The sequence below is a fragment of the Mustela lutreola genome, chromosome 4 (assembly GCF_030435805.1).
Source record: "Mustela lutreola isolate mMusLut2 chromosome 4, mMusLut2.pri, whole genome shotgun sequence".
Classification (NCBI taxonomy): Eukaryota; Metazoa; Chordata; class Mammalia; order Carnivora; family Mustelidae; genus Mustela; species Mustela lutreola.
This window is the reverse complement of record NC_081293.1, coordinates 147390385-147462473: the sequence shown is the minus strand read 5'-3', so window position 1 is coordinate 147462473 and position 72089 is coordinate 147390385. Positions and strand designations below refer to the sequence as shown.

At 37.9% G+C, this 72089-nt stretch overlaps 2 protein-coding genes across 2 annotated transcripts; both read right to left on the bottom strand.

Moving 5' to 3' along the window:
* Nucleotides 1–33713: 33713 nt before the first annotated feature.
* LOC131830194 (uncharacterized) lies at nt 33714–37045 on the bottom strand. The gene is given in 6 exon segments (XM_059172543.1): nt 33714–34315; nt 34318–35031; nt 35064–35186; nt 35189–35627; nt 35629–36409; nt 36526–37045. Coding segments are annotated over 6 exon segments (2925 nt in total). The 3' UTR covers nt 33714–33967.
* Nucleotides 37046–37758: 713 nt separating this feature from the next.
* LOC131830193 (uncharacterized) lies at nt 37759–54758 on the bottom strand. Its single transcript, XM_059172542.1, is given in 4 exon segments — nt 37759–38542; nt 38545–39322; nt 53184–53315; nt 54508–54758. Coding segments are annotated over 4 exon segments (1866 nt in total). The 3' UTR covers nt 37759–37837.
* Nucleotides 54759–72089: the final 17331 nt, after the last annotated feature.

Sequence of the window (72089 nt, the reverse complement as noted above, 5' to 3'; positions counted from 1 at the left end):
TATTCCTAACGAATATATTGGACCTTCTGATTCTATTCTTAATGGCTTTTAAACATCCTGAATCTTTGCCCTGCTTTCTACATTATCTTTTAGTTTATAAACTTTCCTTTAGCTGGATCTAGTCAGTTACCTTTTTAAAGTTCAATTTGGTTTGTATAAATCTACTTGTTCCTCTTTTCCTCTTATTGTGTCCTTTATTCATTATGATTTGCATTTTCTCTTTTACTCTGTAATTCATTTAAATACTAACTTACAGTTTCTTTCAGACTCATCTATGATCTCCAGTTCTTTCAGTTCTCCCATATTTTCCTCTTACTCTTTTTTTTTTTTTTTTAAGATTTCATTTATTTATTTGACAGACAGAGATCCCACATAGGCAGAGAGGCAGGCAGAGAGAGAGAGGAGGGGAAGCAGGCTCCCTGCTGAGCAGAGAGCCTGATGTGGGCTAGATCCCAGGACCCTGGGGTCATGACCTGATCCGAAGGCAAAGGCTTTAACCCACTGTGACACCCAGGTGCCCGCCCTCTGCTCTCACTATGATGACTCCTCCTTCTCCTCCTTTTTCTTCCTCTTTCCCTTGTTCTTCTTTTCACTATGAACTCCTCCTCACTAGGGGATTTTTGTTGTTTGGTCTTTACTTCGTGTGCTGTAGGACATGGAATTGTGTCTATAGAACACTTTTTTTTTTTTTTTTTTTTTGCCAAGACAAAAGGGGCATGGGGCCTCACTAGTCAAGAACTGGTTTTTATGCTAGTCTCTCAACTTGGGTTTTATTCACCATTTATATAGGCAGTTCTACCAGTGCATACGATAGAAGCTTGAGGTATTGATTTATCATGCATGAGAGATTTTATCCCTTCGGGTATAGGCTTGAGTAGAAGGAAATTTTTGGTTTTGGGGGCAAGTGGATAGAGTGTTTCATGGAAGAGGCAGTAACATTTCCGGTACCTGGTATCACATGGGTCTCATCCCACATTCAATTGAATTACAGTCCTAACCCTAGCCTCTGTAACCTGTGCCCATTCAGTTGACTACATTGAAGGGAAATCGCAATGCCATGTTCTACCCACTTCTCTCTTTTGAGTTTTCAACATATTCCTGGCACACAGGTGTGTATATATATATGTGTGTGTGTATATATATATATATGTATATGTATATGTATACACACACACATATTTTTTTCTTTTGTCTACCTCGGATTCATTTAATTTCTTGTTAATATATATTATCCAGCATTTCTCATATTTTTATTAAGAAGAATTCATTCCGGGGCACCCAGTGGCTCAGTGGGTTAAGCCTCTGCATTCAGCCCTGGTCATGATCTCAGGGTCCTGGGATTGAGCCCCACATCTGGCTCTCTGCTCAGCGGGGAGCCTGCTTCCCACCCACCACCCCCCAGCCCCGCCTGCCTCTCGGCCTACTTATGTTTCTATCTCTCTGTCAAATAAATAAATAAAATATTAAAAAAAAAAAAAAAAAAAAAAAACGAATTCATTCCCTGCCAGCTTAGACCACTGTGTTGCCAACATTCAGAAATAGCTTTGTGATGTCCACATATCTCACCTATTCAGGAGGGGCTGCTTCTCTTTTTCATACCCTGAAACATTGGAAAGTATATGTTAATCCTTGAGCCCTTGGACCAATGTCAGATTGCCTTAGTTGGGTCCAGTCCTGGATATGCTAATGTTCTTTTGAGAATAAAGGGCAAACCAAAATTAACACTTCTTGTCATCACAAGTCTGTAGTAGAAAGGAAGACAAGGGAAGAGAAATACCCTGTCGTGCTATTAAACAGCCTCATCCAACACAGCATCAGAAACAAAGGATTTTCCTAACTCCTAGAGTGGTTCTTAAAACCAGAAATCATTATTTATAATTGAGGAAAGGGTAGATTGTCTTCTTATAGCCTTCACCTACTTGTCCTTCATAAGATTGCTGAAATTCTTAAAAGTAAGCAGGTTGCCTTTCCTTAGTTTTATATGAATATAAAATAGTAAATAACTTTCCGAAGGTGTATAAACTAATTTGTAGTCCTGTCACATTCCTATCCAAAGTCCTACTTAAGAAATAGCATTTAAATGATTAAATGAATTTCTTTCTTTAGTATCTTTTCTATAGTCATATGAAACCATTTTAGTAAAAATAAGATATCCATTCCTCAGACTTCAAAAGTCAGGCTTTCCTGGCTCCTTGAACTCATAAATATTCTTCTCATGATTGAATATAAAGAAACAGCAACTCACATTTCTCAGTCCCGCCATGAGTTGGGCACTTTGCAAACATTATTTTACTTAATTCTCACAACAAATAATGCAGGTAGTTACTATTACTAACTTTTGGTAGTAGTGAGCAAATAAGATTCATACACTTCCCAGTATCTTAGTATTATTTACCAGAGTTAGGGCTTAAGCCCCGGTACTAATACCTTAGTTTCATAAAGTCTAAAATTAAAGAAATCTAAAAGTCATTTATGAAATCTGACTAGTGATTTCAAGTCATTGCTAAAAAACAGATGGATGGACCTAGAGCCATAATTTAAACATCTTAACTACATCATGCTTCATTTCCCTTAACTTTTAACTTCTAATGAATGGTAATACCTTTTGAAAGCCCTTTTCAGTTCCATGAACTGCTTCAGAAGGATCAAATCCATGCATTGTCTTTTAGGTATTCTAATGCTAAAATCCAAGTAAATAAATGAAATCTTTTTTTCTTGTACATGTCCTTTTTTTTGGTTCATAGTTCAAAGCAAGAGTTTTATGGGGCTAAATATAGGTGACTATTTGGGCTACACAAATATTTTAATTGGCTTAATATTTGCCTCAGTATACTAAGATATAATCGTAAAATAATATTCCATATCATAATAACGTCTATAATATAATAACTATCATAATAAATATCACTGGGGCACCTGGGTGGCTCAGTTGTTAAGCATCAGCCTTTGGTTTGGGTCATGATCCCACGGTCCTGGGATCAAGGCCCGCATCGGGCTCCCTGCTTGGTGGGAAGCCTGCTTCTCCCTCTCCCTCTGCCTGCTGCTCTCCCTACTTGTATGCTCTCTCTCTGTCAAACTAATGAATAAAATCTTTAAAAAAATAACAGCTATCATTTACTTTGCAATATCATGCACGATGCATTTTACTAGGTGCTATGCACAGATTGTCTCAACTCATCAGTGGTACATTGGAAAATCCTCACTTTTCAGCCAAAGCTCTTAAGTTAGATTATTTTCCAAAGTTACCCAGCTGATCAGTAGAGACTGCAATAACCTGATCTGACTCCAAAACCTAAGTTATTGCTACTACAGTACAACTTAGAGACTCTTGCTAAGAACGCTTCTATTTTAATACAACTCTATCTTAATACAATTCGTTCTCTGAACTCAAAGTGGTTATTCTGCTCCTGTAGGTTTTTGTGAAACTGAATAAAATATAGATGCAATCCCAATTAATATTTAATACAAATGCACAGGGAAGAGTGGAAGAGTGGGTGGTTACTGCCTTGTGTGTTGTTGCCAGTGTAATTTAATTCTACTTCTTGGTTTGTGTTGTGCTACCTTTGTGGAGAAGAAAATGTTCTGTTACTGGAAACCATTACCAGAGTGCATGAGAGGTACCTAACATATAAAAGAATAGTACAGCTATCTCTTTAAGGGGCATCCCTTGACAGGTTTATTTAGTGTTAATTTTCTTATGCCTTTGTTTCATTGAGTTAATATTTGCCACCTGACATCTTTTAGCTAAACACAGTGATACTTTGAAAGTTGTACATTCAAGCAGGTTTAGTAAAACAAAAAATACTTTCTCAGCTATACCAACTTAATTTTTTTCTTCCTTTTTTCCCCACCATTGTCAAAATATTAGATTAAAATAATTGGCTTGGAAGTCTCTGTGCATGTCCCTTCTCTGATCGTGTATTTATATTGCAATGTCCAAAGACATAATCATCCATATAGTTTTGGTTCCTTAGAACACTTGAATCATTATAGCTTTCTTTCCTTCACTACTACTAAGACATTTTTCAGGGGTATAATCTGAACAAAGTTTAACTTGGTGGGTTTTTTTTCCTAAATCCAACAGAAGTCACATATTTGAATGCCTAACAAAAACTTATGTTACTTAAAGGAAATAGAAATATCTACTTTCCATAATTAAAAGAAATATATTACTAAATGAGCCAATTCAAAAGAGACACGTTTTTTTTCTTTGTGTGGCATTAAAATGAAAAAACTTAAAGCATCATGTGTTTCTCTTCTCTCCAGGATTATTGAGATTTTATTCCTCAGTAATACATTCTTTTTATTGATACCCCTTTTTACATGTTCTAAACCCTACCTGACACTTTTTCTTCTTTATAATTTTGCTATTTTGTCCATGATTTTTGGGCTTTGTTGGCATTCCAAATGCATAGATATATACAAGAGATTAATGGTCTTCTACCTGTAATAGCTTGCAAATTCTGAATATTTAAATACTATTGGTCTCTCTAAACAAACCTAACTGAAATATGGTAAGATATCCTAGGAACTCCTGTGCTGTTATAATTTCTTCAGTGACAGAGGTCTTGTCTTTGTGTCTCTGAATAGCTTTTATTGAAAGCTATTTTATTGAAAAAATATTTTATTTAGTAGTCAGTAAGTGTTCAATAAATATTCAACTTAATAACTAAAAAGTCTCAGAAATAATTCTATTTTTGAGGAAAGCAAGACCATATTGATTTAAGTTCGTACATGAAGTTATCAGTAGAATATGGCTCCCTAGCAAGAAATTAGATTTGTTAAAATTCAAATGTTTCTGAAACAATCAAGAAAACTAAAAGGCACCCTACTGAATAAGAGAAGATATTTGCAAATGACATCCAATAAAAGGTTAGTATCCAAATATACAAAGAACTTATACAACTCAACACCCAAAAAACAAATAACCCAATTAAAAAATGGGCAGAAGATATGAACAGACATTTCTCCATAGAAGATATCCAGATGGCCAATAGACACATGAAAAGACACTCAACATCACTCATCATCAGGGAAATGCATATCCAAACTACAATGAGATATAACCTCACACCTGTTAGAATAGATAAAATAAAAAACACAAGAAACAACCAGTGTTGGTGAGGATGTGGAGAAAAAGGAACCCTCTTGCACTGTTTGTGGGCATGCAAACTGCTGCAGCTGCTGTGGAAAACAGTGTGGAGGTTTCTCAGAAAGTTAAAGATAGAACTTCCCTATGATTCAGTAATTGCACTACTGGGTATTTGGCCCTAAAATAAAATTTTAAAAGGGAAAAATTTTTAAAGGGATACATGCATCCCCATGTTTATAGCAGCATTATTTAGAATAGCCAAATTATGGAAGCAGCTCAAGTGTCCATCAAAACATAAAAGAACAAAGAAGATGTGATATATATATATATAATTATATCGTACACCTGAAACTCATATAATAGTGCATGTTAACTATACTGGAATTAAAATAAATTAAAAAAAAATGAAGACTCTATACCAATAGCTATACTTACAAATGACATAATTTTTGGAATAATATATAAAGATTAGTAGCTAAACATATTGAGAAAAATAAATACCAGAATATAACTTGTGTTTACATGACTACTTAGAAATTACTTTTGGGGGGGTTTCCTCAATAAACCGGTGTGACAGTACATGTGAGAAAATATAAATAGATAAATAAATAAAATTTTTTTTTCATTACTTCAAGGGGGAAAAAAACTTTCAAGCAGTGATATTTTACCCAGAGCACTCTCAATCAAAAATAAAAGCAAAATAAACACATTCCAGATAAACCAAATCCGAGACTATTTGTCGCTAGTCACCTTATGTCATAAAAGAAGTTCCTTAGTCTCTAAACAAAGTTAAACAAAAGACTTTAGACAGAAACTTAAAACACATAAAAGAACATTAATAAAGGTAATTTTTTAACCATAAAATATTTTTGTAAATAAATAAAACTCAGACCTTTCTGTAATTGACTTGTCCACTGGAGAGAAAGTATAAAGTGTGCATCTCTATTAAATGACAAACCAACAAACATAGCTACTTTTATACTAATTCCAGTACACAAGGTGAGTAGAGTTATTTTACGTCACTTATTATGTAATTTGTGTAAAATGATACTTAGCAACTTGTATTCATTATTCTTTGCTATAACATTTTATACGCTGTGAGTTCCTAGACTTGTTAAAAACAAAAACAAAACAGCATTCATTTGACAAAGTAAGTTCATTAAAAGATTTCATTTTATTCAAAACTATTACTGACTCAGACTTACTTTGAAGAGTAGGAAATAAGGCATTGTCATTGCTAACATGGTTAATGAGATTTTATAAGCTAGCATACACTTTCCCATTGTTATTATTTTAAAATGAGATATGCTAAGGATTTTGGAAGCACTCTTCTCTCTGAGAGGTAGATAAGTAAAATCAACACAACCCTGATGAGTTAGCAAAGAACAGAAGTCATATAAGTATCAGTCTACCTAATGAAGAAGAGAAGGGGGCTTTTTGATTATTATTTTAGTTTCTAAGAGATCTGCTGCCAGAGAGTGCACTATGTAGGGCAGCCTTGAATATTGTAGTGACTGAACAGAGACATCTCTTCTATTATCAATTAATAATGTGCTGTTCTACTTAATGTGAGATCTCATGAATGGTGAACCAATCTTCAAGAGACTGACAAACCCGAGGAATACAAACAGTTCCTACTCCTTATATTGCAACTCTGGGAATTAGAAGCTGGGTGTTCACCAAGGTGACACAGCTGGTGAAGAAGCCCTGTGTAGGTAACAGGCTGTTGCTGCAATGACATCTTTGTTTCATCTCTCCAACTATGCAAACGGTAGATAAAAAGTAGCTATAGCATCCCAAATGACTTTTCTGAACCTCATATAAAGAAAAGTCATTCTAATTGGAAGGCTCATCAGCACATTATCTATTCAGAACTCCATTTTTATCCCTTTTGTTGGTAGTTGTCAACTGTTTGCTTTAGTTTTATTAAGAGCTAGAAAAATTCATTATCGTGAGACCCAATATCTTGATGACAGCCCCTACTATGTGACATTATCAGATGAATCTGGATCTTTGAGAAGAAGTCTGAAAAAAAAAAAAAAAAGGACCCACAAAACTTGCATTCTTAGAGATGGTAAGTGTTATAGCCTGTAATAAGTCATAGTTCAGACAAGAAAATAATTAAACCTGATGGCAAGATACAAGTGGGACCCTAACTGATAAATTTGTTCATACATCAGGATAATAATTCTTAAACTTATGTGTGGATCAAGGACATCTGAAAAGCTTGTCAAAACAGAAATGACTAGGCCTCACCCCCAATCTGAAAGTTGGCGTGGGGCCTGATAATTTACATCTCTATAGGACTCTAGGAACACACTTTGAGAACTACTGTACTACAACAGTGGGATACTCCCTGTGCTTCTCCTAAGAATACTTACATTGCTATTAAAAGAGGGGCTTACTTTGGCACGCCCATATTAAACACTTTTGAATAGTATCCAAAGAATCCACATTCCTTTCATAAGTTTCTCTTTGTGGTGAACAACACTGTATTTTTTTAAACCTTAACCTAATTTTATTCTTCAGTCACAACCCAAGTTACATATTATAAATAACATGGCTAATTTGCTGGGAGATGGAATTTTGGACAAAATCAACAACTTGAATCAAGAGATGCACAAGTAAAGATTCATCCATCTGTGAGGAAGGTGGAAAGTAAGTGAGCTACAGTGATTCCTATCGTTTGATTTGCAAGTCTCACCTGAAGGGAAGGAGCAATGCTGAGCTTCATTCTGCTGAATGTCAAGAAAAGTAAGAGAGTAGAGCAAGAGTTGAGAACATTGTAGAGAGAAAATTAGAGGCAGGGAAGATTAAAAACAAGGAGAGAATCAGTGACAATGAGAAGAAAGTGGTAAGGAGATAAGAAAAAATATCTGTAATAGAACTGAAATAATAGTTCTACACACCTTGCCAGCCCTTGAACTTGAGAGACTCACTGAGTCAACACCCAAAGCACAGAGAAAATGAAATGCTGCTAGGTCCAATGGGTCATTTAGTGAAAAGGCAAGCTAAATATTCATGAAAACATTTTACAATTATAGGGCACTAATTGTTGAGTTTGATATAAAAAATTGAAATAATGTTTGGCATACCTTGTTCACAAGATAGCAAAATAGGCAGTATATTTTAGATTTTGCTAAACATTCTATTTCAATAAAAATTATTTCAAAATGCTAGCATGTGAAGTGTTAAATTGCATATACGTAATTAGTTAAATGTTCACATGTATGCCACACAAATCTCATCTAACCCACAAACATAAAATAAGGTCATTTGCCAGACTTATGGGGGTAGGAGTGATAATGATAACAATAATGAAAATAATGATGACATAATGACAGCTAACATATTGGTGCATGACTTGGTACCAGGCATTATTTTAAGTACATCACACATATTTTCTAAATCTTCATCATATATTTTCTCAGTTAGCAGATAGAAGTACTCTATGAAGCAGTGTTCTCTAATTTATAAATGAGAGATCTGACTTACAAGGAGGCTAGGCAATTGCCCAAGATCACACAGCTACTAAGTAGTGGAATTATGATAAGAACTCAACCAGTCGGTTCCAGGGACTATGGTCTCCAAAACTATGGTTTGTTGTCTCTCACAATAAGGTAGGTGAGATTTCAGAGTTTATCCATAGCTTGTCCCCTATCTGGGTTATTGGGTTATGTGGATCACAAAGATCAGAGAACATACACATCACAGAAAAATAATGGTAAATAAATGTCAGTCATATGACAACTCAGACTGTCAGGCAAAAACTGCCTGGCATTCTGTGTTGAGAAATGTCATAAGGCTTTATCTGGTGCAGTAGAAAATAGTACTATGGTCAGTTAATAACATCTGTCAGAGAAAAGGGAGAAGAAAAGTGTAATAGTATAGTAGAACAGAAGGAATGCTGGAAATTGTGTAGACCATGGTGACTTAATTAGTAACTTGTTTGTTTGAGAGCTAGAGGGAGAGAGAGAAACTTTTTTTTTTTTTTTAAGATTTATTTATTTATTTATTTATTTGACAGATCACAAGTAGTCAGAGATAGGCAAAGAGAGAGGAGGAAACAGGCTCCCCACTGAGCAGAGAGCCCGATGTGGGGCTTGATCCCAGGACCCTGGGATAATGACCTGAGCTGAAGGCAGAGGCTTAACCCACTGAGCCACCCAGGTGCCCCGAGAGAGAGACTTTTAAGCAGGTTCCACCCTTAGTGCAAAACCTGCCTCAGGCTTGATCCCACCACCCTGAGATCATGACCTGAGCCAAAATCAAGAATCTAATGTCTAACCAGCTGAGACACCCAGGTGCATAGTGTTGCTTGCTTGCTTGCTTTTTTCTTCCTTCCTTCCATTAGAAAAGCTTTCCCAAATGAAATTATTTTATTGAGTTCCTTGATGGCAGGATCATAATAGTAGAGGATTTATATTCTTAAACTATGGATAATCTACTTTACTTCATAGAAGGGTAGCTATACAAATTTGTCATGCTTTATTCAGTAAAATGTTAATTTCCAGTCACTTTCCAGTGGCCACATGGAGGTAGCTTTCTAAGCTTCCTCACCTGAAATGAGATCCCAGGTCATATTATTAAGTTGAGCAGAGCATCTGTAGCCTGTGCATGATGGGATAGTGCTTGTTTATCACTAAATCAAAAATACTGTCTCACTTTACAGATGAATTAAGTGACGTTAAGAGGTTATCTTGCCGGGGCGCCTGGGTGGCTCAGTGGTTTGGGCTGCTGCCTTCGGCTCGGGTCATGATCTCAGGGTCCTGGGATCGAGCCCCGCATCGGGCTCCCTGCTCCGCAGGAAGCCTGCTTCCCTCTCTCTCTCTCTCTCTCTGCCTGCCTCTCTGTCTACTTATGATCTCTGTCTGTCAAATAAATAAATAAAATCTTAAAAAAAAAAAAGAGGTTATCTTGCCTATGCTAATTACTTGATTTGCTAACAGTATTACTATGAAAATATTCATAACCTCAAGTATCATTGTGGATCCTATGTATGTATGTATTTGGCTAGATATCTTTACAGATAAATGCATGGATAACAGTAGATGTGCTGTAACAATCCTAGATGCAATGGCTGGGTACCTGTCAGGCCCTTTGTGAGGGGCCAGTCCTCCTACTTGGTCATGACTCCAAAGCGTTTAGGTATGCTCTTAAGACTTAACTGTGTAAATTATTCTTTCATCTACGTAAGAAATGGTGTATGTTTGCAGCTAAGTAGGGTAGCTGTTTTTTTCCCTCTAAGGTTGCGTTCTCTATGGTGTGTCCTAATTTTGAGCTGTCCCTACCCTTTTCAGTTCAGGACCACAGTGCTTCTGCTGTTGTTACTCTTTGTAAACTTCAAGAGTTTTCTACGAATATCATTGGAGTTAAATCTGTGAGACTAAAGTTGTACCTAATTCTTTGTTTATTTGTTTTTTTAAATATTTGTTTATTTGACAGAGAGACCACAAGCATGGGAAGCAGCAGGGAGAGGGAGAAGCAGACACCCTGCTGAGCAGAGCTCCGGGGATACAGGACTCAATCCCAGGCCTCTGGGACCATGGCCTGAGCCAAAGGCAGTTGCTTAACTGACTGAGCTCCCCTCAAGCTGCCCCTATCTCCATTTCTTTGAAAGAGGCTTCTCTCTGCCCTATGAGGAGAATCAAAGTATTGTGGGACAGCATTCCTAACGTTTTCAGAAGTCTAATCGAGTAGTTGAGAGGGTCTGTGAGGTATGTTACATATTTCTCAGGTCTCAATAAGTTTTAGTCACACATTAGAAACTGTATTCTGAGACCAGGTTTTACTGGCAACAGTCTTGGTTTGGTCTTTGCGTTGAAGCCTTTTCTTTCTTTCTTTTTTTTTTTAATTTTTTATTTTTTATAAACATATATTTTTAACCCCAGGGGTACAGGTCTGTGAATCGCCAGGTCCACACACCCCACAGCACTCACCAAAGCTCACCTCCCCCAATGTCCGTAACCCCACCCCCCTTCTCCAAAGCCCCCTCCCCCCAACACCCCTCAGTTTGTTTTGTGAGATTAAGAGTCACTTATGGTTTGTCTCCCTCCCAATCCCATCTTGTTTCATTGATTCTTCTCCTACCCACTTAAGCCCCCATGTTGCATCACCACTTCCTCATATCAAGGAGATCATACGATAGTTGTCTTTCGGATGGAACTAGAGCGTATCATGCTTAGTGAAATAAGTCAAGCGTTGAAGCCATTTCTAACTTTGAATCTTTGCTGTCTGGAGAGAAACAGTTCTATGTATAAAACCAGAAGGGTTCTAGATACTTTATATTTTCTCTAAATTTGGCTTGAGATTGGAGAGTCCCCCACCCCCATCCCCCAACCTCTCTTTTTAATGTATTTTGCTCCTCCCTCTTTTATCATAAGCACCTAGAAGAAGACCTTCCAACACTCTGGACAGGAAAACTTCTTAGCCAAAATAATCAGTTGCTTAAGTACCCTTTCTATCTTCCATGTTATTGCAGATGACACTCACTAATTGTCCTGCCAAAATAACTTGGATCCTCTTTTTTTTAGCCTTGAATAATAATTTATTCATTGTACTTCAAGCTTTCACTGACAGTCTCTGCATGTGCCTGGTCCCCAAGTCAATGGTACATGTTTTAGTTCTTGGTTGTGTAACATCCCATTTGTAAACCCAAGGCAGAGAGTTAGGGAAGAGAATAATGAAAATACAAAAGGAAATTATTGTGAAAAAGATTTATAGAGTTCACTATATAAAAAATATTTAAAGCCTCATTGTATCCACCTCTCTCACCAAAAGCAAAGCTTCAGACAAATAATAAAGTGAAATTATTTTAATTACATATAATGGGAATAGAATTAAATTTAAGTAAGAAATGATCCTAACAGAAATTTGACAGTATGTATCACAAATAAAAATGTATATCTTTGCCATAATAATTTCACTCTTTGAGATGTATATTAAGGAAAGATCAGAGGTATACTTAAATGTAATAGCATGGGGGTATGCATTAAACCTTATGCATACTACAAAAAGATTAGAAAGAAAAATAAAAAATCCCAAGCAATACTTCACCAACACACACACACATGCACACACATGCATATTACATATTATATATTATAAGCAGGGCTGGTCAAGTGCTGGCAGCACAGGGTTATAGAAAAGTAGAGAAAGAAAGAAACCTGGAAAAGTTATAAGTATATAAAAACAGCAAAATATTACTACAGCAATTCTTGAAACATAACATTTGTGCAAGAGTTTTGTATTAGTAGAAAGTCTAGGGTTTAGAAACATAAAGTCATAAACATAACCCTGGGGGTGCCTCGGTTTTCAGTCATTTAAGCGTCCAACTCTTGATTTTGGCTCAGGTCATGATCTCAGGGTCCTGGGATCCAGCCCAGCATCAGGCTCTAGGCTCAGCAGGGAGTCTGCTTGAGATTCTTTCTCTCCCTCTGCCCCTCCCCCTGCTCCCACTCTCTTCCTCTTTAAAAAAAAAAAAAAAAAAGGTAACATTAGAATGAAAAAGAAAAGTATTTTTACTTACTTCCCTGGAATATTGGGACACAAAATAATTAATGATTATAAAGGGCTTTGAAATGTAACTGTATTTTCTACCATCAGCCGTGCTGCTGATCTTTAGTAGGGACCACACAAATCCGTTAGCCCTTCATCATCCTGGCAGCACTGCCAAGTATCATCAGTGCTGGAAGCCCTGGCAGCCAGCGTGGACCCTGCCCAGGATGATTTCCTAGGAGCCTTAGTTCTCAGTCCCTGGAATAGAGCTGGCCCTGACTGCACATTATAACACAAGTAATTACTCATCAAAACTGGTCTTGCTGCAAGCAATTCATTCCCCTCTCTGCAGATGTCTCCTACTCTGACCAGGAGCAGCATGAATGTGGGCTAAAAATAGCAGCTGCACAATGCAGCCAGCAGCCATGCTGAGACTTTGCCTGGAAGTGGTTTTCATACCCTTGGTTTTAGAGCACTTTCCTCACACAAATTAACCCTTGCAGAAGTCCTGGAGGGGACTTCTATTTATTCTCTCCTGTGCCTCAGTCCTTGGCGATAGGAAGCATGTTTCTTGTTGAGAGTTAACTCTGCTTTGCCTAATTGAAAATTCTTCCTTTCTCTCTGCTTTATGCATTTACCATTTCTTGTTTCCTTGCCAGTTTTCTTCCTTTTCCACAGCTGGAGCTGGAGAGGGGAGTATCTGGTCTACAACTGTCACCATGCTTTCTGACGACACTATATGCTATGTGCAAGTATGTGCAAGGATGTCTAGGCACTTGGGTGCATAAATATATAACCCTTATTCTCTTATCACATCAGCCTCAGGAAAATCAAGCATTAAAGTAAAACAAGAGAAACATTTGACTCCAGTCTTCACTTTTGCTAATATGGTCTTCATGTCCCTAGTCTCGTCATCCTGTTTGATTTCAACTGTCTTCTAATGTGAAGCTCTCATGAATGGAATCCTGATTTAAGGACTCCATATACATCACCTTAATGAGTTCCTCTTAAAAACGGTCATCTACCCTCTTTTGTTGGAACATCTTTGTCTTGTTGATCTAGGGAGTTGGCCATCTTGGCTTAACATCCTTTTTACAATTATACCAAAGTGTCTGATTCCCATTGCTAATAAGACTGCTGGATCCCAGAGTTCCTTATGTGGGTAGACTGATTAAGCTCAACTGTAGTCTTCAAAAAAGAGGATGATGGTCAGATGTGATCTTTACCCTCAAGGAACTGAAAATCTAACCATGCATTCTGGCTGTGATTATATAGTCTCATGTAATTCTTCTGTTTTTTTAGAATTTATATCAGGCCACTCAGTCTCTGTGATGACTGCCTTGCATAGTAATTGTTAAGTTTCTCCTCCAGCTTTATTGAGATATAAGTGACATACAATGTCGTATAAGTTTAAGATGGTCAAGGTGATGATCTCATACACATATGTTTTGAGAAATGATTGCCACAATAAAGTTAGTTAACACATCCTTCCTCTCACATATTATTCAACATTATCCATGTTGTTATGGGGAGAACATTTACATCTCATGTAATTCTATTGTCAGATTTTGTTCATCAGAACAGTAAGATGGACCCTGAATCCAGGCAAGATGGAACCAATAATGGAACCTGATCTCTACCTTGTGGTTCTTGCTTAGGTGATGTTTCTTAATAATAGGAATAGTTAGTTCTTTGAACACTTACTGTGTATCAGGCACTGTTTATGCTTTGCATATCGTTAGTCATTTTATCCCCACAAAAACCATGTTTGTTTTATCTTATTTTGAGAGGTAAGCTCAGCATTCAAGGTCACTCAGGAGAAAAAGTAGCAGAGGCAGGATTCAAACATAGATGGTCTAATTTGGCAGCACACATTTTAACTATAGTAGTAAACAACCACAGTTAACATTGCATTTCTACAACTGCAGTGTATTTTCCATGAAATATTAGTCCTTTAGAATACTGTTTGAAAAAGGATGGTCTATGCATATATAAGTTTGTAAAGCATTGCATATGACTGTATGGGATTCATGGCACATTTTAACATGGTTAAAGCTTACCTGTAAATACTGTAAGGAGGAAAACAATTTATCTTGGCATAGCACAACATTCCCAAATGCTTTTGCCTGTAGGACTCTTTCCATCACATAGTTCCCAACATGCTGAGAAATGCTCCCAAATAATCTACTTTGAGAAATAATCTTAGGGGGAAGGAATATGAAAAGGAAAATTATGTTTCTGAGAAAGATTCAGTGATAAAGTGAGATAAAAGTTCCTATAAAGTCAGGAGTTTGAAACAAGTTTCTCTGTTCCGTTTCTGTAGAGCATGATTTAAATATTAGCAGACAATGCTTTGTATTTCTCTTTACTTCCGTTCCCATCTGCAATTCATCTTGTCTTTTTAAAAGTTTACTTGGTATATTTCATGTTGGTCCTACACTGAGGAGACAGAACTTTCTTTATATATTTACTTTAACACAAAATGTTTAAAGAAGAAAAACATACATTTAGCAAAGTATACGTATCAGATGTGTCAGCTGAATTTCAGAAAGTGAACACATGTGTGCCATCCATATCCAGATCAAACCACAGAGCATTGCTAGAAGCCCAGAAGCCTCTCCCTGTTCCAGTGACTACACATGCTCACCAACCATCCTGACTTCTAAGTCTGTAAGTTTGTTTGCCTTTTTAAAATTTTCTGTTGTTTGTTTACAGTGTCACTGAGATGTCGTTGACATCTACTAAACTACACATATTTTAAAAAGTGTACTTTTGGGGCGCCTGGGTGGCTCAGTGGGTTAAGCCTCTGCCTTCAGCTCAGGTCATGATCCCAGGGTCCTGGGATCGAGCCCTGCATTGGGCTCTCTGCTTGGCAGGGAGCCTGCTTCCTACCACCACCAACCCCCAGCCCCGCCTGCCTCTCTGCCTACTTGTGATCTCTCTCTGTCAGATAAATAAATAAAATCTTTAAAAAAATTTTTAAAAAATTAAAAAAATGTACTTTTGTTGAGTTTTGACGTACTATAAAACACAATCAAGATAATGAATATATCCACCATCCCCCCAATTTTCCTCCTGACCTTCATAATTCTCCTTCTCCAAGCAACCACTGGTCTTGCTTTCTGTCACTCTAGATCAGTTTGCATCTTTTAGAATTTTATATAAATGGAATCATATATATGTATCCTCCCTTTATGAGGTGGGGGTCTGACTTCTTTCACTTGGCATAACTATTTTAAGATTTTTTTCCTTTTGTTTTGTGCATTAATAGTTTGTTCCTTTTTATTGCTGAATAGTGTTGCATTGGATGGATACACTACAATTTGTTTATCTATTCACCTGTGGATGGACCTTTTGATTTTTTCAAATTTGAGGTGATATAAATAAAGTATCCTTGAACATTTTTGTACAAGTCTTTGTATAGACATATATTTTAATTTCTCTCTTGTAAATATCTAGGAGTGATATGGCTGGGTCATATAATCAGCATATGTTGAACTTTTTAGGAAACTGCCAAACTGTTTTCTAAAGTGAATATACCAAATTACACTGCCCACTGTGATGGTAAATAGACTTCTAGTTGTTCCATATTCTCACCAACAATTGATATAATCAGTTTTTCGTTTTAGCCTTTCTGGTGAGTAAGTACTGATATTGTATTGAGTTTTTTTAAAGATTTTATTTATTTATTTGTGAGAGAGAGAGAGCACACAAGCAGTGGGGAGGGACAGAGGGAGAAGCAGACTCCCTGCTGGGCAGGGAGCCTGACTCCAGGCTCACTTCCAGGACCTTGGGATCATAACCTGAGCCAAATGCAGATGCTTAACCAACTGAGCCACCCAGGCACCCCTGCATTGAGATTTTAATTGGCATTTTCTTAGCAAGTATCTTTTCACATATTTATTTGCCATCTTTACATCTTCTTTGCTGAAATATCTATTCAAATATTTTGCCCTTTTTGAATTGGGTTGCTTATTTTCTTATTATAGATACTTAAAATTTATTTCCCTATTTTGGATACAAACTCTTAGCTAAAAATTAGTTTTGCAAATATTTTATATATATTTATAGTAGGACTTTATAGAATGTGTAAAAATGTTAAGATTTTGCAATGTTTACAAACCAGTTGGTTAGGTTTGCTGTTAATTAGCAGGCTGATGTAGTCACAGAGATACATTAGTCTGCTAATGGCAAACCTTACCAATTGGTTTGTAAACATCTAGTAAAATCTTAACATTTTTACATATTCTATAAAGTCCTACTATAAATATTCTAGCAGTATTAGGCCTTTAAACACTTTCTTAAATCTCTTACTCCCAACACACACACACACACACACACACACCCCAAACAAGCTGCTATGAGTCAAACTTTGCCCTCTCTCTTGAAATTCATATATTGAAGCGTTAAGCCCCAGTGTCACTGAATTTGGAGAAAGGGTCTTCAGAGGTAATTATGATTAAGTGCGTCATAAGAGTATGGCCTTAAACCAATAGGACTGATGAGAGCACCTGCATGGCTCACTTAGTTGGGCATCTGCCTTCAGCTGGGGTCATGGTCCTAGGGTCCTGGGACTGAGTCCCATGTCTGGCTCCCTTCTCAGCAGGGAGTCTGCTTCTCCTTCCCCTCCTCTTGTCTCTCTCTCTCTCTCTCTCACAAAAAAAAAAAAAAAAAAAAAAAAAATCCAAACAAACAAAAAGCAATAGGACTGACTGGCTTACAGGAAAAGGAGGAGAGATGGGTCTCTGTCTCTCCAAGTGTATACACAGGAAAGGCCATGAGATCACACAGCTAGAAGGCAGCCATGTGCAAGCCAGGAAGAGAACTCTCACCAGAACCCAGCACGCTGGCACTCTGAGTGTAGACGTCCAGCCTCCAGAACTGTGAGAAAATAAATTTCTGTTCTTTTAGCCAAGCAGTCTGGTATTTTGTTATGGCATTCTGAGTAGAATAATATACAAGCCAAATATAATCACAGTTCCTATAGCTTTCTTTGTTATATAGTTGCTTAATTTGCTGCATGCAGTGAATTTAGTGATTACTCTAGCAGACTTAGGATTTATAGGTAGCCTGTTCTGATGATCCTGGTGTTTTCTCATTGATTTATTGCTGGCTGCACTCTTAATACTACCATAGGACCATCAAGCTGCAACTCATTAAGTGGTTTATTAAATGACATCTTTTCCCAGAGTGTGGAAATAGGCAACCTCTCTTAAAATGAGGCATTATTTTGCTAGTATTTTATATAGTAAATGCCTAATAGCTTTGAGCTTAAGAATAGAAAAAAAATTCTGTCAATAATGTTTATGAATTTGATCTGATTGTGTGTCTAGGTGTCTAAAATTCTGGTAGGCCCTTTTCAGGTGTTTCTAATATTTTTGTTGTGTCTCTGTTTCCCAAAACGTAGAGCCACAATTCATTTTTATGAGAGAGATAAACAATTATGATTGGTCTCATGGAATTTGTTTTAAGTACTGCATGTTAACTATGCCACTGGAACTACTTATGACAATTCTTTAGTTTTCTTAAGAAGGTCTTTTAGTATAAAATTCCTGGGTAATTTGTCCATGGAGTACTTCGAGAATCTGATGCCCCTGAAGATGCTTGCCCCATTAGTGACAAATAACTCCCTTACATCGTGGATCTGGTAAAATACCAATTAATGTGCTCTAAATATTAGCAGGTTCCTACTTGCTCCCACTTCCCAGGGCACTCTTCATAAGAACCATGTTGATGGGATAGCCAAGCTGAAATGTGATCTTGAAAAAGTTAAGGGTTTTTCTTTTTTTTCCTGAAAAATAAATTTATAAATATTCATGTTCATCTGAAAGATTAATATTTTTAAAAAGATATTTTATTTATTTACTTGAGAGAGAGAGAAAAAACATGAGCAGGGGCAGAGGGAGAAGTAGATTCCCCACTAAGCAGGGAGCCCAATGTGGGACTCCATCCTAGGACCCCAGGATCATGACCTGAGCTGAAGGCAGACCTTAACCTGCTGTGCCACTTAGGCATCTCTCAACTTTTTCGTTTGTTTGTTTTAGTAAGATTGATCTTTACAGAAAATTCAAAAAAAAAAAAAAATAAGATGAAAAGCCAAATCCCAAGTATTCTAAAAAAACAGTTACATTTAGTTTATTTCCTCCTGGCATTTTTAATGCACATATTCAGCATAAACTGTTATAACCAGATTAATGATGAATTAACAGAAGTTTAACAAGGAGAAAGGTTTTTTTTGTTTGTTTGTTTTGTTTTTTTTATAACTTTTTAAAAAAATTTTTTATTTTTATTTTTATTTTTTTAAGGATTTTATTTATTTATTTGCGAGAGAGACAGTGAGAGAGAACATGAGTGAGGAGAAGGTCATAGAGAGAAGCAGACTCCCCATGGAGCTGGGAGCCCGATGCGGGACTCGATCTCGGAACTCTGGGATCATGACCTGAGCCGAAGGCAGTCGTCCAACCAACCAAGCCACCCAGGCGTCCTTAATTTTTTATTTTTTATAAACATATATTTTTATCCCCAGGGGTACAGGTCTGTGAATCACCAGGTTTACACACTTCACAGCACTCACCAAAGCACATACCCTCCCCAATGTCCATAATCCCACCCCCTTCTCCCAAACCCTCCCCCCAGTAACCCTCAGTTTGTTTTGTGAGATTAAGAGTCACTTATGGTTTTATAACATTTTTTTAAAGATTTTTATTTATTTATTTGACAGAGATCACAAAGAGGCAGAGAGACAGGCAGAGAGAGAGGAGGAAGCAGGCTCCCTGCTGAGCAGAGAGCCTGATGCGGGGCTGGATCCCAGGACCCTGGGATCATGACCTGAGCCGAAGGCAGAGGCCTTAACCCACTGAGCCACCCAGGCGCCCCAGGAGAAAGGTTTTATTATGCAGATACAGCTCTCCACTTCTCTCTGCACTATGTTTCCTTCTATATTAAAAAAAAGGCAAACTTAAAGGCTCATGATTTAAGAGTGTACTATGTGAAATGCAGACAAACTTAAGAAATGTCTTTGATCAAAAAAGGATGTTAAAGATATTTAAAATAATGTCTTCAACAGTTCTTTGGGGGAAAAACCTTTTTCTTTAGAATCCAACACTTCCCCTACTGTGCCCCTTACTTACTGACGTTGTGCCAAATTAGACTGCAGCTATAGGAAAATAAACATCCAGATAAGAAATGAAATATTTAGGTAATTGTGGAGTTCTCCTCAAACCTCCAGATGTTTGGCATTCTACGAGGAAACTATCACATGACTGAATTAATTTTCCACTTTACATCTGGATGTTTTGCTACCACAGACTTCTTCTCTTGGCTGTTTATAAGAAATGTTCATTTCTTGTCATGATTCTTTACAAGAGAGTCAATTTTAAAATAACAGCAATGAAACAAATTATATATCTTCCATATATCAGTCAAGACAGATAAAATGATGTTCTAAAATAAGTATTTAAAGTGATTCGTCATAACGTATACTCAGTATGTTTTTGTCCTTTAACAACTATGCAGGATATGAACAGCATTAACTTATGCATACATTTAAGCTTGGATTGACATTTGAAAATCATCATGTACACACTGAATTGTTTTCAGTGTTTATTCTATGGGTAGGTCCTCATGGACAATATGCTTTGACTTAAAAAGGGATGCAACACTGTAATTTCTAGCTCAGAGGTCACAAAATACCTCAAGAACTAGGATAAGAAATATTAATGAGTTAAGTGGACTGGCTGAAAGACAGTAGGAATTTGTGACAATCTGGGAATTCCTAAATTCCCACCCCCAAAAAGATGAAAAGAAAGTAGTGAGAACCCAAGGAAACATACCTGGGAACTGAATCTTGCTCAAGTTTTTTTTTTTTTTTTTTTTTTTTTCATTTATTTATGGGTCTTCTGTTTGTTTAAAGACAGAGAGAGAGAGAGAAGTGGGGCAGAGAGGGAAAGAGAATCTTAAACCGGCTCCATGCCCACCATGGAGCCCAGCATAGGGCTCAATCTCAGACCCTGGTTTCATGACCTGATACAAAGTCAATGTACAGAAATCAGTGGCTTTCTTATACACTAACAATGAAAATACAGAAAGGGAAATTAGAGAATCGGTTCCATTTACTATAGCACCAAGAACCATAAGATACCTGGGAATAAACCTAACCAAAGAGGTAAAGGATCTGTACTCAAGGAACTACAGAACACTCATGAAAGAAACTGAAGAAGACACAAAAATATGGAAGACCATTCCATGCTCTTGGATTGGAAGAATAAACATTGTTAAAATGTCTATACTGCCTAGAGCAATCTATACTTTTAATGCTATTCCGATCAAAATTCCACCGGTATTCTTCATGACCTGAACTGAAATCAAGAGTTGGGAACTTAACCAACTGAGCCACCCCGGCACCCCAAGAACTACTTATTTTTAAAGCTTTAATTTTTAGTTTAATTCCACTCTGGGAATTTAATTGCCCTCCCCTGGAAAAAGGAGACGGAGTTCCAGTTTATAATATGACAGAGCAGCCTACATACAACCACATTTTGGTCCCTAACTCAGTACTTTCTCCTTCCCACCACCTTTCTTTATGCTGCTTACAGTGCATTCATGCCATCTTTAGCACGTTTTTTAGATTCTTTCAAAAAAGGCAGAACCAATAGGATTTGCTGATGGGTTAGAAGAACGCAAGTAAAAGCAAGGGGTTGGATCCACCTAGTGAATGGGAGTGACACATTGATTTGAGGAAGATTGGGGAGCTGGAAGGGAAAATCAGGAGTTCTGCTTGGTCATGTTTTCTTGAAGTGCTTATCAGGAGCCCAAGAAGAACAATGGAGTGGGTAGGGTTCAGGGAATCAGTGAGGCTGAGAGTTTTTTGGGAAGCATCAGCGTGACTCTGGAGTAGAGTGTGGTGAGAACTGATCTCTGGCCCATTCCAAAATTGTGAGGCTCAGAAGAGAGATTTAAGGAAAGGATTCTGTTTTTTACCCTGCTCTAGCAAAATGAAACAAGACTCTATGTTGCTTACTTTTTGCCCCCATCCCCACTTTATCAATTGTTTTATACTAATTAGAATGTCTTATCCTATAATTTGATTTTTTTTGAGCCATTATTTACTTTTGGACTTGAACTGTGAAACAGAATTCAGTGAAATCAATTTTAAGCCACTGTAGTGTCCAGCATGCTAGGAATTTACTGGTGAAAGTGAATGGGACAATAGTCACACTCTAGCCAGTGTATTTTATTCCCAGAAGCTACTGAGTAGAAATCAGAATAATTACTTTATAATTATTAGAAAACAGTATTATCAAAACAAATGTAGGGGAATAATTTAAGTAAGGACCTTATATGATATCTTTCAATGAAATGAGGGTTTCCCTTGAGAAGGCAAATGTCTTCAGTAGCAGTGAAAATAAATATTAATGTTAATAGCTGGCACCAGTAGAAACATTACATAAATTACATAAACTACATGGAGTGGAATATGAGACCATGAGAAGAGCATGACAAGGAAGCCCAGGAAACATAAGGGCTAACTATGCCCCTCTGCTTTAGAAGGGAGAAGAAAGTTAAAGGAAAAAGAACCGGTGCCTGGGCAACATCTGAAACTGCCCCAAAAGTTTGGAAGCAGCAATGTCTAGTTAGATTATTGGTAAATTGTTACAGCAATTTAAACTTATTCTATTTATTTCTTTTTCTTAAAGATTTGTTTATTTATTTGTGAGTGAGAACATGCAGGTGTGGGGTGCAGGGCGTGGCAGAGGGAGAGAGAGAAGCAGGCTCCCTTCTGAGCAGGGAGTCCGACCCAAGCCGGGGCTCCATCCCAGAACCCTGGGATCAAGATCTGAGCAGAAGCAGATGCTTAACTGACTGAGCCACCCAGGCACCTCTAAAGTTCTTTTAATTTAAACCCCAAGCCTTCATCAAAGTGTGCTACACACAATGCCTTCTGTAAGTGCTTTTATCTATGTATCTGTGTTTGGATGCATTTAAGTTGTTTTTTTGTTTGTTTGTTTGTTTGTTTGTTTTTAATTTGCAAAGCCAGGCAAAGTGCCGAGGTTAACTCCAGGACAGATGATAAATTCAAAACCTAGCATGAAGAGTAAAAATTCAACCTTGTTAGAAGCTGGAGCCAGAAATGGCCAGAAAGCATCATTCACCTACTTCTCCACCTTATATTTAGAAACCAGAGGCATATTGGTGAGGATTTCACTAGCTGTAAATTATGAGTTAGATGTCTTGAATAATCCTAAGGAACAAAGTATATTCTAATTTGTTGTTGTTGTTGTTTTGTGTTTTGTTTGTTTTTAATTGTGCTGTCTTGACCCAGTTTTTGAGAGGTTGGCTAGAGGCCAATTTGTTCCCCTTTTTGAGCACACAATTAAATCTCCACCCTCAACCACTTCTCTTACCTGTCTCACACTCCAGTTTACTGTGCTTTCTTTTTTTTTTTTTTTAAGATTTTATTTATTTGAGAGAGAGAGTGCGCACATGAGGTGGGGCAAGGGGTGGGTAGAAGGAGAAGGAGAAGCAGGCTCCCCGCTGAGCAGAGACCCAGTGCAAGACTCAATCCCAGGACCCTGAGACCATGATTTGAGCCGAAGGCAGATGCTTAACTGACTGAGCCACCCAAGTGCCCCTTGTGCATTCTTCTTAATCACCCTGTGACCAGCTAGGTACAGCTCCAAGGCACAATTATTCAAATTAGCCAAGTCACACAGAAGCCTGGAAACCTAGCAGCCCGCCCCGCTTGCCATCCATAAACTGCTCCCCTGGCTCCAGCGTGCTGTTCATCTTCTCTGCACATTCCCCTTTGTGGCCCTGTGTCTCATCTGGAGCTGAAAGTAACCAAGAGTTCTGCCTTTCCTCTGTCCTTTGTCGTGTGTCATGTCCCACCATCAAAAAAAATCTTTAAATCTTATGAGACACAAAGAAGCATCCGGTCAATATCTGGGACTTACTTCAAAATGTAGAATGTACGTTCTGTTCCCAAATGGAAGACATTGATATGGTGGCTCTAAATAACACATCTTTCAACTGGTTGTGTAAGAATCAGGCCAAAGGATTTGTGAACAATATAGACTGATGCTCCATCCTTGACCAAATGAATCAGAATTTCCAGAGGGTGGGAAGTGGGAAACTGTTCTTAAGTGTTTCAGATGATTCCAGTGCACATACGACAGTATAGGTACTGGTGATATGGAAGATATACAAGAGATACTGGCTTACCTTCAAGGATTTTAATTCTGGATTGAAATCCTAGATCTGATTTTTACCACCGTGTTCTATGGAGCAAGTTACTTAACCCTTTGTGAGATTCAGTCCCATCTGTAGAATGAATATAATAACTTGCTAGTGTGATGATTAATGAGAAATTGTTTAAAACTGTCCTGAAAAATGTCCAGAGCTTAACAGCTTACAGTAGCTGTTACTATTTAGAGAAAGCAGACACTAGAAAAAAAAATGCAATGTGTAGCAAGGGCCAGGATGAGCAGACATATACAAATTTTGAAAATAGGAGATAGAAATGGTAAAGTCTTCCAATACTTATTTAGCCCGGTTATATGCAACAGATTTTCCCCTGTAAAAATGGTGGATACTAATTCAGTATTTAACCCTTAACAGGCATAGCTAACAGTGTAGTTCCTGCAGATGATGCCCCCATGACATAGATATTGATTTGTTTGTAGGTGTTCATTGACCATCCACCCATTTGATTTACATCAGTCACTTCATTGGCATTATGAATGGTCTCCTTCCTCTGCATGTGTCAGAGCCTTCAGTGTTTACCCAGGTGGGGTCCTCAACCCTTTTCTCTCATGTGCTCTCACAAGTTTTCTCTTCTTTGAAATCTTTATTTTCATCGTTTAAGAAGCCTGTCATACACTTAGGGAGTGCCAAGTGTCAAAAATGAAGTCATTACTCAGCAAGTTTTAGATAACACTCCTATACTTGGAAGCCATTGGAGCACTTGGTTTTGAAGATCTTTCCAAATATACATATACTGGGATGATCTATTGTCTATCTGGGCTGGTACATATGATTCTTTTTCTACCCTTCTTTTGTAATGGCGATACTAAGCTTGGCTTGATACTAAGCACAGTTTTGTCTTAGCGTTGAAGACATACAGCTATCATGTTTTGTTTAAAGTTTCCGCATTGCTGTAAACCATGGTGCTTCCAGTATTCCTCTCTTTGCCCTTCCCTATTGCAGAAATCAAAGGAAATAAAAGACGCAAATTTAAGATCTCTGTTAAAACTATTATTCTTGCTTTCTTCACTATTCAGTGGCTAGATGATCATGAGCAAATTATTAGCTTCTCTGAGTCCATTTATTCATTTATGGAATTAGAAATGACAATACCTGCCCCATAGAAATGTTTTAAAGATTATATGGCATAAATTAATGTATGTAAAAACTAAGTGGTAAATTTTCAAGCATAAATACTAATTCATTACTATTTTATTTTAAATCCCTGTGCTTAAGGAGAGACCGAGGGAGGAGAGAGCGAGAATTTCAAGCAGACTCCTTGCTTTGTGCAGACCCTGACACGGGGCTCTATCTGATGCCCCTGAGATTATGACCTGAGCTGAAATCCAGAGTTGGTTGCTGAACCTACTGAGCCACCCCAGAGGCCCTGATCACTTTCATTTAAACACAAACTAATTCCATGTTCTCATCTTCTACCCCTGGCACCACACCAATGGGGTCCTTATACGTCACTGACATGTGTTCGTTCTATAGGGATAAAAATTATCCCAGGAAAAGTGGAGATTGCACCACTGAAGTCCTAGCTCCCTCTCAAGGAAGCACAGTGAAGGGGGCTTGGTTCCTCCAACATCCGGCAGTCAGAGATACTGTGAAGTTGGCAAGAACTATTTTCTGTCACTGTACTTGGATTCCTCCCAGGCACAGTGGGGGTAGTTCAGCCTTGAATCGAGAGATCTACATTCTAATTTCAGCCCCACCATAGGCAAAGCAATTTTAGTCATGTTATTTAAATTTCCTTGTTCTCAATTCCAGCAGATTTCAAGTAAAGATGCCCATCCTACTCCTGGCCTGCCTCAGAGAGACTCTGTAAGAAAATTTTCTCACAGATATGCACTGCTGCGAAGTTATTAGAGACAGATGTATTTTCATTTTGTGCCCAGGTACTGCAATTTAAGGCTCAGGATTGTTTGAATCTTAGAATATAATGTCAGTATATAGAAAGCCATTATCTGTTACCTCATCAGTGACATTTTCTCATGATCCTTATTTTATGCCAGTAAAAACAGAAGTGAAGTACCTAGTAATTGGAAATGTTTTGTCTATCTTTTTTCTCAAGAAAAAGAAAGTATTTGAAAGTGTCATCTTCTAAGGAGCTTATCGGTTCACACAAAGTTTTTCTTAGGACAGACATACCCTGCATAGAGCTAAGTGAAATGCTGATATGACTACATTTCTCTTTTAGGCAAGTCATCTCATATGGTTGCCTTTATTACCAAGGTGATAAAAACGGAGGGAGAAAAGTAGAACAGCATCATTACATCACCCTCAGTTAAAAGGCCATATGTATTTCTGTCCAATGAGGGAACCAAAAACAGTCATTTTAAATATCTGTTCAAATACAAACATTTATGGAGTCCTCCTTTGATGTTGGAGATCCAGAAATGATTAAACATGGCTTCTGTCCTCATTTAGTTGAGAATCAAAATAATTTCAGCAAATTATTATGTGTCCCTGGATTCTAGACTGATGTCCTCAAAGAAGAAGTAGCCTTTAAGAAATTAATTAGGTTTGGGGACGCCTGGGTGGCTCAGTTGGTTGGATGACTGCCTTTGGCTCAGGTCATGATCCTGGAGTCCCTAGATCGAGTCCCGCATTGGGCTCCCAGCTCCATGGGGAGTCTGTTTCTCTCTCTGACCTTCTCCTCGCTCATGTTCTTTCTCACTGTCTCTCTCTCAAATAAATAAATAAAATCTTAAAAAAAAAAAAAAAAGAAATTAATTAGGTTTCTGGGAGTGCCTGGGTGGCTCAGTAAGTTAAAGCTCAGGTCCTGATCCCAAGGTCCTGGGATCAGCCCCACATCTGGTTCTCTGCTCAGCAGGAAGCCTGCTTCCTCCCCTCTCTCTCTGCCTGCCTCTCTGCCTACTTGTGATCTCTGTCTGTCAAATAAATAAATAAAATCCTAAAAAATAAAATTAAAGAAAATTTTTTAAAAAGTTAATTAGGTTTCTGTCTTCAATGCTATTGTCAATAAAAATTAGTAGGAGGAAGGAAAGACTGTGCAAACAGCACATTTTTGGGAATCTCAAAACAGATCTCTGACTATAGAGACTGTAACAAACTAAGCAGACCTCAGTTCACACCAGGCTCTTGATCAAAATCCCAATTTTGTTAATGTGGCACGGGTCCTGTTTTATGGACATTAATTCCCATTCAGTGTATAAAAAGCAATTAAGCGGGAAGATCAACATATATATGGGATCAGTATGCAAAAAGGAAAAGGGCATTTGTCAAGATGAAGAACAGAATCTTATTTTTCAGGAAGATCACCATCTTCTGTTTAACTGTGAAAGATTTCTTTTGGATTCTTCTCCATCCTCCTTATGATGATGGAAAAGAAATAAATTAAACTCACAAAGATGAAGAGAAAAGGAGACAGAGGGTAGCATGTTATGAAAGGGAAAACTAAAAAACAAAAACAAAAAGCTGAAACCTGCAGACAGAGAAGCCCAGTAGAAACAAAAGACTCATTCTGCATAACTGCAGTGAGCTTCCCTAATTAGAGGCTTTAGAGACCTCTGAAGTCAGGGGTAAAGGATGGGCTTGAGAATAGAAAGATTGAAAGATGTGGTGAACATATTATTTAGTGAATCTATTAGGATGCTCTTGAGAGTAAAGGATTCATTATTAACTATTAAACCAAGACACGTGACATTCATTAGGACTATTCTGGGCAATGACATAAATTCCGTGTAGAAGGAGCATGTTCAAATCTTGCTCTTATTTTTTTAAATCGAATTATGCTCCTTTACAAATTGATTTATGTTTTAATGTACAACATTTTGGATACTAACCTTTGTCTGATATGCATTTCATATCTTCTCCTATTTTGTGCCTTGTCTTCTAATTCTTAGAATGGAATTTTTTTTGTTAAGGAATTAGAAATCCTTAATTTCCTAATTTCAGTGTTATTAAATGTGTTCATTTACCCTTTCATAGTAGCACTTTTTGTGTTCTTAAAAAAATCTTCTAAGATCATGAAGATATTTGCTTATATTCTTTTCTAAAAGTACAAAGCTTAACTTTCATAGTTAAGATTTTAACCCACCTGGAATTAATTTTGTGCATGGTGTGAACTAGAGGTAAAATAGTTCTATTTTTTAGTATTCTTATCCCAATATGATTTTTTGAAAATCCCGTGTTTTCTATATTATTCATAGAGTCAACTGCCCATACATAAGCAGTAGCTTTGTTTCCAACCTTTTTAAATTAAATTAAACTTCATTTTAATTAATTTTATTTTTTCCTAAGTCTGTCTACATGCAACAATAATATCATTGGATTTATTTTTAGGAGTTTTAAAGAATTATCTAGTAAAGCCTGTCTTCTCACTTCATTCTCTTCTTCAAGAGGGTCATAGATGCAATTGACCCTTTGCATTTCAATTAATTTTTTTATAATCATGTCAAATTCCACAAAAGTTCCTGTTGGAATTTTGATAGGGGCTGAGTCTATAAATCAAGCTAAGGAGAATAGCCATTTTTACAATAATGTGTCTTTCAACTTATCAGTTGATGGATTTTCTACTTATCTAGGTATTCTTTTTTTTAATATTTTATTTTTTAAAAGATTTTTATTTATTTATTTGACAGAGATCACAAGCCTAGAGAGGCAGGCAGAGAGAGAGGAGGAAGCAGGCTCCCTGCAGAGCAGAGAGACTGATGCGGGACTCGATCCCAGAACCCTGAAATCATGACCCGAGCCGAAGGCAGAGGCCCAACACACTGAGCCACCCAGGCGCCCCTTATTTAGGTTTTCTTAATTTTTCTAAAATAAAGTTTCATAATTTTTCTACATAGAGATCTTGCCTATTAAGATATATGTAGATTCTCTTACAAATGTTATATTTTCAAAATTTTATCTTCTGAGTGTTACTGGTAGATATTTGTATATTAATTTTTATAATTTTTGAATTAAAAAATCTTGCTAATTTTTATCAAGCCTAATCATGTTTCTGTAGATTAATTCAGATTTTCTTTATATACAATCGTATAATCCACAATGACAGTTTTATTTCATTTCCAATTCTCATGTATTCCACTGTTTTTGTTTTTTGGTTTTTTTTTAAATTTACTATTTACTTCTCCCTCTGCCTAGCACATGCAATACAATGTTCCAGGGGACATGGTGGGCATTCTCTTGATCCTGTCGTAAAGAGCAGGCCTTTGACATTTCAACAACTTTGAAGTTTTAGTGTTGTTCTCAATGATAGCGTATATGTCCTTTATCTGATAAAGGAAATTTCCTTCCTTCCCCCTCTAGTTTCTGAGAATTGTTAACATGGTGGTTAATCTTATCAAAGTTTTGTCAACACCTATTAATTTTTTCTTTTTTAACCTATTTTTGTGGCAAAATACTTTGAGTTATTTTCTAATATCATTCTAATGACTTTTTTGATGGTAAACTAATGCTCGTCTGGGATAACACACACTTTTTCAGGGGCGCTTGGGTGGCTCAATGGGTTGAGGCCTCTGCCTTCGACTCAGGTCTTAATCCCAGGCTCCTGGAATCAAGCCCTGAGTCAGGCTCTCTGCTCAGGGGGAAGCCTGCTTCCTCCTCTCTCTGCCTGCCTCTCTGCCTACTTGCAATCTCTGTCAAATAAATGAATAAAACCTTTAAAAAAAAAAAACCCACACTTTTTCATAATAATATCCTTTCTACATATTACTGTATTGTTGGCTTATGAATTATACAACTATGTTAGAAAGTGATGTTGGACTCTAATTTTCCCTATTTTTAACTTTTTTTTTTTAATATCAAGGTATTACTACCTTCATAAAATGAATTTGAATGCGTTATTTATTATTTCTTTTCTCCGGAAAGATTCACGTAAGATTGGAATCATTTATTCTGTGAATGTTTATTAAAACTTGTTAGTGAGGCCATATGGTCCTGGAGTTTTCTTTGTGGGAAAATGTTAAACCAGTGATTCTTTTTCTTGAATGGTAGTAGGAATATTCAGATTTACGTTTTTTCTACAAATTTGAAAAATACGAATTTTTACTACTAACCTTGTCTTACCAATTTTACATTCACCCCACCCTGATATTGGCTATTTTTTCTTTTCCTTCACTTCTTTTTTTTTCCTTGACTTACTCTCACTTCAGGGTTGTCAATTTCAGTACCAACCTTTGGCTTTGTTGTTACTCTATATTCTGTATGTTAATTTTTCACTTATTTCATCAGTTTCTGCTGTTGCTGGTTTTATTTCCTGCTCTGCAGGTTCTTTTGTCATTTGGGGCTTATTCTAGTATTATTTTACTAATGTCTCACATTGGATACTTAGTTCCTTAATTTCAGTCTTTCTTGTTTAAAAAAAAAAAAATAGGCACTTAAGGCCATGATTTTTCCTGTATTACTTTAATCCCCTTTAACAATTTTTAAGCTTTCTTATACTGGATCATATTTGCATCATTATTCAGTTGTGATATTCTACCTTCTAATTTCCATCATAATTTCTTTTGTTAATTAGAAGCATATTTTTTAATTGCCAATTTAACTTTAATGCCTTCATAATATATTTAGCTCAGTTCCATTGTGGTAAGAGAATGTGTTCTATGTGATTTAAATCCTTACAAAAATGTTGAGACTCTCTATTATTTTTATTTAATACAACCAATGTTTACTTTTGCCTACATTTTTAAACCATCTTTTCTGCCCTTAATTGCTTCTTGCAGTTGGAGAGCTTTTATTTGGAACCACCTCCTTTCTACCTATAGCATGCCCTTTAGAATTTTTATCAGGAAGTGTGGGAGTGCTAACAACACTGATTCCAGCTCTTTCATGCCTGGGGCATCCATGCCCCTCTGGGCTATGTGTTCTACTCCCAGAGGAGGTTAATGTAGCCCCTGGCCAGAATGCGGAAGGCTTGTTCTGACCATCGCTAAAGCGGTGCACAGAAGGCTCCACTTGAGATAACTACCCCGTGACCTCCCCACCTTGCCCATCACTCTATAAATCTGGAGATTACAGTCCGGACTCCGCAGAGAAGACGTATGTAGGATAGTCGTGCATCAGTTAGACTGCAAGCCCGCCTCCTGGCCGGCTCCTCCCATCAGTAATTTAGCCCGATTACAACTGCATGGAGGGTATGGGGTAGCGGCCTGCTTTGTTTTTCTGCCTCAAATGCCTTCTCAGTCTGCAAGATGTGATACCAACCCTCCTCCATCTTCTAACAGGAAGTGCTGCCTGTGAGTGCTCTGGTATCTTTCATTGTGTCAGCTCCTTGAAAGATACATTGTTTAGGTATAGAATTCCAGGTTGAGTGTTAATTTCTGTCAGCCTCTTAAAGATACAATTTAATTGACTTCTGACTTTAATTGTACTCAGAAGAGATCAGAGACAGCATTATTTGGAAGGCATTGTGTCCTAGTTTGTTTCTTTACCCTCCTTGGTTTTAATATCTTGTCTTTCTGAAGTTTCATGATACTGTTTCTATCTGTGGTTAACCTCCATGTCTTTTATGCACTTCCCCCTCATTCTCCTATTCATTTCATCGGTCATGCCTCATTTTTCCTTTACATCTGCCAGTTCATAAATCTCTTTTATTTTGTGTCCAAACTGCTGCTAAACATCTCCATTACTGCCTTCATTTGAGTTAGTGTGCATTTATTTTTAGAACATTTACTTAGTTGCTTTTTAAATCCACAGTGTCATTTTTTTTATAATTTTCTGTTCCCTGCAGATATTTTCAAGTCAATTATGTTCACTACATATAATGAGGTAAACACTGTCACTTTATACCATTAGATATAGTAAATATAGTTTTAGAATATATGCTTATCATTCCAATATATAACAGCATATGATTCTCATGTTTTTCTATTTTTTTGTTGGCACCCATTGAAAGACCCTCGATCCACACCCAAGAAGCAGACACCAAGCCTCCACTGCATGCAAGTTGCAAGAGGTTTATTGGTTACACAGGCGCCTGCGGACGCATCAGCCTTCCGGAGTCTGAGCACGCCGGGCTAGGTTGGGGAGCAGATTATATAGGGCGGGGTTGGGGTGGCGGGAAGTGAGCTTACAGAAGCAGACGCATGGTTACAGGGGTCTGATTGGTAAATTTGAAATCATGCATTGTTGGGTTCAAGGCACGGACACAGCTGGTTGCTCTGGCAGCTCTCTCAACATAGCCTTGACAGCCTTGACTTATTATCACTCCAGAAGGTCCCTGTTCCTCATTTGTCTTCCTTCTTGACAGACTGGGTGATCACAGGTATCCTGTTTGCACAGGATATGTGCTTGCCGTTATCTAGTTATGGAGGTAACAAGTTACTTAATTTCGCCTTCAGCAAGGAGAAAGAGAAAGGGGGTCTTTCATTCCCCCCTTTTTCTTTATCATAGATAGAATCTTATATTCATTCATGTTGTTCATGAAACAAGTCAGTTTGAGATCCGGTCTGTTTAATTAGTTGATATTGCTGTGTCAGTACCATTGTCTGGATTACTGACAAGCGATCCTTCATAAACTGTACGAGTTTATTCAGGATACAGGGGCCGATGGAGAGGATTAATAAAAGTATAATAAGGGGCCCTAAGATGGTGGATAGTAAGGTGGTGAGCCAAGGAGATCGATTAAACCAATTTTCAAACCAGCCCTGGTGGGATTCAAAATCCTTTTTTCTTTGGGCTAGTCTTTCTCTGAGTTTATCCATGGTTTCCCTAACAACCCCTGTATGGTCAGCATAAAAACAACATTTTTCCTTGAGGGCTGAGCATAATCCCCCCTCTCTCAAGAACAATAGATCCAGCCCTCTCCTGTTTTGTAGGACCTCCTCGGAGAGGGAGGTTAGGGATTTTTCTAAGGCAGTGATTGATTTTTCTATAGCCTCTAAATCAGCAGTCATGGCAGCTTGTAAATGCATAAACTGATCACTTTGGAGTAAGGCGGAGGTTCCTGTTCCGATGCCTGCTGCTATTCCCCCAACTCCTAATAATATGGCTAATGTCAAGGTAAGGGGTTCCCTTCTATATCTAGGTTTATTTTCATAGAAGTGGAGGATGGTCTCTGATCTGTGGTAGGTGATTCTAGGCCATAGTTGGACCAACACGCAGTAATCTGCGGTGGCCTTCAGGAGTTGGGCAGAGATACAGGGAGTTAAAACCAGTGTTACATGCCCAATAGGTCCCATTGGGGGCTTCTAAATAGTAGTTACCAGGGGAGATGAGGGTTGTTATATTACATAGTGTCTGATGGGAGGATGGTATCTTGCCTAAACATAGTCCCTGGCCCGATACTTCAGGGAGGATTAACTTATGACTGAGAGGAGAAGAACAGGTTCTAGGGGGAGCCTGTTTTGCCTGGGATGCCAGGGGGAAGGGTTCCCTCATGGCTGTCAGACGGAGTGGCCGGGGGTGTTGTGCGAGGGTCTCTCGGGTGAGGGTTAGGGGCTCTTTGGTCTGGTAAAACTGGATTAGGACCTATCCCCGAGGTTCGGGGGTTTTCAATGTTAAGTTTAATTTTAAGGGTAAGGCCTTTATCTTTCCCGTTGAGATACCATCTAAAGCCCCAAGTTTTTCCTTGCACCCAGGAGGGAGTGCTGCTTGGGGTCTGATCCCTAAAGGTAATTTTTAACGGTAACGAGAGGGCATTTTTATAGTTGGTCCATCCTCTGGAGAAATAGCAAGTATTTTCATTGGACTTAGTATAATTCCTGCGGATGGTAATTGAGTCCCATGAAGAGGAGGGGTGCCAATAAGCATCTCCAGTGGTCTCACATCCCCATTTGGCACAAAAGTATTCTTGGTATCCCCCGCATCTCTATGCCATATCGCAAGTCCTACCATCTTTAGGACAGACATAAAAATCTGACTGAGCTAGCCTACATCTAGCTATAGGTGATTTACAACCGGGTTCTTGGACCCCCGTGGGGTCTCCAGTATAGGAGTGTAATGAGTGAGGATCAGCGGTGGGAATATCCCATTCGTTTAGCCCAGCTGCCAACTGGCAGAAGTCAGGGGTGAGAGTGGGCCACCATGTACCCGGGGTGTGTTGACCCGATGTGGACCAGATGACCTCCCCCGTTTGAGAGAGAACCTGCCAGGTTAATTGCTTGGTAAGATGTGGACTGGAGCCTTTTATAGGGGAAAGGAGATAGGACAAACAAAAGAGTAAAATTAATGGCGAACAAGTCTTATCTTTAGTGGGTTTGGGGAGCGTCTGACGGTCCATTCCGAGTTCTGAGGATGTTCGGTCTGCCCGTCTGGGTGTGCCGCTTTTACATGGGATGCATGGATCCAGGCTGCGATCGCGTCAACTTTTAGCGCCGTAGGCGTTGTTAGGAGCACCGTATGAGGTCCTTTCCAGCGGGGTTCAAGGTTTGTGGCTCGATGCCTGCGGACCCAGACAGTATCACCGATTTTGTAAGGATGAGGCTGTGACGGGATGTTAAGTTCTTCCTGATAGGCAGCTGCTAGAGGCTTCCACACTTCTTGTTGGACCAGCTGCAAGGCTTGCAGGTGGGCCTGTATAGAGGGGTAGAGATATCTGTCTCAAAGAATGTGACAACTGGAGGGGGAGCACCATAGAGGATTTCGAAAGGTGTTAGACCATGAGGGCCAGGAGTGTTTCTGGCTCTATAGAGTGCTAGAGGCAGGAGCTGGACCCAATCTTTAGAGCCAGTTTCAAGCAATAATTTAGATAGAGCCTCCTTGATAGTTCTATTCATTCTTTCTACCTGTCCTGAACTTTGGGGTCTGTAAGCACAATGTAATTTCCAATCGATCCCCAAAAGCTTGGCCACTGACTGACTTACCTGGGAGACAAAAGCAGGCCCATTGTCTGACCCTAATACCTCGGGCATTCCATATCTCGGGAAAATTTCTTCCAGTAATTTCTTGGCAACTATGTTGGCTGTCTCCTTCTTGGTGGGAAAGGCCTCTGCCCATCCTGAAAAAGTATCTAAAAAAACTAAGAGATAATTATATCCATACATGCCGGGTTTAATCTCGGTAAAGTCAATTTCCCAGTGCGTACCAGGGCGGTGACCGCGTACTCAGACTCCAGGTCCGATACTAGTTCTTCCAGGATTGACTTGAGCACATGCTCTGCAATTTGCGGCCGCTTGCCGAAGGAGGAAATTTCGTTTGGGGAAATAGTTTTCTAAATTGGCTCTGTCCATTAAAGATTTCATCTTATTTGCACTTAGATGAGTCAGCCAATGGAGGTGATCTATTAGTTCCTTTGCTCTATTAGTTCCTTTGCCATTTTAACGGGTATTATGGCTTTTCCTTGATATTCCCATCGGTTTTGGACCGGGTTGTAATTGGCTCCTAACCTCTGAATGATGTCCAAATCTGTTTTCTCATAACTCCAAATGGGGGTCTCACTGATATCCTCTCCTCTGTCCCAGTGAGGATAGTCACAGTCAATAGTTGGGGTCCTAGAGCTGCTCATCGGGCTGTTTCATCGGCCAAGCGATTTCCTTTGGCCTCTGGGCTATCTCCTTTTTGATGGCCTGGGCAATGCATGATGCTTAACTTCTTGGGAAGAAATAAGGCCTTCAGCAGGGCCAATATTTCAGTTTTATTTTTGATTTCTTTTCCATCAGAGGTTAATAGCCCCCTCCTTCTATAGATTTCCCCATGAATATGGGCTGTGGCAAAGGCATATCTACTACCGGTGTAAACATTAAGTTTCTTACCTTCTGCCAGCTGGAGAGCCTGAGTTAAGGCGATTAGCTCAGCCCGTTGGGCTGAAGTGCCTCCTGGTAACGCGCTTGCCCATACAATCTGAGAATCGGTTGTGATGGCGGCTCCTGCCCTCCGCTCTCCATTCTGCGTAGCTACTACCATCCGTGTACCAAGTCAGGTCCGCATCCCTCATGGGCTGGTCAGTCAAGTCAGGCCTTGTCCCATGTATTTCTGCAAGGATCTGGTGACAGTCATGTAAAGGGGTCTCTCCAGGGGTGGGTAAGAGAGTTGCGGGGTTGAGAGTCACCACAGGTCCGAACTGGATCCTGTCTGTGTCCAGGAGGAGGGACTGATAATGAGTAAGGCGAGCATTAGATAGCCAACGGTCTGGAGGTTGACGAATTAAGGATTCCACTGTGTGGGGAGCCAAGATTGTGACAGGCTGTCCCAAAGTTAGTTTGGTTGCATCCTTAATTAGGACCGCTATGGCTGCTATCATTTTCAGGCATGGTGGCCATCCTGCTGCCACGGGGTCTAATTTCTTAGAGAGGTAGGCGATAGGGCATCTCCAAGGCCCTAGTCTTTGAGTTAGGACCCCCTTAGCAAACCCTTGTTTTTCATCGATGAACAGGTCAAAGGGTTTAGTTATGTCCGGCAGGCCTAACGCTGGGGATTTGAGGAGCGCTTGTTTAATATGATCAAATGCCTGCTGTTGTTGTTCGGTCCAGACAAAAGGGACATCCTGTTTGGTTAAGTTGGTTAAGGGGTACAGGGGAGCCGCTATTTCTGCGAACCTGGGGATCCATAGTCTGCAGAAGCCCGCCGTCCCTAGGAATTCCCGCAATTGCCTGGGGGTTTGGGGCGTTGGAATGCTGGATATAGTCTTTTTCCTTGCGGCCGTTAGCCACCGCTGGCCGTTAGTCACCGCTGGCCATTATATAATTCATAACCCAAGTAGGTGACCTTAGTCTGGCAAATTTGGGCCTTCTTTGCGGATGCCCTGTATCCCATTCGGCCAAGGGTTTGTAGGAGGTCCCCAGTACCTGTTCGACAGTCCTTTTCATTTGTTGTGGCCAATAAGATGTCATTGACATATTGGAGTAAGATCAGGGAGGGATGACTCACCCGGAAATCAGCCAGGTCCTGGTGAAGGGCCTCATTGAATAATGTAGGGCTGTTCTTAAATCCTTGCGGCAGCCTTGTCCAAGTTAGCTGGCCTGAAATTCCCAACTCTGGGTCCTTCCATTCAAAAGCAAAAATGGGTTGACTCTGAGGACTTAATTTTAAGCAAAAGAAAGCGTCTTTTAGGTCTAGAACAGTATACCAGGAGTGGGTTGGAGGCAGGGTGCTAAGTAGGTTGTAGGGGTTAGGCACAGTAGGGTGGATGTCTTCTATTCGTTTATTGACCTCCCTCAGGTCCTGGACTGGCTGATAGTCATCTGTTCCAGGTTTCTTGACAGGGAGTAGAGGGGTATTCCAGGGAGATCGACATGGGGCCAAAATGCCTTGGTTTAGTAGCCGCCGTATGTGTGGTCTGATGCCTTGGCGAGCCTCATTAGACATAGGGTATTGTCTAACATTGACAGGGATGCCTGTTGCCTTTAATTGTATGTGAATGGGAGGTTGCTGGGTGGCTTAACCCTATTCCTCCGGTTTCTGCCCAGGCATTTGGGTAGGATGAGAGCCAGAATTTGATGTCCCCTTTAGGTTGGGGGGCTCCCTCATGCAGTCTATATTCCTCTTCTAGTTGCAAAGTAAGTATATGTAGAGGAGTCCTGTTGGGGCCTGTCACTGTGGGTCCCTTTGATTCGAAATGGATCTGGGCTTTTAGTTTAGTCAATAGATCTCTCCCCAGGAGTGGGTAGGGACAGTCAGGCACGTGGAGGAACAAATGAGAAACTTTACCAGACGCCAAATGTACCTTCCTTTCCTTGGTCCAGTGATATTGTTTTCCTCTGGTGGCCCCTTGAACCCATGCCGTCCGGTCACTTAATTGTCGTGGGGTTTTGGTTAAGACAGAATGTTGTGCCCCGGTATCTACCAGAAAGGTGACTGGTTGCCCCCCGACAGTTAGAGTTATCCTGGGCTTGGGGGGGGCTCCTGGCCCTGACATCCCTAGTCCTCATCTAGGGCCATTAATCTTGTGGCCTGTGTGGTATCTTCCTTGGGGTTACGGGGTCTTTTTGGGCAGCTTTTGACCCAATACCCTCTCTCTTTGCAATAGGCACATTGGTCTCGGTCTACCCGAGGCTTTCTTTTGTCTCCTTCCCTTCCTGGCTTTACTGCATCTAATCCTTGATTGCCTTGCAGTACGGCGGCCAAGATTTTACTAAGTTCTTTATTTCACTTATGCTCTCATTTGTCTTCTTTTTCTTCTGCCTCTTTCCTTAATCTATCTTCCTTTTCCTCCTGGGTTTCTCTTTTACTATAAATTTTTTCTGCTTCTTTTAATAAATCTTGCAACGAGAAATCTTGTAAATTCTCCAACTGCTGTAACTTATGTCTAATATCTGGTGCTGACTGCCAAATGAAGGCCATGGACACATTTCCTCTCTGTTCATGACTATCGGGATCGAAGGGGGTATACCTACGATAAGCCTCTTTGAGTCTTTCTAAGAAGGCGGTCGGAGATTCTTTTGAGCCTTGAGTGACCTGTCTCACCTGGGCCAAATTGGTGGGGCGGCGCCCCGCATTATGGAGGCCTGCTATGAGTAACTGGTGATAAAGATTTAGGTGGGTCCTACCTTCAGCCGTGTTGAAATCCCAGTCGGGGCGGGTCAGGGGAAAAGCGGCATCTATCATGTTTGGGAGCTGGGTCGGTCTTCCATTGTCTCCTGGAACATTTTTTCTGGCTTCTAGGTAAACTTTTTGTCTCTCCTCTGTAATGAGAAGAGTTTGCAAGAGCTGTTGGCAATCATCCCAAGTGGGTTGATGCGTGATTAGGATGGACTCTATCAGAGCGGTTAAAGCTATGGGGTCCTGTGAGAAGGAGGGGTTATGGGACTTCCATTTGTATAAGTCTGAGGCTGAAAAGGGCCAGTATTGGAGTTGATTGCCGGCCCCCCCCCCCCACCTTGGCGCAAGGGAAGGAGCTTGGAAGATCCCTCCTTTATAGCTTCCTTATGACCCCTAAGTCTACCAGCTATTGGGGATTGTGAGGGGTGGCATTCTTCCGGCGGATTATCTGGTTCCTCCTCAGAATCTGAGGAAGTTGGGGCCTGTGCCGGCAGAGGAGGATGCTGATAGGGAGGGGGGTCCTCAGTTAGGAGGTCTATTAAGGGGGAGTCATCAGGAGGAAGAACCCTCTTTGGCTTAGGACGCCGGGAAGAGACAGAATCACCAATAACTGGATATAGGTTGGAAGAGACAGGGGGTTTGGAAGGATGGGCAGGACATAGGGGAACAGGGGGTTTAAGAGTTTCGGCGGGACATAGGGGAACAGGGGGTTTGGGAGGTTCGGCGGGACATAGGGGAACAGGGGGAGCAGAGGGTGTTGGGAGGGGGATGGGGTCTGGAATGGGCTTAGGCTTAGGATGATTGAAAGGAGAGACCCAGGGAGGGGGGTCATTAATAAGACTTTCCCAAACTACTATGTAAGGGACTTGGTCCGGGTGGCCCTGGGGTCCTTGGCTGAAGATCCGCTCCTTGACCTGTAATATAACAGTGATATTAAAGGTCCCATCTCTGGGCCATCCAACATTAAAGGTGGGCCATTCAGAAGTACAGAGGGTTTGCCATTTTCTTTTCTTGATTTCCACTGACAGATTGTTAGCTCGAATCTGAACGTCTCTCCAGTGACCTAAAGTGAGGCTCAAGGGGGTGGTAATGGTTTGCCCTATCCTACAATTTTGGGAGGAAAAGAGGATTATTTATAGGCAGGTATGACTTTAATATGATGGTTTAGATATATATAGATATAGATGTATATATATATATATATTCCTTCCTAGAACAAAATGACAAGGGGAGGGGGTGCTTTCAGGTGCTGTCCTGCTCGCGTCCCTCGCGGGAACTTAGGAGCGTCTTTGCTAAGGTCTATCCGTATAAACCCCGGACCAGGCTACTCCGTGGAGTAGATGACCGTTATGCCATATGACGCTCCACGAGACTCAGGGTGCAGCCCACTCAGACTCCGTAGCCAAAGGCGGTGGAGCCACACAAACATTCAGTCAGACATTCCTCAGATTCAAACGGGGCAGACAATTTCCTTAAATGGAATGCTATGAAAAAAACCTGTTGACATCAGAGACAAAGACCTGTGGACATAAGAGACAAAACTGATGGTCAGGAGGAATGCGAGATCCTCTTTTGACCGAGGGGTGGCCCAAGACAATGGCCTTATTCAGAAACCCCAAGGCGTCCCTTGGAGTAAATTGAAACCCCCGAGGCGTCCCTCGGTTGCAGCAGGAGAGAAGTCCGAGTTCGTCAACTCCTTCTCAGCCTGTGCAAATACAGAATAGAAAGATAGGAAGCAGGCTTACAAAGAACAAAGAGACAGATACACAGATAACAGGGACACAGATGCTGGCCAGCTTACCTCCCGGTGGGGATTGGCCGGGGTCTTGGGTGGGATGTCAAGAGATCTCAGTGGGACCTCCAAATGAAAGACCCTCGATCCGCACCCAAGAAGCAGACACCAAGCCTCCACTGCATGCAAGTTGCAAGAGGTTTATTGGTTACACAGGCGCCTGCGGACGCATCAGCCTTCCGGAGACTGAGCACGCCGGGCTAGGTTGGGGAGCAGATTATATAGGGCGGGGTTGGGGTGGTGGGAAGCGAGCTTACAGAAGCAGATGCATGGTTACAGGGGTCTGATTGGTAAATTTGAAATCATGCATTGTTGGATTCAAGGCACGGACACAGCTGGTTGCTCTGGCAGCTCTCTCAACATAGCCTTGACAGCCTTGACTTATTATCACTCTGGAAGGTCCCTGTTCCTCATTTGTCTTCCTTCTTGACAGACTGGGTGATCACAGGCATCCTGTTTGCACAGGATACATGCATCCTGTTTGCACAGAATCTAGTTATGGAGGTAACAAGTTACTTAATTTCGCCTTCAGCAAGGAGAAAGAGAAAGGGGGTCTTTCACCATGTGTAAGGAATCTAGGGTGTATTAACAAGTAATTGAATTCCTGGGCCTTAAGTTATATCAGTGTTCTGCTTTATGGGTGAATTAGGAGAAATGGACTATGGGCTGGTAAACATTCTTGAAAACTCAGTTAAGACAACAAAGGTATTTCTCATTCATTCAGCCTTCCGTTAAGTCATAAGGGAACCTTGAGTGTATCAAGGGACTTTTCAGATGTGATTAGTTAAGGATCTCCATCGGGGAAGATTATCCTGGATTGGTTGGGTGTGGCCAGTAAAATCACAGGGCTTCTTACCAGAAAAAGAAGGAGCCCTGTGAGTCAGAGTCAAAAAGAGACTTGAAGTTCCTATCGTGGTGGTTTCAGAGATAGAATGGCCATTAGCCATGAAGTCCAGGCAACCTCTAGAAGCACAAGGAGAAGGTAAGGAAATGAATTCTCCCATAGAGCCTCCAGAAGGAATGTAGCTCTGCTAACGCCTTGGTTTTAGCTTTGGAAAACCATTTCAAACTTTTGAGCTTGCAAATTATGAAATAATAAATTTGTGTTTTATGTCACTTAAATTTGTAGTAATTTGTTACAGGTGCAAAAAGGAAACTCACTGTGTTAGTGTTTTGACACACTAATAATGTGTATCTCTGGCAGATAGAATAGAATTAATTTTGTTTAGTCAATTTGTATTTTTTTTTAAAGATTTTATTTATTTGACAGACAAAGATCACAAGCAGGCAGAGAGGCAGGCAGAGAGAGAGGGGGAAGCAGGCTCCCCGCCGAATAGGAAGCCCAATGTGGGGCTTCATCCCAGGACCTTGGGATCATGACTTGAGCTGAAGGCAGAGGCTTTAACCCACTGAGCCACCCGGTGTTCTCATCAATTTGTATTTAATATTATTATTGAGATAGTTGGGTTTAAAAAAAAAAAGACTGCTACTCCAAGATCTAATCTTCTTAGTCCCCTTATTTCTCCTTGCATGTCCATTAAGCAGATTTATTATTTTATTTCTTATATTAGCTTTTTAGTCATATATACTGTATTATTCTTTCAGAGGTTACCCGAGATGTTAGAAGATGCATCTATGAGTTCCTGCATTAAAACCTAAGGCAGTGCTTTACAGCTTGTTGCACATTCGAGGACACTAAGAAATTTAACTCCATGGCCCCTTACTTCACCTTTGGTGCAGTTCTCCCCCACACAGTTTCTTTCTGCATAATTTATAAATCCCACAAGTTACTCTTGTTATTACTATTATTATTGTTGGTATTTTAAATAGTACTTATATTTACTTATATTTTTTACTTTCTGGCACTCTTCACTCTTAGAGTACTCTGCTTCTAGCTGACATCATTTTCCTTCAGTCTAAAGACTTTCCTATGTTGTTTCCCATGGTGCACATTTGCTGGCAAAGAATCTCTTAGTTTGAAAATTCCTCTACTTTCCCTCTGGGAGGCAAAACAAAAGCAGGAAGTAATTTACTAACTTCAGAAAAACAAGAAGTTGTTAAGCAACTAAATAAATCCTTGTCCAGCACATGGGTCACCTGTGAACGTTATAGAGTTAAGATATTAAAACTCAACGTTGAGTTTTTAAATTTGTGTATTTGATTAATCCTGCTGGGGAAAGCCTACTAGGCCTAAATATTTGTTTTCTGTACTCGAGAGGAGGATAATATTATAGCCAAATCCTTATTTTTAATTTTAGAGAGTCAATAAATAATATTCAAAACTGGAAAATTAGAATAATATATGGGCATAAATTTGAAAGTCTTAAGAGAGAAGAAAAACAGTGAGGATACTTGAATATTGCTGCCTCTTGCAGAGAGGGATTTAGGTGGAAGTTGAGAGGGGAAACTGCTATTTTTCAATATAAGCCCATTGGACTATTTGAATTTTTAAAATTCATGTGCTATTTGATAAAAACAAAATAAAGTAGAAGGTAAGTTCCCTTCTGAAGACTAACTTTTGGGTAATATGTAAAACTTCTGATAAGAGGTAGACTGAACAGATGAGGAATATGATTAAAAAAACTACTAGAGTGAAAATAGGCAATATCATCAGAAAGGAAGACATGGCAGTGTCCATTCAGTGTTCTGGAAACGGGCTTTTTTTTTTTTTTAATTATTAGTTTCAAAGGTAGAATTTAGTGATTTATCAGTTGTATGTGACACTCAGTGCTCATTCCATCAAGTGTGCTCCTTAATGCCCAGCACCCAGTTACCCCCTTGCCCTCCCACACCCTCCCACATCCCCTCCAGCAACCCTGTTTGTTTCCTAGAGTTCAATGTCTATTATGGTTTGCCTCCCTCTCAATTTTCATCTTATTTTATTTTTCCTTCCCTCCCCCTTCATCTGTTTTGTTTTGTTTCTTAAACTCCACATATGAGTGAGATCATATCTGTCTTTCTCTGAATGACTTGTTTCACCTAATACTCTCTAGCTTCATCTACCCTTGTTGTTGCTAATGGCAAGATTTCATTCTTTTTGATGGCTGAGTGATATTCCATTATATGTAATATCTCTTTTTTTGTATTCGTCTGTCAGTGGACATCTGGGATCTTTCCATATTTTGGGTATTGTGGACATTACTGCTTTTAACATTGGGGTGCATTTGAATCACTGTATTTGTCTCCTTTGGCTAAATACCTACTAGTGCATTTGCTAGGTTGTAGGGTAGCTTTATTTTTAAACATTTTAGAGTTAAGGTCTTATTCCCCAGTTTGCATCTTAATAGGGTCTTATTTCATAGGCATATAGACAGGGGTAAGAGGCAAACGTAAGGAGTGTGCAATCCCTGTTTTGAGAGTGTGCCCCTAAACTGGGGAAGTCACGATAGTGAGAAACCCAAGACAAAGAAACCTGAGGGAAGGCTTCTTATTATGTATGAAACAAATAATGGCAGACAAGTAGATACAAGGATAAAGCATCAGGAACTGCTCAAATGAACAAGAGAAGTTGGTTTGGATTTTATAAGAAAGTGTAATCGTCAATTAATACAGGGCCCTCACGCAGAAGGGACACTAATGCAGTATAACTGACAGATGTGATGAGGAAATGGATTCATGGATGAGGAAAGAAAAATTAATGTATCTTTTAGGCTTTTGGCACTGATGGTACCCTGACTCACTATGCAGACAAAATGTCAAAACTGAACCTCATCGCATGACACAAATTGTGGCAAGGTCACAATTGACCCAACTGTGGACTCTGCTGGTCTCCTTAGACTTACCCATAAACACTGTTAAACAATAAAATGACATCATGCGCAAAAATTCTTTTTTTTTTTTTTAAAGATTTTATTTATTTATTTGACAGAGAGAGATCACAAGTAGGCAGAGAGGCAGGCAGAGAGAGAGAGGAGGAAGCCGACTCCCTGCTGAGCAGAGAGCCCGATGCAGGACTCGATCCCAGGACCCCGAGATCATGACCTGAGCCAAAGGCAGCGGCTTAACCCACTGAGCCACCCAGGTGCCCTGCGCAAAAATTCTTGAGGGACCATAAAGGGCACTACATATAAATATTACAACCAAGTATAAGTACAAAGAAAGATATTTTGTTAGCCAGGTCTTTGACTAGATATGCACTTTAGACTTGATTTTAGCAATAAGATAGGTTGCTATGTGGCACTGTGGGAAAATCCGTCACATATTTTGAGGAACAATTCTCTGAACCTCAGTTCCTCATCTGTACAAATAATGATAAATGACTTAAGAGTCTTAAGGGCTTTAGAAACACCTATATTTGTAAAAAAAAAAAATACACTAATATAAAATGTTAATATGGGAAATTAAATATGGGATGTATGGAAACTTTCCTCTGAAAATGCAAAGCTGTTCCAAAAACATAAATTTTATTTTAAAAAGGTACCTATATGACATTCAAATAAAATGTTTGTCAACAGAATAATTAAATTATTGCTAAAATACCTAATGGAGTGCATGGTACATAGAATAAGCTCAATAAATGTTGTTTCCTTTTCTTTCATCCTTGAGCTCTCGGGAAATTGATCTGCCACTTCCACATTAATCTCTGTGCTTATTCAGCCTTCCTTCTTATTCTTGTCTATTTTTTACCATTTGATTCACATTAATTCAGCCCAGCACACATCTTTTTTGAGTTCCTCATTTTGGACAACCTTCAGAGAGTGATTTTTGTAACAGGGAAGCCAGATCACTTTTCAAGTCTCACTTTTCTATTTGTTAAAGTCTTTTACTAAAACACCCAGAAAAACCCAATTTTCCTCCACTTCCTTGAACCTTTACCCTTCTGGTTCACTAAGGTACTGAGAAACAATAAGTTATTAAAAACTCAGATCCTGAATGCTTCCTTGAGGCTAAAACTTGGGCATGCAAACAAAAGAACCCCCTATTCCAAACAGAAGGGCAACATTTTCCAATGTCAAGAATCTGTATTCCCGGGGCGCCTGGGTGGCTCAGTGGGTTAAGCCACTGCCTTCGGCTCGGGTCATGATCGCAGGGTCCTGGGATCGAGCCCTGCATCGGGCTTTCTGCTCAGCCGGGAGCCTGCTTCCTTCTCTCTCTCTCTGCCTGCCTCTCTGCCTGCTTCTGATCTCTCTCTGTCAAATAAATAAATAAAATCTTAAAAAAAAAAAAAAAGAATCTGTATTCCCTAAATGATATCCAGGGTATGCAGGAACATTTGTTGGTCTGGAATGTTTTAAGAGGGCCCCAAGTTCGTAGAAGGGACTTCTTTCATTTAGGGGTTCATTATCAGGCTCACTGTCCTCTCCCTGTGAGATGCCTGATAGCAGCTCTGTACCCTCTGATTCCAGTAACTTGTCTTCAGTACTTAAGGAATTCTCATGAGACCTTCTTCATCCATCCCATTTGCAATGTTGCTTTCCTTACTTGAACTTCTTTTCCTCTTAAACTGCAAAATTCAATTCCTTTATATCTACTTATTGTTTTGTTTTTCTCTTACATATACTTCTTTCTGATGCCTGAGAATCGTCTTGGGGTGATGCAGCACCTGGGCTGGGGTTTACTTCGCAGACTCTACTCTTGGCCTGAATGGGACCTGTCTTCAGCTCCGTGTCCTCCAAAGCCTATAGAAGTATAAGTTCCCCAGGAGTTTTTCTTGTTAACAAGAGTTTTCAAAGTTCACTTGCATAATTGAGAGAAATTCAAAGTTCACAATATTAGCCATTTAGAAATTTGGTGCTATGAAAAAGATGTGTTGAGCGATACTCATTCTTATTTTCTATCCAACTATAATCATCTCTTGTTTTCTTTATTTTTTTTTAAAGATTTATTTATTTATTTGACAGACAGACAGAGATCACAAGTAGGCAGAGAGGCAGGCAGAGAGAGAGTGAGAGAAGGAAGCAGGCTCCCTGCTGAGCAGAGAGCCTGATGTGGGACTCGATCCCAGGACCCTGAGATCATGACCTGAGCCGAAGGCAGCGGCTTAACCCACTGAGCCACCCAGGTGCCCTCATCTCTTGTTTTCAACCCCCAAGTTTCCTTAGGAATCAAATTACTTAAGTTCAGTTTGAGGCCAGAGTTTTTTCTAAGTCGTGGACAAATGGATATATGTGTTTTTGAGTTGTAAGGAGTACAATACATCACATTTTCCTAAACTTTCTCACTTTAAGAGCTATGGGGGAAATGTTTTTAAAAAGGTTTAAAAAAAAAAAGCTTTAACTTGGCGTGCATCTAAATGTTCATTAGGGAAGCAGAGTTAGGGAATTTCTAAGTGAAAGCTGTTGACTGCTTTTAAAAATAATTAAATTCAGAATAAAATGTTTGATCAAAAGCTCTTAGCCTGCTTTAGGAAAGGAAAATTTAGAAAGAGCTATGTGAGGAAAGTACATGAAAGAGATCATGGACCATAACTATTGCTTCTTGTATTTACCGGCACTTCCAATATAGCATTCAAGACACTCCTTACAATTTTCAATTTTTAATTTTGGGAACTTTTCATTTATTGCATTATTTAATGGCTCTTGCATTTGGGAAAATGTTCATTTATAGTAAATAAGATACCATATTTTAATACATTTCTGAAATGCCTGACATACTATATTCTAAAACTGTATGTATTAATATGTTTTTATGTATGTATATAATATTCTGCTACATGTACCTAAATTACTATATGTAAATATATACATATACATGTAAATGTTTAACTCTATAAATATTCAGTTTCTAAAACATGATTAATTAGAAAACTTAATATTGTTCATGTAAGAAAACTGTAGTTATAAGGAAATATTAAGTAAAATTTCCAATGTAGCTCTTCTAATAAAATATGTAGCGTAAGTTTAAACACAGACTTCCTAAGGTGGGTGCTGAGGATGTTTGTAGGTATTCATTCCAGTCCTTACCCTCACTCCCCCAACCCCAACATCAAAAACTAAGAGACAAATGCTGAAATTTTAAATGCCTTTAAACATGTATGTAGCTACCTTTTACTCTAGGCAATGAAAGATGTTAAGAATGTGTCTTGATTTTTATCACTTGGAACTAATTGGAATTAAAATGAAAAATGGATTAATTGCACAATTCACAGGAGAGAATACAAAGTGGGAGAGAAGGAGACTAGAGGTTTTACAGATTTTGGATAAATTACTGACTACTGGTATTCTCTCCTCTTAAACATATCTATGTATCTCTTCTTGGCTCTCTTTCTTTGGAGAGCCCTGATTCACTCGGTTCTTAAGCCGCAATAGACATCTGATACACATGTTTTCTAGGATCTCTTATCATTTCTTTCATAATCACAAGCATAATTCACAGGAGAGGATATAGCTGAAAACTCTTCTACCATTTAGAATTTTGTTTTGGAAAACAGCTGACCTATTCTTCTTTATCATCTTCTATATATATGATAAAAATGTGTCAAGTTCATATTATCTTCCACAGTGTCAGAATGAAGTCATAGGGAGCTTTTCATATACTTTATTTTCATTTATCCTTCTAATACTCTGGTGAAATAGTCAAGTATAGTTATTCCTCCTTGAGATAGAGAAAGATCATGTGACCTGCTCAAAGGGACCCAGATAGACAGGAAGACATATTGTATGCTATGAGGGAAAAAAACAAATTTTCTTTTTTTTTTTTTTCAATTTAGGGGACTTGAGTTTCTAGTTCTGTCTTTATAATGTTGTGTTTGTTCTTATATAAGTGATTTTATTGCTGGGAATTCTCGATTTACTTATTCTAGGGGGGAAAGTACCTACATAAACTCATGGTGTTATAAGAATCAAATGACAGAACAGCTTTCTGTAAAATAACTTACAAATTCCAAAATAATTGCACACAGTGGACTAGACTGGAAGCCTGATTTTTAATCTAGTATGTTTTAATGGTTCATTTTTTTATTATGTTCAGTTAGCCAACATATAGTATATCATTAGTTTCTGATGTAGTGTTCAGTGAGTCATTAGTTGTGTTTAACACCTAGTGCTCATCATGACATGTGCTCTTCTTAATATCCTGTCCATTCTGTAACCCTCAGTTTGTTTCCTGGAGTCCAGAGACTCTGAGAGGCATTAATGGTTAATTTTTTAAAAATATTTATTTTAGAGAAAGAGAGAATACACATGGGGAGGGGAGGGAGAGAGCGGACGAGAGAATCTCAAGCAGACTCCACACTGAGTGCAGAGCCCAATATGGGTCTCAGTCTCATAACCCTGAGATCATGACCTGAGCTGAAACCCGAAGTTGGACACTCAACCAGCTGAGCTATCTAGGTGGCTTCTTCATGATTAATTTAATGGTTAACTTAGATCCTCCCATTACTTCAAATATTTGGATGGAACTATAATCAAAATGTCAAAGTAAGAATAATATTCTAAGCATTGTGTTATTTTGATCTACTAGAACTGTACAACAGGAAAACCAAGAAGAAAACACTAAAGACTAAGCAGCACCATGAAAAATGACTAGTGACTTCAGAAATCTCCTCACCAATAAAGAGCTCTTTTGAGTGTGAGCCATGATTACTCAGCAAAGGAGGAAGAGATGAGACCTAGTGTTTTTTTTAGTGCTTTATGTATGTCACGTAGCCTGCAAATGCATTACATGCATCGCCTCATTTCATATTTATGGTAAGCTCCTGAAGTGATACACTATCCCATTTCATCATAAAGACACTGAAACACAAAGATGGTAAACAGAGGACTCTTTAGGTTACAAATCAGGCAGTCAGGATTGTTGTTTGTGCCCTAATCATAACTCAAAAAACAGAATAACCAAAAGTTTTACCAGGTTCCCCTGATATTATTCAATATATTCCTTTGTTTGCAAAATAGTTTAATTGTCAGTAAGCACAGTTCTGTGGGCTTTTGCCAAACAAATATCCTTGTACATTTTAAGGGCAACCGGCTCCAAAGTGATATAAGGAATGGAAATTTTAGTACAGTTGGTAAGATAACCTCATGATGATTTGTAGCATCAGCTCTGTGATTCCAAAAATAGAGCTCACTGAAGCTACACAGCCTTTGGCTGACACAGCAGAGAGTAAAATCCATTCCAGCCTGAGGCTTCTAGCTGGACTTTCTATTTGTTAGAGTTGCTTATGAATCTCCCTCCATGTTCCCCTTACAAGAGGGGGTCACCATTGCCCCCCTTTCAGCACAGACATTGCCTTTGATTTAAAATGACTGTAGACTGCTAGGGCGAAAGAAGGTATCTGGGGAAGCAAAACCAAAATCTCTCCTGGAGGGAAATATCCTGTAGAAGTGACATTTTAGACCTCTGCAACTCAGTAGGATGATCTCTGTTGACTGCATTTTCTGTCTGAAAGAGTTTGCTGTAATGCAAGCAATGGATTTGTTTAGCTGTTTTTTTTTTTTTTTTTTTTTTCCAAAAGTGCTTATCTTTGAGTTTGGGTTCTAAAGAAATAATTGAAAAGGCAAGTGAATGCACCAGACTTAAGCTGTGTCAAATTGATTTGCAGAGGAAATAAACTGATGTATTTAACTGTAGACATCACATTTCAGGAGGGTGGTAAGGGGACCAGTTTCTGTCTCTCTCCCTTCTGGGCCTTCTCCTTGAACATGGGTTCAAGTGCTGATTAGAAATAGCAAAAGATATTAATGTTTCATACCCAATTACCTCACTAGTGTTTTATAGCTGAAAATAGCAGTGAATCATTCCGGGTTTCAAGGAAGTAAATATCTTTCCAGTGGGAGGGGTATCTGGTTTGAGTTCTAACCATTGAGTGGGCAGTGTTTCCCCAACAATTGCAAAGGCACTTCCAGTCTCAGTTTATTAGACACAAATCGGATTAAAAGACTTCCACAAAATTTCCTCAGCAACATGCAGTCTTTGGAAAAGGACACAAGATGGGGTAATACAATTTCTATACAAGAATCTATTTTTAAGTTTTCAAATGCTTCAAAAGTTGATCCATCTCTAGGGAATGGGGATGGGATATAGACTAAAACCCTTGGTGCCACTCTCATTACACAGTCTAACCAAATGGGATTTCAAAAGTAACTTTCCAGAGTATCATTATAAGGACATTTATGTTTGACCAGATGGATCAAGATGTCAGGTTCTCATGGCCTTTGCATTAATTCAAACAAAAGTAGGCCCTTCTCTAAGATTAATGTTCAGCTTCTCTATTAATACATTGATATTTGGACTAGGACTTGATTGAAATAAAGTTATGTCTCCTTTACAATGTTGCATAAAATGGCTGGTCAAAATGGAAAATCTCATTTGAAAGAATTTTGTGCTTTATTAAATAAAAGCAACATATTAGTAACCATTGCAAAGAAAGAATACTCTGCCTTAGTAATTGATCTTAGTCATTGATCTATTGGCCTGGTGAATTCTTCTGATAGTCTATTTTGCACAAGGAAGAAGTTCTTCTTATTATTAAGGAATTTATAATCTAAGGGTATTTACCCTGACCACTGGAAGAACTATCATAGAATCTCAGATGTTTCTCTTTAACCACAATCAAAATCTGGAGTTAAATGATGTCGCATACTCAATAAAGTGTCGTTTACTCAATAAAATCAGGTGTATATACATATATATATGTAGATTATTGTTTAGTGATTTCATGGCAAGTGGCCTCCTTTAAGCTATGATTAAGCAAAAGCAATGAAATGCATAATCATATAGCAACATTTTAGCAGAATCATGTAGGAAACATCAAGAGATCGGGCAAGTTGAGTTGGAAATTGCATTTGGAGAAGAAAGGGAAAGAGCCACTGTAAGCCTGGCTAGGCAGCAAAGCTAGCTAGGGTTGACTTGTGTTTATGCAATTAAATTAGGATGGTATCCTGAAATCTGACATTTGCAGAATCGTTTGTGTTTTGAAGGAGAGAGAACTTGCTGAGTATGGAGTAAAAATGTTAGGTTCAAAGACTACATATACCCTCTTCGTTTAAAAAAAAAAAAAAGAAGGTATTCTAATATGAGCAAAAACTAGTTAAGTAAATCCCTTTTATCTGTGTTCACAGAAGATATGGATAAACAGTCATAATACTCTTTCCTCTGAATCTTTTTCAGAGTCCTGGCACCATTTACCTGATATTCTCTGGGAGGGTCAAGAAAGAGTTCACTGAAGGGACATTTAAATTCCATTATGAAGGAACTTTGTTAGCTGAGCACTGGGAGTGGCCAGCATATATTCCAAGCATTTCAAATAACTGATCTTATTTTTGTGGTTCTCAAGGTGAAAGGATATTCTAAGTATGAGATGCTTGGGAGACTTGTTTTATTTAAATTCCAGTTTTATTAATTAGAGCATAGAGTTTCTTAAATATGTATTCATACTGATGTTTTGCTAACATGATTCGTAAAAGGAAAGAAAGAACTAACGAGCCCAAGTACATAGTAGCAATGAAATGTTAGTTGTGACACTTTCCCAAATTAATTGCTTCATAAAGATTCATTTTATGGGGGCACCTGGGTGGCTCAGTGGTTAAGCCTCTGCCTTCGGCTCAGGTCATGATCCCAGGGTCCTGGGATCGAGCCCCGCATCGGGCTCTCTGCTCAGCGGGGAGCCTGCTTCCTCCTCTCTCTCTGCCTGCATCTCTGCCTACTTGTGGTCTCTGTCTGTCAAATAAATAAATAAAATCTTAAAAAAAAAAAAAAAAGATTCATTTTATGGAATATGTATCCTAATGAGAATTCTCAGGACACTTTTTAAAATTAAGGTTGGTAGTAGTTTCTATTTCTAGTGGAGTTTTAAAAATTCACAACTTATATGGTTTTTGACAACTATTCTAAATTAAATTTTCTGAGAAAAGTTTTAAAGACCTATTTTCGCTTAAAAATCTTAAATTTAAAGATAGATTCCTAGAACCAGGAAGACCTTCAAGAGACCATTTAACTTATAGTCTTCTTAATTGTTCCTTTTTTTCTTCTTCAAATTTATCTTTAAAGCCTTGCATCTGTTTTTGGCTACTGGATTGATAATCACTATTTTAATGAACACCAAAAAATAATTTATAGTATAAAAAAATCTGTATTAGATTAAAGATTGCAGGCATATTAACTTAAATGTCAACATTGAAGTGTAATGTCACTATAACTTAATTGGTAGACTGGATTAAGAAAAAAACCAAATAGACCAACAGATAAGCAACAACAACAAATGATAGCAGTGATTGTGAGTAAATGTTTAAAGGACCCTGGAGGTAACCTGACCAAGATTCCTATTTTAGCCCAGACTCTTACCTACCTCTGTGACACGTGACAACTGACTTACTCCCTGCAAAAAACCCCAACATAGTAGCACCCATCTCAAAGTGGTATTTTAAGAACTCAATAATTAGCAAAATACCCAGCACAAAGGTCTTAATAAAAGATCACACGAAGGGGCGCCTGGGTGGCTCAGTGGGTTAAGCCGCTGCCTTCAGCTCAGGTCATGATCTCAGGGTCCTGGGATCGAGTCCCGCATCGGGCTCTCTGCTCAGCAGGGAGCCTGCTTCCCTCTCTCTCTCTGCCTGCCTCTCTGTCTACTGTGATCTCTCTCTGTCAAATGAATAAATAAAATCTATTAAAAAAAATCACACGAATATCTTAATAAGATCCTCATACACAAAAATCCTCAGCTACAATCATTTTGTGGACAGTTCAACTTACACACTCAACACCATATGAAGAAATCCCTCAGGTATTCAGAAAATTCCCCTTCAGCATTTCAGGTTATTTCCTAGCCATCTTTGCATCTGTTTAACTTCCTTCACAAAGTTGGCTTTCCTGTTTCTTAGCCTCCTGACTCACAGGAAAAAGAGGAGCAATCTCTTTGCTTCCTATGGCAAGGTTTACCTCCTTGCTCTCCACCATTTCTTTTCCTTTATTTCTTTTTTTTAAACTAAGTTACAAAGTTTTACTTTATTATTTAGTTGTGCAAACAGGGTAAATATTTAAGAGGGTTGATGGTGAGAGAATGTTGATTACCTAGTATGTATAAAAGACAAATGAGTGGGACATTAAACAGTGCACTGAGTTATGAATACCCTTCCCCACCCACAAATTCTCCCCTGACATGAATGAGCTCATCCACTGATTAGCAGATGGGCTGCATTTGCTGACTTCCTGGCCAGCTGCCCTAAAAGGGTTCACTTTCTACCACACCAGCAAAGACTGTCAGGACACACAGTTCACACTCTTGGGCTGGAAACCCACCTCTGGGGACAAGGTAAACAGACACTAACACAGATGGGCCGGCCTGGCCCTAGTCCCTCTGGCGGTATCCACACGGAGCACTGCAGCATTTGTACAAGGCGGTCAGCCACTCTTCTGCTGAGCAGGTCCAAACTGCATGAAGATGTTCACATTTAGAACCTGACTACAGTAGAGTCAACATCTCTCAGGCAGCTACTCCACCAAGCACATCATCCACTTCTTCCAGCTTTGGATACTTCTGATTTGTTACCTCGGGGGTGATGTAATGTTTCTATCTTAATGTTTCCTTTCGCTGGCATTCAGCTGTGTGATTTCAATAGCTGTGTGCCCTTACAAATAACCTGTCTATGCCTTACAAATAACCAAATCTCCTGGTTTTTTGTTTCTGAACAGTAATAAAGACGTTTTTCAGAAACACACCATGGCAGAGACTGACTATCTCTTAACCAACAGTTTGTTCTTCTCAAGCAGGCAGGTAGATATTGCCCAGCCTCTCCTGCTGTATTTGTGGCCATATGGCCATGTTTTAGCCAACGCAAAGTAAGTGACAGCGATGTATGTCATGTACAGGCCTGGACCAGAAAGACCTCCTCTATTCTAAGTGGTTTTACCCATTTACCCCTTTAATGTTGATGAGCACATTAAAATTGGCAGCCAAGAAGGAGGAACTGCAAAATAGAAGGTGCCTGGACCTCTAAATTACTTCTGAGAAGGGAGGCACCTACTCATTTGGAATTTGGATTTTATGAGAGTGAGCAAGAAACTTCTATTATGTCTGAGCTATTGTACGTTTTGGGGTTTGTCGATCACAGTAGCTGGAATCCCCTTAAATAATACTTAAACCGACAGTTTACATGATCAATATGTATTATTTAAGAATAAGAATGCATTGCCATTGAGGAGCCATTTTATTCATTTTTAATTGATTGCTGCTTTATTAATTTCCGGAGCTAAGTTTTGGATGTTGATAATGAATTCCCTGGGGAGAACAAGGTGGACAGAGAAATTAAGGAGCAGAAAATAGCATGAGCAATGAATGGAGAATTCAATTGCTCTACGTTAAAAAAATCACACCATGTGGGAGAGAAGAATGATGGAAGATAAAGTTGCAATGTGAGTTTGTGGCAGGATCATGAGAAATATTTTCTATTAGGCCAAAAATTAGTAATATATCAATTAGAGTCAAGGAAAATGGCTCAGTTGTGTCAAGTACTTTCTGCCTGCTTCTGTAACCACACTGCTCACGTTATATCATAATGTTGTCCATCTGTTAAAAGATACTTTCTGAGGCTTAGATCTAAGATGTCAGTGGTTCTAAATTGACCACAGAATGAATCCAGAATCTGTGTAAGTTGTACTGGTTCCTGTTTCGCCCTGCTGCACAGCCATTAGCCTAGAACTGAACTTCTCAACTTCCTCAGCGTTATTGACATTTGGGGTTGTATAATTATTTGTTGCAGGGGCTTGTCCCTGCACGGTATGGGATGTTTGGCAGCATCTGTGGCCTCTATCCACTAGATGCCAGTAGTACTCTCCCCACTGCCCAACCTGTGATAATAAATTGTCTCCAGACATTGTTACATGTCCTCTGGGAGACCAAATCACACTCAGTTGAGAAAACTGTCGTAGGTGTCTCATCACCATGAATTAGTGGAAACTTTTTTCTTTTCTTTTCTCTTTTCGTGTGTGTGTGTGTGTGTGTGTGTGTGTGTGTGTGTGTCTTTTGTTGCTTGGATCTCCTGTTTTCTTCCTTCTTTGTTAACCTCTTCATTTTAATTGATTACATTCTCCTGTAGCTTCCTGAAAAAGAATGCATGGGCAGTAAAAGTACTAAAATTTTAACTCTTTTAACTTTAGCTATTCTACTTAATTTAATAGTTTGGCTGAGTATACAATTCTTAGTTGGAAATTCGTTTCCCTGAGAATTTTGAAGGCATTGCTCCACTGTGTTCTAGCTTATAGCATTTTTGTTGAAAAGTCTGATGTCATTCTGATTCCGCAATGTGGGCTCTTGTAATTTCTCTTGGGAAACTTCTAGAATTTTCTCTGTGCCCCCATGTATTCTGAAATTTCACAGTGATACATTTTTATGTATATCTGTGTAACCATTATGCTGAGAACTTGATGATCCCTCTTCAAGAATTCATGGGCTCCAGTTTGGAGAAAATGTTGAACTTTTATCTCTGATAATTTTCTTTTCTCTGTATTTTCTTACCTTTTTTCCTGGAATTGTAAATGTTCAGCGTTTTAAGTCCTGGTTTAATATTCTAGTCTTTCCCTTTTTTCTGCTTTTTGAGAGGTTTCTTCATCTTTGTCTTTAACCTTTCTACTAGAATTCCTTTTTTACTGTCATGATTTTACCTTCCAGGATTTTTATTTTTTTCTGTGCATGGCATTTTAAAAAATTACCTCATGTTCTCCTTTTATGAGTATAATAATTCTAATCTCTCTGAAGATCTAAAGTGCCAGTTTAAGAAAAAAGTCTTTTGCTTCTTTGCTAAGATTCTTTTCTTTTTCCCCTTTGTTTACTTTAGTCTTTATATTAGAGGCTTTCTTCAAATGTCTGGTTATACATGATTTTCTGTTAGGATTTATAAAATAGACATAAAAAATTGATCCAAAGGTATGAGTGTGTATGTGGGTTTTGTCCGTTGGTGTGATCTACTATGTGGTATTTAAACTTTTGTTTTATTGGGAGATTCATACAAGTCAGTATCTTTTGTTCTATTGTCTCTGTACATCTCCATAAAGAATATTCATTTATCCTCCAGCCCAGGATGTATCAGCCTTCCTATAAGCATTCTTAGAGCTGATTGGGAAAACGGGCTTCAATGATAATTAATGACTATTCATTTTTCATGTGGTGTCATTGCTCTTAGTAATATGCAGTGTCCCCGAGTCCACTGCATTAGACGGGAGAAGTGACCTGACTGTTAACATTTGGGAAAGTGATCTGAGGAATCTAATGATATCCCATAGCTAACCAATTCTCCTGATTTCTACCGCATCAATTACCTCCAATTGTAGAGGTATGTGGCTGATGGCTTTAATCACTGTTCCCTACTGTGGTTCTGTGACGAAATCTCCTGCTTCTGTTGCTTTCCTTACTGACTGTGTAATTCTCAGCTTTGATGTGTTAGTCTACCACATGTGATAGGTTGAATAATAGCCTCAAAATATTATCAAGAACCTAATCCATGGAACTTGGGAGTGTAACTTTACAAGGCATAGGGGGGCATTGCAGATGTGATTCAGTTATGGATCTTGAGATGGGGAAATTATCTTGTTTTGTACAGATGATCCCAAAATGTAATTGCCGGTATTTTTACAAGGGGAGTCTGAGGGGTGATTTTTTTTTTTTTTTAAGATTTTATTTTTTTATTTGACAGACAGAAATCTCAAGCAGGCAGAGAGGGAGGAAGGGAAACAGGCTCCCCGCTGAGCAGAGAGTCCAATGCGGGGCTCGATCCCAGGACCCTGAGATCATGACCTGAGCCGAAGGCAGAGGCTTTAACCTACTGAGCCACCCAGGCGCCCCTGAGGGGTGATTTTTTGACTTCAGAAGAGGAAGACAGTAATGGGATAATGAAACAGATTTGAAGATACTTTGCTTGTAGCTTTGAAGATGGAAGGTGGGGTCCTGAACCAAGGAATGCAGCTCTAATACCCAGAAATACACCATAGAGCTTCCCAAGGATGCACAACTCTGCCAGAAACTTGGTTTAGGTTAATGAAACCATTTTGGATTTCTGACCTTCAGAAGTGTAATAGAATAAATGGGTGTTATTTTAAGACATCAAGTTTATAATAATTGTTTAAAACAGTCATTGGAAACTAATACACTAGTCATCCACCTCCTTCATAGTTTCCAAAGTTGTGTTAAAGTAACTTCCTTTACACATTGTCTTTATCCTTGTGTACTGTGTCTTTTTCAATCTTTTTTGCCTTTGTCATGACAGTTTGGGTAAGAGAAATACTTAACACCTTTTAATCCTTTATGTATTTGTGTCTAAGTTTTGTTTAGAGGTATCCAAATAATACGGCACATGTAATTTATTGACAATGCTTGCTGGATAATAAATGTACATTTTGTTTGCATTTTGTGGTTTTTTTGATGACCTTTTTCTATTTATGTACAGTTTGTTAGCATATAGCATTTGTAATGGAGGAGATAGACATGATTAGAAAATAGCAGTCAACACTATTTTGGAGCTATTAGTAAATGCAATTTGACAAAAAACATGAAATAACTAATATCAGAAAAATAGAGATTATCTCTATTTGCTAATAATGTGAACATATAACTAGAATATTTAACATTCCATTTTTATAAATGATAGTAATAATATACTATAGTTAAAAACAAAAAGATGTCTGCAAAATGAGGTGCATATAGACCACCAATTTTGAATGATCAGATACACAGAATATAAAATAAAATAAATACACCCATTGAGTTTAATGAAATATTATAAGAGGACACTAAAAGTAACATGAAAAAAAAGTGCTATCAAAATGGATTAGCTAATCTGAAAAAATGAAGTAAGCCTATTAGAAAGCAGTTGAAGATTGAAATTAGGAATTTAGAGATGGTATTCTTCTTTGGGCGTAACTGAAGAAATAATTAGTGAACTGGTATCTAAAGAGATTACACAGAAATATCAAAAATAGACAAATACGAATGAAAATCTGAGAGACATTGAGTGGCATACAGGATAGAGTGTTAAGTTCTATATATCAAAATATTCTAGACAGAATAAAGAGAAAAAAGAGAAGTTATATTAGAAGAGGTAGTGAAATTTTATAGAATTTATTAAAGACAAAAGCTCTTATATTTTTTTTTTTAAATTTTTTTTTTTTTTTAAGATTTTATTTATTTATTTGACAGACAGAGATCACAAGCAGGCAGAGAGGCAGGCAGAGAGAGAGGGAGAAGCAGGCTCCCCGCTGAGCAGAGAGCCCGATGTGGGACTCGATTCCGGGACCCCGAGATCATGACCTGAGCCGAAGGCAGCGGCCCAACCCACTGAGCCACCCAGGCGCCCCAAAAGCTCTTATATTTTGATTGTCCCCCAAATCCCTAAATATGAAAAGGCAATTCAAAGAAGAACAAATCAGGGAAATATAAATCTAAACTAAAATGAAATACAATTACACCATAAAAACTGTTAAAAAAAAAAAAAAATGTAAAAGCCTGAACATACCAAGTGTCTGTAAGATGGGGAACAGTAAGAACTCTGATAAAGTGCTGGTAGACTCTAAGTTGATATGACTACTCTGGAAAAGAGTTCAGCATTATTAGTAAAAATTTAAAACTATGAAATCCTACCTTTAGAATTTAACCTATAGAAATGAAAGTACCAATAGAGAATGTTTATGTGTAATTCTATTTTAACATTGTTTATAGAGGCAAAAACTGAAGGAAGAAGAGGAGAAGGGAAAAAGGAAAGCAAGGTAGTGATGACTAAAATATCTTTTATAATATGGTCCCAAGCATATAAATTATATGCAAATGAATGCATGAAGAAAATCATGAAAAGTCTATCACAAAATATCATGGTGGTTATTTAAATTAGGGGATTGGATTTCCTTTATGTTTTATTACTTTATGAATGATTAAAAACTTTTCAATATGCAGGCATTGTAAAAATGTATCATAAAAATAATAAAGCTATTTTTTCTTCTGGAAAAGAAAAAAAAACCACCAAAGCCCTGAATATGTTATCGATCCTAGTATTATTTTATTTGCCAAGTTGAAGTAAAGCATGTTTATATATTCTACCCCTTATATAATTAAAATGGATCTAATCTGATAAAATGAATAGGCAACCTTTAACTTGATTAATAAATACATAGTCATGAATCACCTTTCAAAGTCAAGAAGAACAGAGGCAAAATTTCTAATTCTTGAATGTACCCAGAAATGGCTTTACTGGTAAAGAGAAAGCCACTTCAGAACAAAGGTTATAATCACATTCCTTGGCATCCACAAAGCCACTGATACGTTCATTCATCAAGTTGAATGTAAGCTCCTTACAGTGTAAGTGACATAAGGGAAGAGGTTTCATTTATCTTGTTCTCAGCCCTGTGCCCAGTATCTAAGCATGGTGGCTTCATCATCAAAGAAGCTCAGTTAATATTTACTAAAGGAATGAAAGTATTCACATGTTCTTTCAAGACCTAACTTTTATGTTTTGGTTGTTCTTTTGTTATTTAATATTCTAAGTTTCTCCCACAAGTATTTGCTTATTAATCTCCCTGTTCAAAGAAGTTCATAATCAATATTAGATTTAGTAATAAAAACCAATGTGAATTGATATGTTTGTGTATTAAGCACTGTTCTAACAGTGTGCTATATACTTATTCATTTAATCCTCACAGCTAATATCTCTCCCATTTTACAGATGGTAACACTGAGGCACTTAATTTGTCTACAGTTTCATAGCTACTGAACAGCAGACCCACAATTTGAGTCCAGGTGGTCTAACTCCAGACTCCAGTTTTTCTTCCAGTCATATGCCTCATCTCTGAGAATACAGAAATGCCAAAAATGTTCTAGTCCAGATCATTCATCACTGACACACCTTGATTTTATCTTCTCTGCTAAGATTTGTGTCATGTCTGCTTGGGCAGCACCAGAGCTCTCTAGTCCATGGAGGTTATTGGTTTGGATGGGATATAGACCAGATGTGAACAATGTGCCATCCAATCCAAATGGGTAAAGATTATTAACAAGAGAAAAATCAAATGATGCTATGAATCTAGAGAGAAGAGGGGCAAAGGCCAAACAAAGCAGAAGGCCGAGGGCAGTGTGAATGGACAGGGAAAGGCTCAGGTCAGGAGAGCAGGTAGACATGTAGGCCATTGTACACATAAATGCAAACTAGGGTAACAGACAAAAAGAACTCTCCCTAGGAAAATTGCTGGGACTCAAGGGACCATTCTGGGTAATAGCGGGAGTAAGAAAAGCAAGAGTCTGGAAGTAGGTGTTATGGCTTCAGCAGGAACAAAGTAACTGATGCTGAACCAAAGTTTTCTGAAGTACAATCCACTGTATGCATTTAGCTCAAGGTAAGACTGGCTTTGGAAAGCAAGTGGATCTGAGAGGGGAGGTGGAATTGTCAACCGTACTTGAATGGAGCATAGGGTTGAGCAAACAACAAGCAAAAGATGTCTTCCTGTTCATTTTTACTTTTAAAGTATTTACTAAGTAATATACACTCACTAATAAAAAGAAAAAATGTGCACAATTCCACCACCCAAAGACTGACCCTTGACCAACAGGTGGGGGTAGGGGGTAGAGCTCCCCTCTTTGATCTGCCTGGTGGAAAATCCACACAGACCTTCTGACTCCCTGGAAGCCTAACTGCTAAACAGTTGATTAACTGGATTTTCTATGTAATATGTATTATATACTGTGTTCTTAGGATAAAAGCAAGCTAGAAAAAAGAAAATGTTACTAAGAAAATCATGAGGGAAACACATTTACAGTACTGTAAGTAAAAGATGTCTGTATAAGTACAATCCGCAGTTCAAACTCCTGTTGTTCAAGGGTCGATTGTACTACTAAAAATGGGTATGGAATCTTGTGTGTTTAAAAAAAAAATGCTATGAAACTTTTCAACACACAAAGTAGAAAGATTAGTGTAATGCACTCTACTGTATTCATCACTCAGTTTCAACATTTCCATTCTTGTTTCTTCTTTTCCCTCCCACATTTTACATGTGTCTCCACACATACACACATGCACTTAGAAAAGATTGTCATGCCTCCCAGAAACATCATAGATATCCTTCTTTTTAATTCTATAATCATCAATAAATTGGCACATTATTAAAAATAAATTTGTTATTATGACTTCATGACATCACATTCATTGGCTATATCATGCATTGTTTATATTTTATTTATGCTTAGTTCCTGGTTTTGAAAATAAATAAGTTATGCTGCCTAAATATATATACATACACAATATACATGCACATGATGTATAAGTACACACGTATAAAGCATTTATCTTCTTGCCTATATATATATATATATATATATATATATATATATATATCGGCATGCTTAAATGTTTTTTCTGACATATATATAATTTTGTATACTCTTCCAAATATGTCCTTAGACTAAAACTGTTAGACATGGAATTTCTGATTCAAAGAATAAGTCTGTTTTAAAATATTCATATTTATTATCAACACTCCAGAAATTTTCTACTCTTACTCTCTTATTGGCACTGTATAAATACATGTATTTTTCCATTGCCTTCAACACTCAATAATTGAAATACCTTGTAAGTTTTTCATGTTGATTATTTTAAGTGGTCTCTTATTGCTTAGATGTACAATTCTTTGAATATTGCTAATATTAGATATTTCTATATTTATGAGCCAAGAGACACACCTGTAGGGAAAATAAGGAATGTAACTAAAGTTAAAAAGGCTAATTCCATAAATTACACATTTCTTTTTGTTTCATATATTGATCAACCTTATTTGTGTATTTTCCTAGACAAAGGGAAAATATTTATTCCAAAACTAATGTGTACAATAACTTATTTAATTTTCTGAGCAAGTATGGATTGCTTTAAAGGAGATTACAGTAAATTAAATTAACTATACTTAGCATTCTGTTCCACAATCATTGAGGTTTATATCCATTAAATGTGAATTTGTACCTGAATTAATTTTCTCTCTCTGTGTTGTTGTCTCTTTATGATTGGCTGTTTTTTATTTTAAAAGATTTATTATTTGAGTAGGTTGCATAATGGTTTAATAGCTTACAAAACCTCGAAAATCAGCCACTGGAGCACTAAGTAAATTGCATCTCTATATAACCTCATTTCAAAAGATAAAACTATGTGATAGTAAAACGAAGTATGAAAAATAACATGTAGTCTAATGTCTGCTTTTATTTTTCAAAAGATAGTTTATAACTGACAGTCATATGCATTATGCTTTGAAAAGCTTCGTTATCAATTGGTAGAGGAGGATTCAGCATGCTTAATTGCTTTTTCTGAATAATAAAAATGCCAAAAATAGAATCTAGCAAAGAAAGTCATCAGAGAGGGAGTGATAGAGGGTATCCAGGCAAACTGCTTTATATTTTGCATAGCTGAAGAGCCAGATGGTTTAACTGGATTTTTATTTTCAGAACCACCCACTGCAGGATTTTAACCAAGTCCCAAGTCAAATACAGTACTGCCAGATTGAGTTTAACAGTGTCTAGACCAAAGCCCATTACCTTATCCAGGCGTTCCCAGGTTCCTTATCCTTCTGGTTCTGCCAGATCTGTCTGCCATCCACATTTTTATTCTGGAAATGTGCCCTTTATATACGGGTTTAGAAACAATTTTACTTAACCCTCTTCCAGGTGGAGATGAGATAAAGGAATAGATGTAGTACATGCTTAGAAAATGTTTAACTTTCCACTTTTGACTTTTTTCATGTAAACTGATACCAATTTGACAGTAATATTTAATCAGTTTTACCTGATTATTATGTTTATCCCATTTTGAAGTATCCTAGAATAATCATCTTGCTCATCAAATGGAACCAAGAAAATTGATCCAACATGTCAAGCAAACACTAGTGGTATATTTTACTCTTCAGTTTTAGGGAATTTTTGCTCTACTTAACTGTTTCTAATCATCAGTCTTACAGAATGATAACCTTAAAGTATATAATTTTTTGAAACAGATTTCTTATAAAACATTTATTTTATTGACTATTTCTTCTAAAATTCTTCACTCGTTACTCCAAAAAATGCAATCATTCCTTTCCTAGCTTTGAAAATTTGTATTTCTCTTTTTTTCTTTTCATCCCCTCCATCATTTTATTTAGCATGTTTAAGTTCTGGCAAAGAATTGGAAACTAAATGGCCAAATTCCTGAGGAAAGGCTGTGCTTTTGGTATTTCCTGACCAACAGGAAACATGTTGGACCACAAATCCAGCCAGAAAAAACAAATGGTTATTGAAAATGCCAATCCATTTTTGTAGGTCCAAAGTCTGGAGAGAGATTCTGAGCTTCAGTTTAATATCTAAATTTTAGAATATATATCAGAATGAAAGAAAATCCACTAGGGCTTGATCATCATGAGTTAAACCCAAAAAGATGACTGGTAAAATATACCCATAATTTCATTCCAATTGGCTAACATTGGAAGTTTTTATGAGGTTGAGTCACTTTTCTAAGGAATTTTGCAATAAACCGTTTTATGTGAGAACGTCATGAAGGAATTGACTTTGGCATCTGTTCTCTTTTGGGCTTCTATCTCTTCTCATATCTCCTTTAGGGGATCTGCCTTGGATTTGCCCAACTAGCTTTCTTTTCTTCAATTTCCTTTTTATAGTCCACTTGGGTCCCTGGCACAGCGCTTACCCCAACTTACCCAGCTGGGTGCATCAAGCAACACTACCCTGCACTGACCTCCCCATTTTAGCTGCTTCCAATGTAGTCAAATTCCCACTGGAATATAGCAACTACAACAGCATTAAAAATATCAGGCTTGGAATAATTTTGCTGACTCAGTTCAGAATTGGCTTGAAAGAAACAGGGTTTCCATTACCAAAGTATTCTATATTCTAGTATGCTTAGGATGAGAAAAAGGCACAGAGAGTCTTAAACTAACCATATTGTATCATTTTATATATAGGAAGAAGAGCTCCTTGTGCCTGAGATGCTGCTCAACCTAAGTGATACAAGAATTAGCTTTTGGCTTCTGAGTATAAGCCTTGGCACTGCATTGCATGGTCCTGTTGAACAAAAGGTAAGCGTGACAGTTTTATCTCCATTAAATCTAAACCTGAATTACCTATAAATACTTTTTACATCTATATATTCAGAAAAAAAATTACCCCAAACTTATATTTAGCTATATCTAACTTTTAAGAAGAGTAATGATGAAAAATCAATTGTTATGACCTTGGGTTGCAAACTTACTGGTTAAGAAATTAGGCTCTGTGTTATATGTAAACAATGAGTCATGGAACACTATATTAAAAACTAATGATTAAAAAAAAAAAATTAGACTCTGAAGTTACAGAATTGAAGTTAACATGCCATTTCCGTCATCTACTAGTGGTTTCACTTGGAGCAAATTAGTTCATCTCATTTAATTTCAATATATCTATTGATAAAATGTGTAAAACAGCACTTAATTATTGTAACATTAATGAAGGTAATCCATATGAAGACTTATAAGCATGGCCTTCTTATGTGCTATGGTGGGGAACCACTAGAGTTTTAATAGAGTTGATAGTCTGGGAGAACGGGAGTGATTCACAATTATGTTGTCTTACTCTACCATCTTGGCTCCCATGTCTCAGCCCTGGTTTCACTATGAATTGTCATGTGTGGGTCGTGAATAGCAGTGTTTATATATCTCTTAGTTTGGATCTTTCTTCAACTGTAAAGGGCTTTGTTGAGAATACTTTAAACTTCTTTTTTTTTTTTTTTTAAGATTTTATTTATTTGACAGATATCACAAGTAGGCAGAGAGATAGTCAGGTGGGTGAGGAGGGAAGCAGGCTCCCTGATGAGCAGAGAGTCTGATGCGGGGCTCGATCCTAGGACCCATTGAGCCACCCAGGCACTCCATCAGAATACTTTAAACTTCTTGGAGTTTAAAGTATGTCATTCCTTAGAGTACTGTCAAATGCTTCAAGTTCTCACTTTCTTTTAGAACTGACCAATATTTGGTAATCACCATTTTGCTTTCTGTGTGTGTGTGTGTGTGTGTGTGTGTGTGTGTTAGAGAACATGTGGCTTTTCCTTCTCTGGGATTAATCCTATACTTTCTGTTATATCCTTTTCCTGTCACCATTTTCTCATTTCTCATTGTCTTGATGAGAGCTTAAATTCCGTTCCTTCTTCTCAGAATCATGCATGTAAAATTTTTTCAATATAATTTTGTGCATTGTATTTTAAAATATATATTTTCTGCAATAAATCTTATTAAACATTCTTTGATTCTCTTCATCTTTCCTTGGTTATGACCATTAACTAGCAAAAGTTCTTGTTCTCAAAAAGATAGCATATACCACAAACTATAGACTAATGAGTTGACTTATCTCAGAAAAGATTCTAGGGTACATTATTAAAAGAATAGTTTTTGAGCAGTAAAAAGAAAATAATCATGAAGAATCAGCATGTATTCAGAGAAAGTGATGGTAGATATAATTCATTTCTTTCCTTGATAGGATTACTAAATAGATGGTCAATAAATGTATCAATCATGACATATCTGGACTTCAGTAAGCAATTTAATTAGATTTCTCAAAAATTTCTCTTAAAAAGATACTCAATTTTTTTTTTTTTTTAATGGAGAGGCAGAGAGAGAGAGAGAGAAAAGCAGGCTCCCTGCTGAGCAGAGAACCCCATGCGGGACTCGATCCCAGGACCCTGAGATCATGACCTGAGCCGAAGGCAGTGGCCTAACCCACTGAGCCACCCAGGCGCCCAAAAAGATACTCAATTTTTTAGAGCAGTTTTAAGTTGCCAATAAAATTGAGAGGAAAATCTAAATATTTCTCATACCCTTGCCTGCACACATGTATATCCTTCCCTTTTATCATTGTCACTCACCAGAATGGTAGATATTTTACCAAGAATAACCTATAGTGCCAAATCATCACCATCCAGAGTACATTGTTTACCCAAGAGTTCTTTCTTGGTGTTGTGACTTATATGGATTTGGGCAAATATACAAAGATATTTATCCACCATTATGTATCTTACAAAGTAATTTTAGTACTCTAAAAATCCTCTATTTTCTGCTAGTTCATCTCCACAACAGCCTTCTCCTCTGCTAGAAACCACTGATCTTTTTATTGTCCCCACAATAAAAAGAATGTCATATGGTTGAAATCATATGTAGCCTTTTCAAACTGGCTTCTTTCACTTAGTAATATGCATATAAGTTTCCTTCATGCCATTTCCTGGTTTGATAACTCATTTCTTTTTAGCACCAAATAATAATATTCCATTATCTGGATATATCACAGTTTATTTATCCATTGAGGTACTGAAGGTCATCTTGGTTGCTTCCAAGTTGTGAGTAAAGCTGCTATAAACTGTGTGCAAATTTTTGTGTGGTAAGTTTTTAATCCCTTTGGATGAATATCAGAGTATGATTGCTGGATTGTATTGTAAGACTATCTTGTAGGAGTAAGAAATTTATCTTATTCCAAGTATCTTTTATCTTACTCCAAGTATCTTTCCAAGTGGTTGTACCAATTTGCATTACGATCAGAATTGTATGAATTTCTGTTGCTGCACATTCTTGCTAGTATTTGATGTTGTCAGTGTTTAGGACTTTGGCCTTTCTAACAGGTATATACTTGTATCTCACTGATGTTTGATTTTCATTCCCCTGATGACTTATGATGTGGAACATCTTTTTATATGCTTATATGCCATCTGTATTTCATCTTCAATGAGGAATCTCCTAATATCTTTGGTTAATTTTTTAAAATCAGCTTGTTTCTTGTTGAATTTAAGAGTTATTTGTATATTTTGGATAACAGTCCTTTATCAGGTGTGTCTTTTGTAAATATTTTCTGCCAGTTTATGGTTTATCTTCTCATTCTCTTGATATTGTGTTTTACCAAGCAGAAGTCTCACATTTTAATGATGTCCAGCTTATTAATTCTTTCTTTTATAGGTTGTATCTTTGGTGCTCTATCTAAAAAGGTATCATCAAGATTATTGAGGTTTTCTACTATGTTGACTTGAGGTATTTGATATTTTTGTGTTTTATATCTGTGATCTTCACTTTTTGTGAAGGGCGTAAGACCTGTCTAGATTCACTTCTTATTCTTTTTTTTTTTTTTTTTTTTTTGCATGCAGATGTCCAGTTGTTCCAGAACCATGTATTGAAGAGACTGTCTTTGTTCCATTGCATTGCCTTTGCTCCTCTGTCCAAAATAAGTTGATTATATTTAGTGGATTTATTTCTAGGCTCTTCATTCTGTTCCATAGATCTGTTTGTCTATTCTTTCACTATAAATACCAGTGTCAGTACCACACTGTCTTGTTTACTGTGGTTTTATAGTAAGTCTTAAAGTCAAGTAGTGCCAGTCCTCCAACTTTGTTCTTATTCTTCAGGATTGTGTTGACTATTCTGGGTCTTTTGCCTCTCTATCTAAACTTTAGAATTAATTTGTAGATGTGTTTAAAAATTCAGATTATTTATAGGTTATCAGAAAATTTAACCAGAGGATTATATCAAGTTGACAGGCTTAAAATAATTGGAAACAAGTCTATTAAATCCTTTCTGAACTTCAAATGAACTCTGAAAAGTTGCAAGATATAAGATTAACACACAAAAATCAATTGTGTTTCTATGTACTAGAAACAAACAAAAAGTAATAAAGGAAAAAATTCCATTTATACTGTGACATCCAAAAGAATAAAATACCTATGGATAAATTTAACCAAGGTGATGAAAGAGTTGTATACTGAAAACTACAAAACATTATAAGAAATTTAAAAAGACCTAAATGGAAAATATCTCATGTTCATAGATTCAAAGACCTACATCATCAGGATCATCAGGATAGCAAAAGTACTCAAAATATTCTGCAGATACAGTGTAATCCTTAACCAGATCTTAGTAGCCTTGTTGAGGAAGTAGAGAAAGAGATTCTCAGATTCATAAGAAGTCACAGGGAGCTTGGAATAACCAAAACAATCTTGAACAAGACTCACACCAATTTCAAAACTTACTACAATGCAGCAATAAACAAAACAGTATGATATTACTTAAGATAAACATCTAGACCAACAGAGTAGAGTTGGTGGTCTAGAAATAAATGTATACATCTATGCTCAACTGATTTTTAACAAAAGTGCCAAGACCGTAGTGATCGAAGAATATTTTCCTGGGATGCCTGGGTGGCTCAGTCTGTTAAGTGGCTGCCTTTGGCTCAGGTCATGATCCAGGGATCCTGAGATTAAGTCCTGCATCAGGTTCCTTGCTCAGCAGGGAGCCTGCTTCTCTCTTACCTACTCTGCCTGCTACTCCCCTTGCTTCTGCTCTCTGTCTCTTTCTCTCTGACAAATAGATAAATAAAAATCTTTTAAAGAGAAAAAAAAAATAGTTTCTTCAATAAATGATAGTGAGATCATTGTATACCACATGCAAAACAATGAAGTTGATCCTTGCCTCACAGCATATAAAATAATAATTCAAAATGGATCAGTAAGTCAAATATAAAAGATAAATTTTATAAAGCTGTTTATGTGAAAATGTAGGGATAAATCATGGCCTTGTATTTGGTAATGAATTCTTAGATATGACACCAAAAGCAACAAAAGAAAGAATAATTTGGATTCTATCAAAATTAAAAACTTTTGTATATCAAGGGACCTATCAAGAACATAAAAATACAACCCACAGAATGAAAGAAAATATTTGTGAATCATGTATCTGATAAGGGTCGAGTACTCAAAATATACAAAGATCTACAGTGCAATAAGAAAAATACTCAAACAACCCATTTAAAAATAGACAAGTAGACATCTTTCCAAGGAAGATGTAGAATGGGCAATAAGCACATGAAAAAATACTCAACAGCATTATTAGAGAGGTGCAAATCAAAACCTCAGTGACCTACCACTTCACACCCACAAGGATGGTTGTAACAAATAAGAGAAGAACAACAAGTGTCAAGAAGGATGGAGAAATTTGTATCCTTGTACATTAATGATAGGAATGTAAAGTAGTTCTGCTGTGAAAAACAGTTTGATGTTTTCTCAGAATGTTAAACATAGAATAACCATATCATCTATCATAGTCCGGGCCTGGATATATTCCCAATAGAACTGAACACAGGTACTCAAATAAGTCCTTGAATATATAGCCAAAATGTAGGAAACAACCCAAACATCCATCAGCAGATAAATGGGGGAAAATTGTGAGAGAGAGATATATATATATATCCCCATATATATGACTCTCTCTCTCTCTCTCTATATATATATATAATATGTATATATTATATATAATATATATAAATATATATTCAGTTATAAAAAATTAATGGCGTACTAACACATTCTACAACATGTATAACCCTAGAAAATTTTATGTAAGCTAAGGAACTGAGACACAAAACATCACATATTGTGGGATTCCACATATATGAATCATCCAGTATAGACATATCTGTATAAATAGTGATCAGACTGGTGGATAGTAGGACCTGGGGTTGGGGAAGAAGGTCAATGGGGAATAATTGCTTAATGTATATGAGGTTTTATTTTGGAGTAGTGGAAATGTTTTGGAGCTGGATAAGATGGTCGTTATAACATTATAATGTACTAAATCTCACTGAATTGAAAATGATTAGTTTTATGTTCTATGAATTTAACCTCAATTAAAAAAATAAAATTTAAACTTTAAAAACCTGAGTTATACTCTTTTGTACACTAGGATATTCATTAAAGTTTTGAGTAGGAGTGGTGAGTAGGGATACTTCTTCTTTGTTCCTAGTCTTAAACGGGTAAGCATGTCTGTCACCATGAAGTGTCATGTTAGCTATAGGTTTTTTGTAGAAGTTTTTTTATGAAGTTTAGATGTTCTTCTCTATTTTTAGTGTTCCGAGAGTTTTTGATTGTATGGTTTTGTGGTTTTTTTAAGATTTATTTATTTATTTATTTATTCATTTTTGACAGAGAGAGATTACAAGTAGGCAGAAAGGAAGGCTGAGGGGGGGGTAAGCAGGCTCCCAGCTAAGCAGAGAGCCCAATGCGGGGCTCCATCCCAGGACCCCAAGATCACGACCTGAGCTGAAGGCAGAGGCTTTACCCACTGAGCCACCAGGCGCCCTGTTTGTATGTTTTGTCTTAATGAATGGGTATTGGGTTTACCAAGTGCTTTTTCTTTATCAATTAATATGGTCACATGTATTTTTCCTTAGCCTGTTGATATGAGGAATTATATTGATAGATTTTCAAATGTTAAACTAACTTTGTGTAACTAGTTATGGTATATAACTATACATTATTGGACTCAATTTGGTAATGTTCTTTTGATTAATTTTGCATCTATGTTTACCAGAAATATTGGTCTCTTATTTTCTTATAATATCTCTATGTGTTTTTGGTATTCGGATTATTCTGACCTGGTAAAATGAGTTAGGAGGTACTCTCCCTGCTTCTATTTTTCATAAGGGATTTTGTACATTTGTTATCATTTTGCCTTAATGTTTGGTAGAATTTACCAGTGAAACTATCTGGACCATTGCTTTCTTTTGTAAGCTTAATAATTATTATTCCAATCTTTAATAGATGTAGGTCTACTTAGATTATTTCTCCTTGTGTGATTTTAGTAGTTTGTTTTTCAAGGAATTGGCCCATTTCATCCAAGTTACCAAATTTTCTGGACTTAGATTTGTTGAGTATATTCTTTCATTATTTTAATTTCAGTAATAATGGCTATCTCTTTAATTTCTGATATGGTTAAATTTTGTCCTTTTTATTTTCTTGGTTGTTCTAGCTAGAGGATTTTTTTTTTATTCGTATTTTCAAAGAAGTCTTGGGATTTTTTGCTTTTCTCCATTGTTTTTATCAGTTCCATTTATTTCTGTTCCAGTCTTTAATATTAATTTTTTCTGCTTATTTTTGTACAGACTTTATTTATTTATTTGAGAGAGAGAGAGAGCAGGAGCAGCGAGGAGAGGGAGAGACAGGCTCCCTGGCGAGCAGGGAGCCCTATCTGGAGCTGGATCCCAGGCCCCTGGGATCATGACCTGGGCTGAAGGCTGCCATTTAACCAACTGAGCCATCCAGGCGCCCCTTTACTTTATTTTTAATTTGCTTTTCCTCTCTAGTTTCCTAAGGCAGAGGTTAGATTTTTCCCTTTTAGATCTTTATTCTTTTATAGCATGTACACTAAATGTTATAAATTTCATACTAAGTACAACTTTGTTGCATTCTTCAACATTTGGTAAGTTGTATTTCATTTAATTGAAAAGACTTTTAAAATTTATTCTGAGCCTTCTTCTTTGATCCATGTTATTTAGAAATATCTTGATTAGACTCCAACAATATGGGTTTTTTTTCCCCCAGGTATCTTTATTACAGTTCACATTCCATTAGCAACCGAAAACATACTTTTTGTGATTTCTCTTTTAAAATTTGTTAAGATGTGTTTTATAGTCCAAAATGTGGTCTATTTCAGTGACTATTCAGTGTTCACTTAAAACAAAAGTATATTCTGCTGTTGTTTGATGGAGTATTCTATAAATGTCAGTTATACAAAATTGATTGAGAGTGCTGTTCAGATCATCCATATCCTTACTGATTTTCTGCCTGCTTGATATATCAATTACTGACAAAAAGATTTTGAGGTCTGTACCTTTAATTATGGATTTGTCTATTTCTTCTTGCAATGCTATCAATTATTGCCTCATATATATATATATATATATTTTTTTTAAAGATTTTATGTATTTATTTGACAGAGAGAAATCACAAGTAGATGGAGAGGCAGGCAGAGAGAGAGAGGAGGAAGCAGGCTCCCCGCTGAGCAGAGAGCCCCATGCGGGACTCGATCCCAGGACCCTGAGATCATGACCCGAGCCGAAGGCAGCGGCTTAACCCACTGAGCCACCCAGGCGCCCTTGCCTCATATATTTTGACATTTACATTCTCAGATGAAAACAAAGTTAGGATTATTATGTCTGCTGTGTCCACTTGGAAAAGTGACACCTTTATCATCATGTGATACCAATATCTACCCTGATAATCTGCATTGTTCTGAAGTCTGCTTTGTCTCAGATTAATACAGCTACTTCAGCTTGGTTTTGATTAGTGTTAAAATGTATAGTATTCTTTCCCCAACACTTTCCTGTTAAACTACCTGAGAATTTGCCTTTAAACAGGGGATTCTTGC